At 33.2% G+C, this 72,089-nt stretch overlaps 3 protein-coding genes across 3 annotated transcripts; all 3 read right to left on the bottom strand.

The window, feature by feature from the left end:
- Positions 1 to 31,326: 31,326 nt before the first annotated feature.
- Positions 31,327 to 49,888, bottom strand: LOC145312643 (uncharacterized). The gene is made up of 17 exons (XM_080151904.1): positions 49,768 to 49,888; positions 49,060 to 49,121; positions 48,415 to 48,503; positions 47,836 to 47,979; positions 47,359 to 47,447; positions 46,181 to 46,268; positions 40,086 to 40,579; positions 38,746 to 39,665; positions 38,397 to 38,507; positions 37,565 to 37,688; positions 36,948 to 37,115; positions 35,790 to 35,874; positions 34,918 to 35,343; positions 34,596 to 34,624; positions 34,415 to 34,555; positions 34,139 to 34,295; positions 31,327 to 33,686 (listed from the first exon to the last, which is right to left on the bottom strand). The coding sequence occupies exons 2-17, from the start codon at positions 49,118 to 49,120 to the stop codon at positions 33,510 to 33,512; spliced, it is 3,303 nt and encodes a 1,100-aa protein (XP_080008030.1). The 5' UTR covers position 49,121; positions 49,768 to 49,888; the 3' UTR covers positions 31,327 to 33,509.
- LOC145312642 (uncharacterized) lies at positions 49,860 to 62,206 on the bottom strand. The gene is made up of 13 exons (XM_080151903.1): positions 62,057 to 62,206; positions 61,713 to 61,827; positions 60,353 to 60,498; positions 59,483 to 59,638; positions 59,215 to 59,265; positions 58,749 to 58,835; positions 58,338 to 58,440; positions 55,444 to 55,567; positions 54,892 to 54,997; positions 53,849 to 53,939; positions 53,175 to 53,271; positions 51,538 to 51,731; positions 49,860 to 51,391 (listed from the first exon to the last, which is right to left on the bottom strand). The coding sequence occupies exons 1-13, from the start codon at positions 62,204 to 62,206 to the stop codon at positions 51,267 to 51,269; spliced, it is 1,545 nt and encodes a 514-aa protein (XP_080008029.1). The 3' UTR covers positions 49,860 to 51,266.
- A 1,476-nt stretch (positions 62,207 to 63,682) lies between these two features.
- Ankle2 (ankyrin repeat and LEM domain-containing protein 2) lies at positions 63,683 to 71,527 on the bottom strand. The gene is made up of 12 exons (XM_080151902.1): positions 71,433 to 71,527; positions 70,678 to 70,772; positions 69,759 to 69,857; positions 68,945 to 69,063; positions 68,529 to 68,665; positions 68,096 to 68,244; positions 66,413 to 66,506; positions 65,936 to 66,034; positions 65,162 to 65,325; positions 64,761 to 64,835; positions 64,167 to 64,265; positions 63,683 to 63,790 (listed from the first exon to the last, which is right to left on the bottom strand). The coding sequence occupies exons 1-12, from the start codon at positions 71,524 to 71,526 to the stop codon at positions 63,683 to 63,685; spliced, it is 1,332 nt and encodes a 443-aa protein (XP_080008028.1). The 5' UTR covers position 71,527.
- Between the last annotated feature and the right edge of the window lie 562 nt (positions 71,528 to 72,089).

The raw sequence follows: 72,089 nt of genomic DNA, 5'->3' as shown, positions 1-72,089 counted from the left end.
TTTCTATATATCCATCTACCTATCAAGTATCTATCTTTCTATCTATCTATCTATCTTGATTGTTTGTAAAGAGTTATCATGAATAATGATTTAGTTATCCCAAACTGACTATTTTTCTATATATCTATCTATCTATCAAGTTTCTATCTATCTATCTATCTTGTATTGTTTAGATAGAGTTATCATGAATAATGATTTAGCTATCCAAAACTGACTACTTTTCTATCTATTTATCTATCTATTTATCTATCTATCTATCCATCTGTATTGTTTGTATAGAGTTATCATGAATAATGATTTAGCTATCCCAAACTGACTACTTTTCAAGGTGTCCTTACAAATTAGCAAAAATTATACTAAAAAAAAGCAAATAAAATCTATAAAAAATTATTCCAGTATAGCTTCAAAACCGACTAATATCCGTTGGATTAGTACCGGTTCTCAGCCATAATTTTTGAGATCTTACTGAACAGATAATCACCCTGTTATTTTTTTTAAAGTAAGATTTATTAGCCGCTTTGTATAAATTGCGCGAATTTCTAAAAGACTGAGGGAATAAAATGGGCTTTTGGTTAGGTATAGTGACTCTGTTAGGGGGAATAATGATAAATTAAGTTGAGTGGTATCTCAAGGGGGGGGGGGTAGATATACCACACTTTTCTGGGATCTTGCCAGATCAAGTATCAACTGTGGGGAATACCAAAGGATGACTCCATGCAAAATTTGAGCCGGATCCGGCCAAAACCGGCCGGGATTTTTATAAAAAACCAGTTTTTTCCGGTTTTTAGGGGGTATCTGTAAATCAAGCCCCCTCCTGGGTACGCCCCAATGATGAATTTTGCTTTAAGGTCTGATCTGAATTCCTCAACACTGGATATGACCCCTAGAGTTGAAAAAATGGTTAAAATCCGGTCTTTTGACCGGTTTCCAGCCATTTCCGGCCCAAAAATTTTTTTTTTTAAATCAAAATTTCATCTAAAATTAAAAAAAAAATGCTTTAAATTACATTTTTCATTAATAATTTTTCATAAACCAAAAACCCTAGGTAATGAAGATAATTTTAGCAACTTAAAATGTGAAAAAAGGTTGAAAATTGACAAACTTGTGTCAATTTGAAAAATGTTGGTAAATCTTAAAAATTTGACGGATTTATACATACATTAGAATTTAGGTGGACTATGGTCTTTAAGACACGCCATATCCAATAAAATTGCAATGAGAAGGTCTAAATGTTTTTCTGAACCAAAATTCTACATACCCTGGCGGTTCCAGGGATATATCATTAAGGCCGTACGGCTGGCCAGAAAGCTTTTAACAGGTGGCTGACTAAAAGCCGGATTTGATAGTTATCAACCGTAAAAAGTAGCGATTTTCGTTTTTTTGGCCAAAACTCATCCAGGGAGTTTTTTTTGGGATTGACACACAAAAGCAAGTTTGTACAACTTTTTGGGGCAGACTTTTTTTTACATACGCATTATCTGCCACAGGTGAACCGTTTGGCCGTTATTTGCCGCCAAAATCGCGATTTTCGGCGATTTTGCCGTTCACGAGGTTTTAACGACCATTTTTGAGGGGAAGGAGTCATCCAATCAATATAACTCTGAAATACTTTTCATTTGCAAATTAAATTGGCTACATTTCATGTGAAGTAAATTTTTTTGTGCGTCCAACCGTTTTTGTTCCAGTTGAAATTTAAAAATTATTACTTTTTAATTATAATTATTTTTTTCTTGTAATTTTAAAACTAATTAAACACTAAGTGTTAGTACATCATAATTTTGATAATTAATTGCACATTTCAATCACTGATATTTACTACTTGGTAATTTTTAATTTATCTTTTAATTATCTGATTAATCTCTAATGATTATTACTTTGTAAATCTGAATACTTATTATTCATCTCTAGCAATTATTTATAAACTAAAAAGTAATAAAAATTACTATAATATATGTATTAGGTTAGGTAGTTCAATTGATGATTAAATAAAGTAATTTAGAAATGGTGATAGTTACTACATTATAAAAAAAAGATTATAACAATATGAATAAGTATTGATCAATTAGTAATAGGATATTTTATATGATTAATAATGATAAAATCATAAATAATAAGTAATAAAAAGATAATGATAATTAATATGAGTTATTATTGATAGATTTAAAATAGGTTATGTAATATAATTTATTGATTGATTTGTAATAGGTTATATTATATGATAATTAATACTTATAATACTATAACTGAATAATAATAATAAGATAATCATAATTATTATGCATAAATATGGTTTGATAATATAATTCATAATTATAGTGTTATAATCAATAATAAGATAATTTGAAGCCTGCGTCTTAAAAAATTATTTCACCCAAACTTGTTTCTTGTGGGGGGGAAATACATTTCATGGGGTTGGTGTAATTAGTATTGTTTTCCTTTTTTTAAAATTTCAACTGGAACAAAAACAGACAAAAAAAATTTACTTCACATGAAATGTAGCCAATTTAATTTGCAAATGAAAAGTATTTCAGAGCTATCTTGATTGGATGACTCCTTCCCCTCAAAAATGGTCGTTAAAACCTCGTGAACGGCAAAATCGCCGAAAATTGCGATTTCGGCGACGAATGACGGCCAAACGGTCCGCCAGAGGTGAATGATACATAAGTAAAGAAATGTCCGCCTCAAAAAGTTGAACATTAATGAAGAAGTGTCCTAAGTCGCTAAATCGGCTCCGTCATCCCCTAAAGGGGCAAAAAAAGATTTTTTGAAAAATCGTCAAAAATTGTGCCTTTTGCGGCACGTATCGGCCAAACGGTTCACCTGTGGCAGATAATGCGTATGTAAAAAAAGTCTGCCCCAAAAAGTTGTACAAACTTGCTTTTGTGTGTCAATCCCAAAAAACAACTCCCTGCATGAGTTTTGGCCAAAAAAACGAAAATCGCTACTTTTTACGGTTGATAACTATCAAATCCGGCTTTTAGTCGGCCACCTGTTAAAAGCTTTCTGGCCAGCCGTACGGTCTTAATGATATATCCCTGGAACCGCCAGGTTATGTAGAATTTTGGTTCAGAAAATCATTTAGACCTTCTCATTGCAATTTTATTGAATATGGCGTGTCTTAAAGACCATAGTCAACCTAAATTCTAATGTATGTATAAATCCGTTAAATTTTTAAGATTTACCAACATTTTTCAAATTGACACAAGTTTGTCAATTTTCAACCTTTTTTCACATTTTAAGTTGCTAAAATTATCTTCATTACCTAGGGTTTTTGGTTTATGAAAAATTATTAATGAAAAATGTAATTTAAAGCATTTTTTTTTTTATTTTAGATGAAATTTTGATTTTTAAAATTTTTTTTGGGGGCCGGAAATGGCCGGAAACCGGTCAAAAGACCGGATTTTAACCATTTTTTCAACTCTAGGGGTCATATCCAGTGTTGAGAAATACAGATCAGACCTTAAAGCAAAAATCATCATTGGGGCGTACCCAGGAGGGGGCTTGATTTACAGATACCCCCTAAAAACCGGAAAAAAACGGTTTTTTATAAAAATCCCGGCCGGTTTTGGCCGGATCCGGCTCAAATTTTGCATGGAGTCATCCTTTGGTATTCCCCACAGTTGATACTTGATCTGGCAAGATCCCAGAAAAGTGTGGTATATCTAGGGGGGGGGGTTAGAATGTAAGAAGAAGGGGAAACTGAAGTTTTCATATAATAAAGCATAAAAATATGTTTATTGAAAACTATAAATAGCTAAAGCGCATGATTAACTTACATTATCCTAAGAAACAAGTAGGAACAGTTTAAGGGATAAGCTAAATGGATTTGCATCCCCCGTGATGATAAACAGAATCCCCCCTTTTATACATTAAAATTAGTTGAACGTTAGAAAACTATAAATTTTGTAACCAAATTGATATTCAATCAACGAACTCAATTTTTCTTATGCAAAACATTGTGTTCTAGTACAACGTACTCTTTTTTTCTGAGTTATTGGTGAAAAACCATGGCAAGGGTAATATTCATCTGTTTTGTAGCAACACTTGCAAAGATGATCATGACTTGAAATACTTAGGTAATGGAATAAAATTATAAGAAGCAAAGCTTTTCTACAAATAAATTTCATTTCGCATAGCTTTGATCGTTATTTTAGCGAGTTAAAATCGTCATATCGATTTCAAACTTATGTTTCTTATAACAGTTGGAAGCGTAACAATTCTATGAGAAAACAAGTCCGTATTTCCAATTTGGACATTTTTCAACGATGTGTATTATTCTTTTATCCTGAGAAATGTTGATTTCTATGCAGATCAGGCCCCCATGTCACCATGCAATAAGTAAATACATGAGTGCGTACTAAAAATATACTTTTTTTATTATTATTTATGATGTATTCTAATTCTAAAACCTCTTTATTAAGTAAAGGAGGTCAGGAAAATAACCTAAAACCATCTATAGAAATTTATAAAGCTATCTTGAAATGCAAAATAAAAGCAGTTTAAAAAAGATTAAGAAAAAAACATAACTGCTATATACTACAGGATGATATTCTGATGTGATTCTTAGTAATGTAAATCCATCATAACTACTCTGTACTAATGAATATATTATAATAGGTAATATTGACACAAATATAGCATAATATAATAACATATTGACCAGATGGGCAGATATTGGACATCAGAACACCCAGGGAAATTATGTCATTTATTTATTCAAACAGGGTGCTACCAATAATAACGAAATTTTATCATTTTCCTGCTTGTTTTCTATACTTCTTTTAATATTTTTATGCTTCGCTATTAAAGTATGTTGTCATCCTTGTTTTAATTAACACTCTTATATAAATATTTTTTGTTAACCTTACAAGACTAATATTTTACAATCCACCCTGTAACAATATATTTTACGGATAACCCTGTAATATTAAGTGCACATATTTTTGTAAAAAAAAAAAATTTATAATTTTTTATAATAATACTCTTATATCAATATTTTATTGTTCACCCTACAATACTGATATCTTACAAATTATGTAGTATTATATTTTACAAGTCACCTTGTAACAATGTGTAATATTAATATTAGTGGTCACCCTCTAATATTATTTTTACTGATCACCCTGTAATACGTAAGTGCTTGGGAGGAAGGGGACATTAGTCTATTTTTTACACTAGTCCCCAAAATTTTATAATAACTTTCTTATTCAAAGGATTAGTAACTTTGGGGACTCTTATCGAATTTTTTGGTTCATTAGGTTTAGTGTTTAAACGTTTAAATCACTAATAGTAATCAACATAAGGGGTAAATAAGTGTATCATCATTGGGGATGAACATTGATTTATCTTCCATTGCCTTATCCCTTTAGATCCCTGATTAAGTGCACATATTGTTGTAGTATAAACAAATCAAATATAAGGCAATATTTGACATGACACCCCCGGGTATTAAATATTGGGGGGGATAATATTCATCAAGGAGCTCCCCCCCCCCCCCTCCCACTGAAATACCCTCATATTTATTGTTATTATTATTATTTGCATTATTAGGAGACCAAAAATATTTTTTTTTCCAAAAATATACTACAATATAAAGTAGTATGGTTATTTGTCTGATGCTTAATATCTTTGAAATTACTTGTCTGAATATGTTGTATTTTTCAGGGAAGCGTTATTGGTGTCATTATAGCTGGTATCAAGCTGTTATTATGACCTCCCCCGATCTCATCCGCCTTTTCTCAAATGCTGGGGGCGTAGCAACTAGCAGACAATAAGCAATAAACGATACCTGCCTCTCTGTCTATCCGTCTGTTTAAAGCTTTGGATCTTTATAATAGACAGGGGTCTAATAGACATTGACCAATCAATTGATGTACTGTACTTCCCCAATGATGATATTCAAAACTACCCCGTCTTTAGATTATGATTAGTGGTTGAAACGTTTGAACACCCAACTTAATGAATCAACCAATAATTCATCATAAGACCCCAAAGTTGATAATCTAGCGAATAAGAAAACGTTATAATAAAACTTTGGGGACTATTGTGATAAACAGCCCATTGTTATCTCCCTCCCTGCTTATAATACATAGCCATTAAGGATTTTTCTTTTCAGGGAACATACCCCTACTGTATATATCATTTAACGCTAATCTAAAAATGATAATACGTTGTTATAATCATAGGACAAGAATATTAATATGTTTCTCATAACTTTTATTATCTTAACCGTAGGACTCCATTAAATCTAATAAGTAGATAAAATTAACAAAAACAAAATGTCATATCTTATAATAACATCTAAAGTATGTTGATAATTTAAAGAAAATAAATGTATAAGTATAGATGCACATTGCATAACCCAGACAACTACCTGGTGATCTCTTTTGTCTCCTATAAAATGGCTTTCTGTTCTTTTTTAGAACCTCGGCTGTGCTTACATTCCCCCCGCTATTGGATGCTGATGATATTCAAGGACCCAATTGAAAAGTGCAACAGGGTCCCTACCCCGTGAGTAGGGTTACACCTCTATTATTTTGATTTAAATTAACAAAGACATTTATGTTTTTATAAGTGAGGAAGCGATTAGAGACAGTTTTTAACGAAAAAAAGGTTTATTGATATTTAATAATCCGTTTATATAAAATACAAGTAGGACGAAGTATGTCTGTCTGTCTGTCTCTTGGTCTGTCTGTCAATCTGTCTGAAGTTTAAGATCTTAATACCACTTGGACCTACCACTTGAACAATTAGGACCTACTCTTCAGGAAATAAAGATACTGGTCCTGTAGTTGTTTTAAGCTATTTTGTTGGGAGAGAATTGGCACAACCATACCCTCCAAAAACGCAGTTGCATAACATTTGGTGCAACTTTCCATGATTTCTCCTCTCATGGGCTGAAGCTCCTAGAGGCTAGGAGCGAAGCACCTAGTGATATTTTTTTTAGTAAGGTTTTTTGTTTGTTCTTTAAGATCTTGCTAACCACTAAATCGATAGAGTATTCCATTTCAGGGAATGGTTTCTGAGATAATATATGCTATTATATTTTTTATTACAGTCTTATGATTGTTTTAAGCTATTTTATTGTCCTCCTTAAATGCCCATAGATGCACTAACTAGATGTTTAAATTCTTTACAGGTTTCAAATATTATTTTCCTTCAGATCTAGAATGAAAAATTGCTTAATATAAATTCATATGATTTTGTAGTTGAAATAATTTAAGAAATTATTTACTCGTGAAATTTTAACATATTTCATAAGTAGAAACTGGGATATGTATGCAAAAAATCTTTCTGTCTCTGTAAAAAACGAGCCCCCTTCCTCAAACCCCTCTACCCAATCCCCTTCTCTTTTATTGGATGAACAAACTGACCAATAAATGACAGAGGAAATAGCAATTTGAGATGTTTAAAGGATTGCTGCGAGACTGACGGGAATCATCTTAGCTTTTAAACAATGGATTTATTATTACTTGGATGTTTCACCAGATTTTCATGGTCTCTAATAAAAAGAAACTAGCAGTGGGCTAAAATAAATAACCCCCTTTACTCCATCCACTTCCCTCTTACTGGATAAAAGAACCGAAAATAAATGAGTTCAACCCTAATTTGACGTCAATTTTCCCTTCTCATAATATCCATGCATATTCTAAATCCATTGTAACATAATTTTTTTACAATATTTATTCGTATCTCTGATTATAAAAGGGTTTCTGTTATTTAACTGACCTAAATATTACAAAATTCATCCCACATACAAGGAAATATCTTTCTAGAAAAGATCAATAAGGCAAATCACCTTAGAATTTTTTTAGAATAGTAATTTTATAATTTTATTACGTAACGGGGGTTATAAAAAGTTAAGCCAAAAAAACAAACAATTTACCTTATTTATATCATTTCATTTGGAACAAATTAAATATTAGCTATTTTAATTTGTTAAGTTGATTTTGAACTAGCTATATAAAATTTCAAAGCTATTCAAGAATTTGGAGGAAGATGATTTCTACTCTCCTTTCCCTGTATACCTAAAAATAACAAAATATTTGCAATACGTCAGAGAGAGCAGGGACATTGTACTTTAAATTGTAGTGGTATTCAAAGTTTTGAAAACTTATTCTCTTATCAATTAACTTAAAATTTTAAATACTTTTCATTAAATCTAAATTGGCTGTGTTCAAACTTCACACTGTGATCTACAAATAATTTTAATCTACAGAAGGAGTAATTTTGTAAATCAAAAATGGGGTTTTATATCAATTTATCTCGCACTGTCTTATCCCTTAGGATCCCTGCTCTACCAAGTACAATACCGCGTCAAATTATTATCAATTTGACTTTTCCATTCATGTAGCAAATATAATCAGGGCGGGAAGGAAAGGTAATGTAAATATGAATAAAAATTAGGGATGGATATCCGGCCATTTTCACTATCCGGCCGGATACCGGATATCGGAACTATCCGGTTACTAGATATCCGGATGATTTATAATGCCGGATATCTGGCCGGATATCCGGTATTTTGCCGGATATCGAACGTTGGCCAGATACATGATATCCGGCAATAGAAATCAGCCGGTATCCGGACAAAAGAGTATCCGGCCTAACTATAATAAAATTTCAACACCAATGTCTAAAAGTAGCGCAGCAATAACAAAGTAAATAATGTAATAGTTTAATGGCATCGTATTATAAACATCTTTCAGCGGATATAAAAATGGACAATTCTATGAATAAAACAAGTTTAATAACCCCAAGATAAAGAAGGCATGGGCTAACAAAACTAGTTTTGAATATTATTATTTTTATTTCAATATTCGTAGAAAACTGGATATAATACGATGCGATACATGATTTTTAAGAATAGCTTAGAATCGGTTCTAATCCAGCTGATAATAATCGGTTTCGAAGCCTTACTGGAAAATAAGCTAGATACATAGCCCTACGATGTCAAATTAATGTTACATTGTTATATTATTAAATAGAACAATAATGTATAATTCATCATATATTTATGTAAATAGGAACATAACTAGCGGACTCTAAATAAAGGGGGGAACCCACCCTCTAAAATATTTGACAATTTAACTTTTGTATAAATTTTTGTAATATAGAAAAAGAAACATTTCTATATAAACATTACCAATAGTAAAAAAGACCTTTTATTTTAAACAAGCTTATAAGTATAGCTCACTAGCGGCTTTAAAGCTCTGTAAAGGTAGGAAAGGGAAGAAAATTGCCTAAAACCCTCGACAATCATAGATCTAAAAATACAATAGTTTAAAACTATTCTGGGACCAATGTAAAGCTATTAAAATCTTAAGTAACAGATAAAAAAAACCTACTACTTTATATAATCTTACTTGATCTTAATTGTTTCATTGTTCAATTTAAAGTAATATTTTTCCAGTATGGTTTTGAAACCGAATAATATACGCTGGATTAGATCCGGTTCTAGGCAATACTATAAAATCATGTAAAGCTTCGTATTACGGACAATTTTCCACGAATATTAAAGTATCAAGTATGCCCTTGAACACATTACACATGATTGTGGGAGGTATGTAAAAATATCAAATATTTTATTCCTTCAAATGCGCCAAATTTTTTATATTGCAAATATACAGAGAGATAGAGGGGACAATGGGCTATTTATAACACTAGTCCCCAACATTTTCTTATTCGACGGCTTAACAACTTTGGGGACTGTTGATTGGTTGGTTTATCAAGTTGAGTGTTCAAACGTTTCAATCACTAATTTTGATCTATTGAGGGGGTAATTTTGTGTATGATTATTTGGGATGTACATCAATTTATCGGCCATTGTCTTATCCTTTAGATCCCTGGCAATTACATGACTAACCATCTTTACACCTTACTTAAAATGGCCTTAAACCTTTCTGGGACAAATTTAAAATTCTGTGTAAATTATGGATAAATAAGTCAAGCTTTGATCGCTATCTTACCGGGTTTTTATATCATTATTTTGACTGGTTGAAAAGTTAGTGGCAACATTGCAAGAACACTATTAAATATATTTGATACTATAGGGAATCAAATATAATCATAATTCCCTAATTTCTGTCATATAACAACGAACAGAGTGGTTCCTATGGTCTCTAGGTTAGGGGAATCTACATGAAAAATTACAGATGCCTGTGTATATGTATAGATGTATACTCCAGACAACTACCTGGCCCAAGGGGTAGAGACACTTTTCGTCTATCATACTGATTTCTGTTCTTTTGTAAGGAGTTGTTTTAATGTTTCTTTCAAAAAAATTAATTAATTGTAACAATAACAGCTTAGAAAAATTACTTCATAATGTCTACTGTTATGTCATTATATAAATGGTTTTAGGAATCGCCTTGAAAGTAAAAACTAACCAAATACCATTACGAGACTTTGATGGGTCAACGAATAAAGGAAAAATTAAATAGTATCTAACTTTTCATTAATCCTAGTACATCTAGTAGTAAGGTTTTTTTCTGTAGCTTAAGATTGTGATAACTACTGAACTGATTTAGTTTTCCATTTCAAGGGAGCTTTATATAGTTCTTGGGGTGGTTTTAAGCTGCTTTATTTGAAGATTTTAGTTTGGGACACGTCTATGTGAGGGGTTAGTTAACTCCCCAGTCAAATAAGAAAAATCTTTGTCCAAATTCTTTTATTTTAATTACTTTTCTAATTTTATTGGGGGGGATGGAGGAGTTTTTTTTAAAAGCTAAAATTGAAAACGGATTGGAGCCCCCACCCCTCTTCTCCTTTTTCCACAAGTGCCCCTATCGTATTATAAAAATAAAATATATATAAAATTTAGTATATGAATAAAGCTAGAGATCTCGGAGATTGCTGGTATGTTTGGGTTGTACTTTAGGGAAGATTTTCAAAAGTATTGAGATGGTTTAATACTGTTTTCCTGACCTCCCTCGCCCTCTCCTAAAGGCTAGTAGCAAAGCAACAAGTATATGCCAAAGTATTCAAATTTCAAAAAAATGCTTTATTTAAAATCATAGCAACAAAAGGTTCATGATTTTTAAGCTATGTTAGCAGGCACAATTATAAAGCTTCTCTTGAAAGGAGAACAAATGCAGTCCATCCTTTTCCGAGATCTTTCAGATAAGAGTCACATTTGTATATTTGTAAGTTTCCTTTTTTTTTGTAGCTTTATTTAATTTATTTGCAATTGATTTTGTTCAAGTGTTTTTATAGGCTAAAAAGGGCAATTTTAAGGTACTGTCAAGTCTCTAGGGAGTAGTAAAAGAATGGATATAAAATACGTGGATAAATTAACAGGGTAAAATTTGTCGAGAATCTAAGTTGCTACAATTGTCCTCATTTACTGGTCAGTTCATTCATACAGTAGACGAAAAGGAGATGGGGTAAAAGGGGTGGATGGGGGTATCGTTATTTAAGACAGCTTCAAGTATCACTTTATTAGAGTACATGAAAATCTGGTACAACATCCAAGTAATTTTTATCAATTTTGAGAACTTAGATAGAATAACAAAGATGACAACATCCATAAAAGAGTAACTCAAATTTTAAAAGTATAATATTTAACTCTAAAGTATTAGCGGCTACCCCCCGTGAGGCCTCACTCCCTATTTTATATTTTAGTTTTAAATTATACATTTAGTAACCCCAAACCTAAAAAATAAATAGTTAGAAACCTTCTCAGGACCATTGAGAAGCTATGTTGTAAAGGAGAACCATATCAGTCCAGCGGAGATTCTTCAGTACAGACAGACACACAGAGAGATCCTTTTACTTTTTATATAAGGATACGGGAACACTATAAATAGAGTAGTTTCGCTATTTAAATTTCTAAATAAAATTATCTATCTATCTGTAGTTATTCCCAATTGGGTCGTAGAGGCAGTTAAAAGGGACATCGTCATGTAGGGAGGAGACATTGAAAAAACATTATACTAGAACCCAAAGTTTTTATTAACACGTTCTTTCATTCGTTGGAATGAAAATACGGACACTTCTATGAAATCATGATAGGTTTGTAAGAATTAGCAGTGTCTAGACTTCTACAAAAAAAGATAAATTTGGAGGCATGAGCTATATGCACCTCTGCCCACAGGGCGGGAACCATGTCCCCATTTTGTATTGGATCTTTGAAATCAGCTAAAAGCATCGAAAATATAAACACAGTCGAGGTCCTACAAAAGAACAGAAAACAATTTGCTCGCATGCCAGACGAAAGGGGTCCTTACCACTTTTACATTTATTTTGCTAAAGATTGAGTTTTTTTCCCTCTATAAATAATACCTTTATTATAATATAGAGCCAAGATTAATATTTATTGGTTTACAGTTTTGCTAAAGTATCTTTATAGCTTACAAATTATATTTTTGTTTCTCTATAAATTATACCTTTACTATAATATAGAGACAAGATTAATATTTATAGGTTTACAGTTTTACTAAAGTATCTTTATAGCTTACAAATTATATTTTTACTCCTCTATAAATTATACCTATATTATAATATAGAGACAACATTAATATTCGCTTGTTTATAGTTTTACTAAAGTCTCTTTATAGCTTACAACTTATATTTTTGTTCCTCTATAAATTATACCTTTACTATAATAATAGAGTCAAGATTAATATTTATTATTTTAAGTATCTTTATAGCTTACAAATTGCTTCTTTAGAGCATTTGATGTGGTAGGGGGTTGAATTTTAACCCCCCCCCCCCCCTCCATCCATTTTTTATTTTAGTTTCATAAAGGAAAATAAAAACTAATTTTTAGGGAGGGGCGAAATTTGTTTTTTGGTTGTGGTATCCTCCCCAAAAATAGCTATAAACCTTTACAAAATCTCAGAAAAGCTACATTTTAAAGGACAACCATATTGGATCACTGGTTAGCGAGATCCTTTGGTACAGACATATTTACAAAGGTCCGAGTACTAGTAGCTGCGCCCCTAAGTTCTAAGTACTTTTTATTTGATTTGGTGTGGATAGAAAATTTGATTAAAATCATTCAAATACCTAAAAATGAAATAAAAATGAAATAAATAGCCTAAAACCTTCCCGGAATTTATTATGTAAAATTTATAACTCAATCGGTTTATTATTATCGAGATCTTAACGGACAAACAATCCAATATCTCAATAAATTTGACAGTGGGTAAATACTGTGACTATTTTCTAATTTAATCAAATTTCACCATAAAAATTTCTTTTTCTTGTCCAGTTTATTATTTAAAGCATGAAAGAATGAAAGTAACCAGGGAGGGAGGAGACATTGGGCTGTTTTTTACACTAGTCCCAAAAGTTTTATAGAACCATTTCTTATTCGTTGGCTCAACAACTTTGGGGACTTTTATTGAATTTTTGTTGGTTAGTTCATTAAGTTGAGTGTCCAGATGTTTCAACTACTAATTGTAATTTTTTGTATCATCATTGGGGATGTACACTAACTTATCGGTCATTGGCTTATTCCTTTAGATCCCTGAAAAGCAACGCTGTTTTTTGCTGCTGTAGATAGCCAGAATATCTAATAGATAGATAGTGGATACCTAGAGTTTTTGCTGAGATTTTATTGGTGGAAAATGTGTGGTTGGTAGGACAAAGAGTTGAAATTGTCATGCCTTGGTCCACTCACGGGTATAGGGATAGGTCATTCAAACTAAATTTCTGTCTGTCTCTTAGTTCAAATAGATCTCGTAAACAGCTATGAAATTTATATTGGCCCAGTGAGAGTATTTAGGCTATTAGGAGGAAGGGGGGGGGGTGCGTCACCCTCCTAAAGAAAACATTACCCTATAAACATTTTAATACTCTAATTCAAATACCTTTTAACCCTGGTAACATAGACCTCAAAATTTTATTGTATGTTCTGAAGAAGTTAGAAAAAGTATCTAACAATGCATAATTTAACAAGGATAATTAGGTACAGAAGCTTATAAACCCTTTTCCAGCATGGATTTGGACCCTGGATTAGAACCGGTTCTCAGCCATATATCCTCATGTATAGTATCGTTTTACAGACAATTTTCCACGAATATTAGAAAGAAAAAAATTAAAATTGCATTTGTTGTCTATAATTAACTAAACATGCCCATTTCTTATAGGATTCCTCATTTAATTTAAGTTTTGAAGCTTAAGACTTACCAAATAAACAAAATAATTTCACATTAAAGTAAAAAAAATAGAGGGGGCAAGAGCTATATGCAACTTTACCTACAGGGTCTTTGAAATCAGCTAATAGCGTTGGAAATATTAATAAAAAATAACAGAAAGAAATTTGCCAGCAGACGAAAAGGATCTCTGCGACTTGGTATTTGTTTTGATAATACTTATGGCATAGTGACAGACGTACGGACAAATCATTTCAGTAGAGTAGCTTCACTACTAAAAATACCCCGTTGTATTATCCTCCCCCTATGGCAGCATTTTAAAACACTCTGTCTACACATTTTAGAAATGGCATTCCAACAAACCTACCAAACTAGAAAAAAAAGGTGATTATAGACGCAAAATGGCCTAAAACCATCCAAGGGCTTATGTGAAGCTTCCTTGAAATGGAGATTTCAATCGGGACATTAGTGTTTGAAATCTTCAACTGCAGACAAACAACCTTACTACGTTATTTAATAGGATTGATATATCCCCTAGGTATAGAGCATAAAGGACCCTCTCATCTTTTTCTTGTACGATTTAGATTAATTTTATGGGCCAAGGTTTTCTTCCTACTTTTACTATAAATATAATGCTTTTGACAGTGGATGCTATTTTTAACATCTCAAGTATGACGCAGTGTGAAAATCAACCAATTGTGTCGGTTATATTAACACAGCCATCCAAGCAGTAGAAAACAATTTGGTAGCGGACAAAAAAGGTCAATGAAAAAGAGAGGGAGGTAATTATCTGTATAAACATCTATATTATAGATCTGTTTTGACATGTAACCAACTACGCTACAGTTTTGCTAGCTACATTATTTAAACACCAGAGTAATGTATATTTGTGGCAATTAAGCGTAAAAACTTTATTGGGTCTGTAAATAAAATCTCTTCGTTAAAAGCGAATATTTTCTAAAACTGTTCTTTCATTAACTATTGAAATCTTAAATAATCTTATTTTAAGACCCAATTAAAATCTAATTTTTTGAAAATTGGATCAATAAACCTAAGATAGGTTTAAATCATTAAAAAGTTAAAAGCTGCCCCACAATGTTGGAAATGTTATCAAGAAAAAATAAGAGGTCTAGCTTTAATAGCAGCTGAATAAATCTCATCTACCCCAAAGGGTTATAAACTATTGGACGGACGGACATACACAGTTAATTATGTAGCCAGTTAATGAATAAACTAGCTTTAATGCAATATTGTGTAAAGCTAACAATCAATCAATAACATGAATATCATCATCAAAATTTCAATAGAATTTTCATCATTTTCTGAACTAAGATCAATAGTATCTTCTGCTAAATCCACAAGTGGGGCAGATCTAAAACTTGTCTTGCGTTTATTTGGTAATATTTCTATAGAATCTTCTGTATCGGATGATACTTCATCGTATTCAACAGGTTTTTCAGCATTTTCATTGTTTGGAGGCAGGAAAGCAATAGTATTATTGTCTCTGTTTATAAAAATCTTATTAAAAATTACGTTGGTAAATCCTTGAGAATTAAAACCTTCTTTATTTGGAGACTCCTTATCTTCGTCGATAAAAACATCGCAAGGATTCATTTCTTGCTTCATTACTTCTACTTCTTCAACGCTTTTATCATGTTCATCATTATTACTTTTCTTGTGCTCTTCAGTATTAATTTCATCAATAAGTAATGTATCTTTTTCTAACATGTCATTAACTGGGAGAATATCTTTATCTTCTACTAATATTTTGACATCAGTTTTGACCTCAATTTTCAGGGCATCTTCCAGGCTCTCAATAACAGATGCGCTAGAATCATCTTTGCTAGTTTTGCTGGAGCTGGGTTGGTTCATGGTTATTGTGGGCATGTTGCTATGCTTAATGTTGTTCTCAAGACAGTCCAGAACTTGATTTAGTCGCTGATTTTCCTCTCTGTTAGTTGAACATTTTTACAATTAGAAAGATATGATATTAGAAAGAGGGAAGTCATTTTCTAGTAAATCCCGTAAAGGTGTGTGTTATAAGGCCTAAAAATAGTAGTAGAACGATAAGGTGCTCTATATATTTGTATTCCCCATTGAATAGAACAATAGGGAAATTTTTTTTTTTTTTTTTTGATAACCGTACCTGGAATATCTTTAAAAAATAAGAAATTTCTATCAAACGCTTTGTTTGGCTACTAAAAAGCGAAGCAATCCTACGATATCATAGATGGAGGTGACAATTTAAATTATACTGGTTTGAAAACATTTGGGACTCTTATTAATCTCGATTGGATGGTACAAAGTACCTACTAGCAGTGTCCAAACTTTTTCACCAATAAATCTATCATACAGACATATAGGTTAATTTTGATTGTCACAATTGAGGGAGATTACACTGGGCTGTTTATTACAATGATCCCCAAAATTTTACAGTAAAGATTTCTTATTCGTTGCCTTAACAACTTTGGGGACTTTTCTTAAATTTTTGATTGATTGGTTCATTAAGTTGAGTGTTTAATCTATTCAAACACTAATTGTAATCTTCAGAAGTAGTAAGTTTGTATATCATCATTGGGAATGTGCATCAATTTATCGGTCATTGTCTTATCCCTTTAGATCCCTGAACAACTGTCAAATTATTGAGCTTTGTTTTCTATGATATTGTGATCCTTGTGATGTATACATTAACGTTTGTCCAGTACTTTCACACAATTATAAGAGGTTTTTTTGGGGTGCAAAGCTTCACTGTAATGTATACCGAGTGTTTGTTTCTTTCAATTGATGTACATAAATGTAGAATATACGTGATTATTATGACACCAGGGTAAAAATTGTTGACATCTTAACTTGCTAACATGGATCAAGACTTTTGGTTATTTCGTTCATCCAGTAGCAGGGGAAGGGATGGGGTAAAGGCGTGGAAATGGGGGTTGATCATTATTTTGCCCGCTGGAAGTTTCATTTAAAAATCGGGGAAAAAAATTAGCAAATCATCAAAACATTGTTCTTCTTTCCTTTCCTTGTTGCTTCACTTTTATTAGCGATGAACGTATTTGTTATTTGTTGATTTTGTGGATATGACAATATGGGAGAGTGATGGCACACCGATTTCTTCAAATCTATTGACACAAAAACTTTACAAGACACGAAATTGATCTTATATCAAACAAAACATATTTTATTTCAATAAAGTTTTTTCAAGTTTTCGATAAAAACAATTTAAATGACATTTGTTTCATCATAAAAAGCTATTAAACTACCATCAACTTTAAGAAACTTATTTCTACTTATATTTTAATTAAAACTTTAGAAATTACAATTTCACTAAGTATCAAATAAGTTTATTTATAAAGAACGAATTTAAAATGATATAGAAAGCTTCGCTTATAAATAATGTCAATATAATATATATTGTTATGACAATTCTGATATTTTTGGGGTTTTAAAGCGGCGACAAAATCACATTTGGGACATAATTTATATAAACATGAGATAGATAGATAGAAAGATACTTGATACTGCCGTTTCAAGATATTTTTCTAAAAATTATTTGTAATTTCAATTTTCAAAAAATCCACTAAATTTTATTGAAAAAATCTGTAAACGCTTTTTATTGCCAGAAATAAATGATAATTGCAACTCAACTAAAGATTGCTATAATGCATTAAACTGATGTTTTACAAATAATCTTTTGTTATTCATTCTATGTGATGTATAGATAGGTGTAGTAGTAGCCATAGATAGATAGATAGATAGATAGATAGATAGATTGATAGATAGATAGATAGATAGATAGATAGATAGATAGATAGATAGATAGATAGATAGATAGATAGATAGATAGATAGATAGATAGATAGATAGATAGATAAATAGATAGATAGATAGATAGATAGATAGATAGATAGATAGATAGATAGATAGATAGATAGATAGATAGATAGATAGATAGATAGATAGATAGATAGATAGATAGATAGATAGATAGATAGATAGATAGATAGATAGATAGATAGATAGAAAGACAAATATGACATGAGGGACCTAGAAACTAGTAAATATTATTATTTCAAACTCGCTATAAACAGGCCACTTAAAATAATAAAATATACAGAGATAAAGGTAAAGATACTCAGCCTAATAAGCATAAGAACTCAGGGATCTAAAGGGATGAGACAATGTCCAGCAATTTATGTCCATACCAATTTTAAAAATTCATTCAACCCATCTCTGTTTTTGTCCGTTAAGATCTCCCTGACTCAATAAAGGATTGTGTACTCCATTTTAGGAAAACTTCACATAGGTCCTGGAATTATTTTAGGCTATTAAATTTTTTAAAAATTTCATGACTTCAGTAGATGCCAAGGGTTTAGACAAAGGATATATTAACTTGGATGTTTAACCAGATTTTCATGTACTCTGATAAAGTGATGCTACCAGCTGGCTAAAATAACTATAGCCCCCCCCCCCCTTTAATCCATCCCCTCCTACTAGATGAACGAATTGATTAATAAATGACTATGAGGTCCATAATTGCAAGCTACAATTGACAACATATTTTCCCCTGTCAATATATCCACGTATGTCCTATATCAACTGATTAGACGCTATTTATGAAATAACATAATATTTCCTATATCCCTGGAAAGGGCTGGTGTGTTTCAGTAGTAGCCCCTGTGGGACTATTAAAAGGGTTCACCCTTCGACTAAAAATTGCCTACAATTTTATATTTAGTGTGAGTTTATATTTTCTTGCCTAAGCTGATGTTTTAATAGTTATTTATCGCATCATATTTTAGATAGCTTTCCGCGGATATAAAAAAATATAAGATTAGAACCATTTTTGTGAGCCAGGGCCATTGAATAGGGGTAGGTAGGGGATATTGGACTTAGAAAAAACTGGTACCCAAAGTTTTATAACTGTATTATTTTATTCGTTTGTTCAAAAACATTGAGTACATTAAATTGAATTCTGATGGTTGGTTTCAAAGGAGTATTGTCTACAGAGCGTAAAATTATGTCTACCAACATTATGGATGTATATCAACTCATCATTCATTGTCTTATCCCTTCAAATCCCTGTTTCAAGTGCATTACCGACAGAACAGCACACATTGAGATTTAATATGTTTTGAAGAATATAATAATAAGCAATTTGTGTTGAAATTAATAGGCATTAATTTTAACAAATGTGTTTATTTATATTCTGGATTTTAATTACCTAAAATTTTTATCATATTCACAGTTTTAATGACTATATCAGGGAGCTAAAGGGATAAGACAATGGCCGATAAATGGATATACATTTCTAATGATGATACACAAATTCCCCTCTTCTGTAGTTAACAATTATTGCTTGAAGCGTTAAGATACTGATCAAGTTAATGAATCAACCAATCAAAGTTCCCAAAGCTGTTATGTCAATGAATAAAAAAAACTTTAAAAAAAAACTTTGGGGACTAGTGTAATAAACTGCTCGTTGTCCTATTTCTTCCTTGTTTTAATGACTATTTAGTGTTAAAATAATATTTGGTGTTTAGACATAGCGTTAATCCTACTCTAGGGGGCGGGGGGAGCATTAAACGACCCCATCCTATCCTTTCTTGGAAACTATAAGAGATATCAAGACACAAAATAAAGCAAAATTGTTCATTTTAAAAAATTAGGGAGATTGAAATTAATTTTAGTTTTACCATTATTTTCTGTTAAAAACAGTGATAACGATAGAAAACCTGAATAAAAAAATAGGTGTATAAATTGATGATGGTAGCTTGAATTTTCTTAATTAACTAAATTTACAGAATTTACCATCATATTATCTAACTAAATTACAGGAATTTTGATGAAAATTTTAAATCGATTATACAATTTTAACATGCTAAATTTTGTATCAAAGCTATCAGATGGGCCGAGGTGAGGTATACAGTCGGACGGTAGCTCTTCAAAATTCGAAAAGCTTTGCTTTTACAAAATTGAATGAAGATGCTAAATTATAAATATTCCCCTGATCTATTAATAAGTTTTAGGGTTATATCTTTTATTTCGACAGTGGACCACCAAAAGACCACCCACCTCATAGTTTCATTAATTTCTAAAAACTTGTTTTTACCCCCAGCGAAAATTTTTAACTATATAACCCCCAAGAAAGCAACACAAATAGATTCTTTAAAAATAATGTCTTGATGGAGCATAAATTAATCAAAACCACTTTCTATTTTCCAAATTAAAGAGCAAAAAAAGAATTTTGTATTGTCCTTCCCTGAAAGGGAGAGGGCAATACAACTAAAACTATTCTATTTTTCTCTTAAAATTTGCAAGCAAAAATAATGCAATTTTTAAATAGAATTTTAAGAATGAAAGATAATTGGAAGAAAGAATATTTCGTTGTTCATTGTTCTGTGTAGATAATGATTATTGGTTGAAACGTTTGGACACTGCTTGTGTAAACCAACCAATCAAAATTTAGCTGAAGTACCCAAGTCTCAAAGCTTAAAAGCCAATAAGGATAAGGGTATGAGATTATTAACTTTGGGCAACAGTATTGTATATATGATTTACATTTCAATATCTTCTCCCTTCCTAGGCTGAGCTAGGGTGGGGTCAACTGGCGAAAAATAAGATTTTGTCTACAGAGTTATGATTTATAAACCCGACACAATTTTGTACCACTTTCTTATCATGGTGCTCTTACAATGGCGCTAAAAAGTCATAGCGAAGCATCTCAATAATTATATGTCTTTTTGCATTTATTTATTATAAGCATTGTTTTTCTGTTGCTTGCTTTTTACCCATGCTTTTTAGAAAATTTCTCTCCTTGTACTTTTACTATTACCTTGCAGAAGTTCGGTCAACAGATCTATAGTATAGATGTATATACAGAAAACTACCTCCCTTTCTTTTTCAAAGACCTTCTAAATTATTTTCTGCTACTTGGCTGTGTTAATATAAGCGACATCATTGGTTGATTTTCAATGATCCAATAAAAAGGTTGCACAAGGTGGTTGCGATGGGGAGACATGTTATTTAACCCTTTCTCCCTCTAGTGTTTTACTCTAATGTTCGGTCTATAACCATCTAAAACTTAAAGCAAAACAGACTTAAACTACAAAACAAATTTTATATTCTCAAATATTACAAAACAATCGGTTCTTTTTGTTACACCACAGAACCGATATTCATCCAGCAGAAATAAATTTAAATCAGAGCCGTAATGGAAAACAAGTTATAGGCAAGCTCAGATTCTTTTTCTCTGAATAATGTAGAAACATTTGATGATCCTTGTATTATGGATATATTTCAGAGTTGTAACATCACTACAACTTAAAGTTTTATACCAATATGGCTTCTAAACTGATAAATATCCGCAATATATGTATATGAACCGGTTCTCAACCATACTGATAAATCATGTATATCATCTTAATGTAGAGGCTTAAAAAACTGGAATTTACAGAAAGCGTAATTTTGTGTTTTATAATTGGAGATGTACATCAATTTATCGGTCATTGTTTTATCCATTTAGATTCCTTATTTATGACAAAATGTGTAAGTGATAAAACACTTTGTATTATGGATATATTTTGACCATGACTCCGACAAATTTTCAATAGAAAACCAAATGTTCCGAAACCAAAATATGACAAATTTATTCCAGGAGGAGATGGGACAAGTATTTTTAAAAGGTAAATAAATCGAAAAATTATTACTTGTATGTTGCCAGTGATATTCTCAGCTGGCTAAATTAACGATATCCCCAAACACCCCATTAACCCCATTCCCTCCTATTCTATTGGATGAACAAATTGACTAATAAATGAGGATGACCATATTAGCAAGCAAAATTCACGTACATCTTAAATATATCCATAGGTAAATAATAAATGTAGTTTAGGGTTTAAATATTTTTAAACCTATTTTTATAATTACACTTTTCTATGACATGAGGATACATTTTGATTTTATTTTTATCTTCAACTCATCAATATTAGTGTTTTTTAGTTTTAATGTTAAGTTTCAAGAGATTGTCGACTAGATGACAATAAATCAGGGAGGAAGAGGACATTGGCCTATAAATTACGCTAGTACCCAAAAACAATACTTTAGGATTGGTTGGTTGATTTAAAATTAGTTGTGTTCAAACTTAAATTTTAAAATAGAGGCTATGTCTTTAGGGGCACTTTGACTTATTCCAAACATTTAATTATACATTTATTGATCCACTAGAACTAAACTTGATATTAGAAAATCTTCGCTTTTAAAAATAATTTATAAACAAGGTTGCGTGAATTTATATTTGAAATTATTTTTCATACATTTAAATAGAATTTAAAGTTAGCTTAGCATAGAGAGATAAAATTTTTATCTCTTTATTATTTATGGCTTTCGTTGACTAAGCCTATGAAAAGGTGGTATGTTATGATAATCACCATAAAAAATCAATTTAAAAAATCAAATGTTTGTATTAATGGCAAGGTTTCGTGATTTTCAAGGTTTTTAAAAACTATATAGCTTTGCTGTTAATGAAAATGAATTTGTGAGAAAAACTTCACTACGGACACACAGAGAGACATCCAGTTATTTATGCATAAGGGTATTATATAAAAAAAAGAATGAAAACATTCATAAAAGCGAATCTAATCAAAAACAATAATAATACAATATAAGCAGAAAGGGAGGAGATATTGGACTGTAAATAACAATGATGCCCAAAGTTTTATATCTAATTTGTCTTATTTGAATTGTGATTGGTTTGTTCCAAACTAGTAGATTCAAAACTTTTCAACCAATAATTTATCTACTGAATAAAGATGTGCTTATTGTTTATCATCATTTAAGCCATGATGATACCAATTTTTCCTCCATTGTCGTATCTCTTGATATCTCTGATTATAGCCTTTAAAATGATCTTGACTGACTTGTCGAAACCCATTTTTAAATACCTATCATTGTTAAAATTGACAAAACGTCACTAAATACAACAATGGATGTAGAGTATACGTAGATATTATGATAGGGGAAAATTTTTCGCCAATTTAGCTTGCTAACATGGAACTCGTTTATTGGTCAGTTCGTTCATCCAGTACGAGGGGAGGGGTTGTAGTGAAGAACACTTTGAAATTCAGGGAGGGAGGGCACTTCTTCAACTTTGGGGACACTTATTGAATTTTAGTTGGTTGGTTTATTAAGTTCAGTGTCCAAACGTTTTAACTAATAATCATAATCTATTGAAGGGGTAATTTTATATTTCATCATTGGTAACGTACATCAATTTATTGCCCATTGTCCTACCTCTGAGATCCCTGTTGAAATTACTCTCAGAGTGCAGGAAATGCCATAAAATTAGGGATGTTTATCTAAAACGACTAACAAACAATGGTTTATCCTATTCTATTATATATAAAAGTAAGATTTATTCTGTCCGCAGAGAAGGATCTCACTAACTGCTGAACCAATGTGGTTCTTTTTTCCAGTAAAGCTTCTTATAGGTCTAGGCAACAAAAAGTCTTTTATCTTTTTAAAACTAAAATTGAAAGTGAAGGGTCGACTTCCCCCCCATAACTTGCTAATAATAGCTAGAAGAATTTACATTTCAATCAAATATATAATCTTAGCGATCGCAATCAACATTAAACAGAATGATCTAGAGTCCTAAATTTCTTTTAAAAGTCACTTTTTTATTCTTTTTGTGCTTGACATAGCAGCAGTATGGACCATTTGATCGTACATTCGTTGTAATCAGCACTCTCCTAACGAATAAAAGACAGGTTAAATTTTACGCTGACAATAAATTTACGAGAATAAATGTATAATCCAGACAACTACCTGGCCAAAGTGGTCGAGACCCTGTTCGTTTGTAGCAAATTGCTCCTTGTTATTTTGTAGAGACTCGGCTTACATTATAGCTAATGCTAAATTTATTCTATTCTAATCGCTAATTTTGAGGATTTTTTTCAGATTTTTTGTACAGACATTTTTGAAGAGGTCCTCTCGGAAGAGGTAAAGGGTTGGATATAGGATAATGGACATATAATACGTGGATATATTGACGCAGTAAAATGAAATATAGTTTACAAATATGGACCTCATTAATTGGTCAGTTATTTCATCCAGTAGGAATGGAGGGGATGGTGTAAAGGGAGTTGATGGGATGAAGCACTGTTTTAGTCAGCTGCGAGCATCACTTTATCAGAGTACATGAAAATCTGGTGCAACATCCAAGTAATAATATATCAATTAAAGGGTTTAATATGATGGGATTATGTATATATAGGTAATCAGGAGCACAGTTGCATAAGAATAAACCAAAGTGGAAGTTAGAAATAATATTTGGGACATAATTACCTTAAGAATAATATATAAATAAAAATAAGTAGATTGATCGGTATAAATCTTGATATAATGGTAAATATTGATACTAAATATTGTAAGGGAAATTATCCATTTTCATTTAACTGGTTATTTCATTGATATGTCAGTAATTTATAAATGAACTTTTTTGATTTTTGATATAAGGGGCCTCTGAGGTGGATGGTGGTACCCTCCCAAAAAATAGTTATAAACCTTCTTAGGACTCATGAGAAGCTACAATGTAAAAAAGAACAATATCAGTTCAACGGTTAGCAAGAACCTACAGACAGACACAGATCCTGTTTTTTTTATACTAGCTGCCAACCCCCGTAGAGGCCTCTAGGGGCACTTGAGGAGGGGGGGAGTTGAATTCGATAACCAATTTTTTTCATTTAGATTTAAAAAGGAAAAGTTATAAAATAAATGTATAGGCAATTTCTCTTGGGAGGGTGGTAGTAACTTCTCCCAAAATAGTTATAAACCTTCCCATAACCTTTGAGAAGCTACCTTGTAGAGAAGAACCAAGTAGATATTGAAATCATTAAAGAGAGAAGTAAGTTTCTGGTAGAATCCGTAAAGGTGTGTGTTTAAGGCTTAAAAATAGTAGTAGAACGATAATATTCACTAAATATGTGTATTTTTTATAAAAGAAAGAACTATAGACACAAAATTTTTTTTAAAAGTTAACATAAATTTTTATCGTTCTACTGTTTTTACTTATAACACATAACCTTTACGGATTTTACCAGAAACCTACCCCTCTCTTGATAAAACTTTTGTATCAATAGATAATGAGATCTTTTACAAAAAAAAAACTTTTACAAAAATCAGGAAAACCCTGACATGATATATTCACTGTGGAAAAGAGTTTGTAACCGCTGGGAAATACGGAAGGAAGTTTTTATGATGTACAATCCTGGTTTTAACCCATTTCTCATTACTCATAATACATTAGATTTATAGATGTATGGATAGAAAGTTTTTTAATACCTAATCCTGTATTTACACTAGATTTATAGATACATGGATAAAAAAGTTTTTGAGAATTAGTATTTACGGAATATAGTTTTCATAAAAGTTAACTAAACGAATAAATACAACATTATATCCATTAGAAAAATATTTGATCCATAATCTATATACTACAATACATACATACATAATCTTTTGAGGGGAATATTATAAAAACTATCCCCTAATTCACCAAAGGTGGATACTTTATACCTCCCCCCCACAATTTTTTAATGGAAGTAGAATATGGACATCACTTATTGGTCAGTCCGTATATTCAGTAGGAAGGATGGGGTAAAGGAGGTGAGTGATCGTTATTTTAGCTATGATAATCTGGTGTAAGATCCAAGTATAGTTATTTCTCGCATCGTATTATAAACAGCTTTCCGCAGATATAGAATGCACCTCGGGGCTAAAATAACTGGTTTTAATCTTATGATTGTACATTTTTATATTCGTAGAAAGCTGAATATAATACGATGCTAGACATAGTTTTTTTTCGTATGGATAAGAACCGGTTCCTATCCAACGGATTCGAATGAATACGAGAATAGTTATTTCTCGTATCGTATTATAAACGGCTTTCCGCGGATATAGAATGTACAATTATAAGATTAAAACTAGTTTTTTTTAGCCCCGTGGTGCCGAAGGCACCGGCTAAACTGGTTATAATACGATGCTAGACATAGTTTTTTTCGTATGGATGAGAACTGGTTCCTATCCACCGGATTCGAATGAATACGAGAATAGTTATTTCTCGTATCGTATTATAAACGGCTTTCCGCGGATATAGAATGTACAATTATAAGATTAAAACTAGTTTTAATCTTATGATTGTACATTTCTATATTCGTAGAAAACTGGTTATAATACGATGCTAGACATAGTTTTTTTCGTATAGATGAGAACTGGTTCCTATCCACCGGATTCGAATGAATACGAGAATAGTTATTTCTCGCATTTTAGCCGGTGCCTTCGGCACCACGGGGCTAAAAAAACTAGTTTTAATCTTATAATTGTACACTTCTATATTCGTAGAAAGCTGGATATAATACGATGCTAGACATAGTTTTTTCGTATGGATGAGAACCGGTTCCTATCCAGTTCACCGGATTCGAATGAATACGAGAAATAATATTATCTATTTTTCAAAACTTAAAGAAAATAATTATGGGGCCTTAAAAATCTGGTCTCCTGAATCTTTATAGGAACAGAAGAGAATAAAATTAAATTTAGAGTGGGGGGGGGGGGGGATATTTGTGCCTAAACTAGTCTTTAAAGGGAAATTTACTGAATATTATCTGAGTTTGATAACTTTACTTCATAAACATATAAATCACTGTGGGCTAAAATTGAATCAAGACAAAAGTAAGTGCCGAGCCCTGGGACCTATGTAGGGTGAAAATATACATAAATCCTTGATGATTCCAGGTGGAGACAAAATATTTTAGCGGGGTCTTTTGGTTTTTTTTCAATTTAAAGTTCTGAAAAAAAATTGAAAAAAATATGAAAATCTTTAATAAAAAACAAACAAAAAATAATTTTTTATTTAAAGATACAAACAACTTATATAAATACTATAAGCTTTAAAAAAATCACAATTTTCAAATTTAGACTTTCAATATAAAGATTTGTAGAAAAAACCTAACAACAAATTCTAACATATTTCTGATCATTATAGCAATAAAACGTCTTTTGCAAAATCTTTATCATCAAAAATAAATAGAACTTACTAAAGACTTTTTTTCATTTAAACTTATACTTTTCACATTAATTAACTTTAAAGATTGATTTTTTTAAAAAGAAAGGTTGCGTGATTTTTTTATTCATAATTAATTGCCTAATTTTGAGATTCAGATAAGAAACCTTACTGCTTCATATCATTGGATACTCTACTAGCAGCGGCTACGCCTCTAGAGGCATATAGGGACCCTTAGGTTGGGGGGGAAGATGAACCCCCCTTACAATTACAGTTTTTTTTAATGAAAAAGTTAAAAACATTTATTTTGGAGAGTTAATTCTCTTGGGATAGTGATGTTACCCTTCCCCAAAATAGTAATAAACCTTACCAGGGCATATAAGAAGCTACCATGTAAAGGAGAACCATATTGGTTCAGTGGTTAGTGAGATCCCTTGGAGCACAAAGACTCACATAGAACGTGTTACTTTATTATAAAGATATATATATATACACAGAAACTCTACAATCAGAGTATGTCTGTTTGTTCATCTGTCTGTATAAAAACATTACAGAATATATTTATTTGGTACTAGCGGCTACGTCCCTAGAGGCCTTTAGGGGCACTTGAGAGGGGAAGAAGTGGTTGAATTCTACAACTAGATTTTTATTTTAGACTTAAAAAGAAAAAGTTATTTTTTGTGTGTGAAATGGGGTCCTTTTTTAGGGGTTGATTTCTCCTAGGATGGTGGAGGTACCCTCCCAAAATAAGTTATAAACCTTCCAAGAACCAATGAGAAGCTACATAGAAAAAAAGAACCATTGATTATTGTTAATTACTATTCAGGGATCTAAAGGGATAAGACAATGACCGCTAAATTAATTTACATTCCCAAATATGATACATGGATATTGATAACCCTTATGTATGTTTCAGTTAATGGTTGAAATGTTGGGCACTTAATTTAATAATCCATCCAAACAAAAATCGCAACAGGTCCCCTAAGTAGTTAAGCCAACGAATAACAAATTCCTATATTAAACTATGGGGACTATTGATAATTACAATTATATTTTATTAAATGGAAAAAGAACAATTTAATCATAATTCAAGATAAAAATTATTTTATCACTAGCGGTTTTGCCCCTAGAGGCATTTAGGGGCCCTTGATAAGTGGGGGGAAGTTGACCCCTCCCCTACTTTCAGTTTTAGTATGTAAAAGAAAAAGTTTTTTTAAATGTTGGGTAGGAACTAATTTTTTCTAAACTCAAAACTTCTCAGGACCATGAAAAACTTGAACCAAGAAGAACTATATCAGTTAAGCGGTTACAAAGAATCTTCGTTACCGACAGACACCCTTACACACACACACACACACACACACACACACACAAACAGACAGACACAGAAACTGTTAATTTTATATAAGGGTTAATAGACACTAAACTACTCCTTAATATGTTGATCCTATTATCAGTCTAAAAGATAGGTCCAGCGAAGAACCAAATTGGTCCAGCGGTTAGCAAGAACTTTAGGCACAGACAGAAAAAACACATGGACATCCTATCTTTTTTATACAGGGATATAACTTTTAAACGATAGGAAAAATTTTTTTTCCAGATGATATTTCTCTCCCTGCACTATTTATGATACAAAATAGATTGATGTCTATTTGTCCATCTTTCTGATGCTTGAGAACTGATATGGTTCTTTTTTTACTTTACTATGTAGCTTCTCATTGGTCCTTGGAAGGTTTATAACTTTGAGAAAGAGAAGAGAAATCGCCCCTTAAAAAAGGACCACAACACACAAAAAAAAACTTTTTCTTTTTAAGCCTAAAATAAAAATATAGTTGTTGAATTCAACCCCTTCTTCACCTCTTAAGTGCCCCTAAAGGTCTCTAGGGGCATATCCGCTATAGCAAAATAAATATATTCTGTATTGTTTTTATACAGATTGATGAACAAACAGACATACTCTGTGTAGAGTTACTGTGTATATATCTATCTTTATAATAAAGTAACAGGTTCTATGTGAGTCTTCGTGAACTATGATTCTCCTTTGTATGGTAGCTTTTCATATGTCCTGGTAAGGTTTATAACTATTTTAGGAAAGGGTACCACCACTATCCCAAGAGAATTAACTCTCCAAAATAAATGTTTTTAACTTTTTCATTAAAAAAAAACTGTAATTGTAAGGGGGGGTTCGACTTCCCCCCCAACCCAAGGGCCTCATATGCCTCTAGAGGCGTAGCCGCTGCTAGAAAATTATCCATTAATATAAAGTAGTAAAGTTTTTTATCTGAATCTCAAAATTAGGCAATTAATTATGAATAAAAAAATCACGCAACCTTTCTTTTAAAAAAATCAATCTTTAAAGTTAAATAATGTGAAAAGTATAAGTTTTAATGAAAAAAAGTCTTTAGTAAGTGCTATTTATTTTTGATGATAAAGATTTTGCAAAAGACGTTTTATTGCTATGTTGATCAGAAATATGTTAGAATTTGTTGTTAGGTTTTTTCTACAAATCTTTATATTGAAAGTCTAAATTTGAAAATTGTGATTTTTTTAAAGCTTATAGTATTTATATAAGTTGTTTGTATCTTTAAATAAAAAAAAATATTACAAATCATTTTTTGTTTGTTTTTTATTAAAGATTTTTATATTTTTTTCAATTTTTTTTCAGAACTTTAAATTGAAAAAAAACCAAAAGACCCCGCTAAAACATTTTGTCTCCACCTGGAATCATCAAGGATTTATGTATATTTTCACCCTACATAGGTCCCAGGGCTCGGCACTTACTTTTGTCTTGATTCCGTTGTAGCCCACAGTGAAATAAGATGGTCCGCATTCAAGGCCGCAAAATGTTAATCATAAAAAAAGATAACAGGATCTATGCCTTTGTGTACTAAAGGATCTCGCTAACTGTTGCACAGTAATAGGTCTTCATAGGTTCTGGGCTGGTTTATAGCTATTTTGAGAGAGGACAACCTTCCTCAAAAATATTTGTGTAACCCCCTTAAACATTTTTTTACTTTTTCTTTTTAAAACTAAAATAAAAAATAGGAAACCCAAGAAGACTCTAGGGGCGTTCCCACTAGTATTATATATTTTGATAGATCAAATCTGCTAAAATCTTTTATGCGAATTCGATTGCTTACCCTATATAGCTATGGTACGTCCTTTTAACAAGGACAATTATATCCATGCGGTACATAGCAATAACAATAATCTACAAAGTAAAATACATAGAAGAAACAAGAATCTACTGTGTAATAATGAGCCTTTCTAAAAACATAGTAGATATTTGTATAGCAAGATAAAAAAAATATTGCAAAGTTTTAATTAAGTAATGAATTCTTTGTCAATGCAATGTAATAAATGTAAAAGTATAAATTATAATAAACACGACTATCTGTCCCAAGTGGTAGAGACCCATTTCATCTCCAAGCAAATTGCTTTCTTTTGCTGTGTTTATATTTCAGACGCTATTAGCTGATTTCAAAGACCCAATACAAAATCGTCACAGGGTCCCGACCCCGCAGGTATCCATATAGCTCGTGTCCCACTCCCCTCTATTCTTTTACTTTATTATCAAAGTAACGGACGCACTTTAATCATAGAGTAGCTGCGCTACCAAAAAAAGGGGGAATATTGTTCATTAAAATACAGATGGGGATGGGAAAATGTTTGGTCATGTTGCACAAGAGGGAGAGGAAACTCGCAATTAAATCGGTCTAAAGCCTTTAAGTTATCAGACACAATATTTCATCAATATGAATTAGAAAAAATAAATCCTCAAATTTTATTTAGGTTTCCACAGTAATTAGTCCTATCCTTGCATGCAGAATCTCAAGGAATATGGCAATGAATAATAAAAGGGGTAATTTTTTCGCGTATTTCTAGTAAAGTTATATGTAACGGTTTAGTGAAATACTCCAATTAGGTCAAACTGTTCTTAATTATGACCAATGAAATGTTCAGCATAAATCAGGATAACAACATAAAGTTTGAGTAATAACTACTATATTTAAGGCAAGCTTCACATAGGCCCCGTGATGGTTTTAGGCTATTTAATTTTAAAATTAAGGTTAGGATGGTTTTAAGCTATTTTTCTGCCCCTTTGAATACAGAGCCCCTAATTGCTAGGTTCGCAGTTGCTAATTATCATACAAAAAAAACAACAAAGAATTTATGTTGTTTAATTTATTACAATACTATAAATGTAAAAAAATGTAACAAGATACAAGAAGAATGGAGACACCGTACTAAAAAGTATTTCTATCACAGGGAAATTATATTATAACAATTTCTACAATAACTTTTACAATATTTAAAATTATTACACTATAGTGTACTTAAATGCATAAGAAATTATAAAACACTAAATATATTATCTTAGTTATTTGAAGTTAAAACATTTATGTTTTTTGGGGGGGAAAAAGAGACTGCAAGTATATTATTAAAATTGTTTATGTAATCAAGTACCGAAAATAACACAATAAAATGAAATAACAGGTGGATTCTTTATAAGGATCGCTGAATCGGCTCTGGTAGTCAGATCACCAAAATAGTTTTTTTTTGTAAAAAATCCTCTAAAATCATAGGTAAAAAATCTACTAAAGTAAATAAAATCTTATGTTATTAACCATCTATGATTAAAGAACACTTTTCTTTACATTTACAGATAATAAAATTTTGTGATCTGGCTACCATAGCTGATTCATCGATGCTTTCAAGAACCCACCTCTAGATACAATTCTAAGCAGCCAACGAATCATGTTCTATTATTGACAAAGCAATGAATGAAATTATTATTGATTTACCTAAGAGGTCAGTCTTTAGCAAGATGGCAAGATAGTTAAACTAAATGGTAGGAACAGATATTTTATAAATAATAAAAATCTAAATGGCAGTTTGCCGGAAAACGGCGGCGTATTTTCATGGAGACTTATTAGAAAAGCTTAAGTTTAAAATTTGAAGTATCTTCAAAGTCAAAAATTGCAGTCAAAAAGAGCTATTTAAAGAGACCTGGATGATAAGGACCTGCATAATCATACCTGGAACCTAAAAATGAAAAGAACACCTATATCTTAGGATGTAATACTGAAGGATATTAAAAATTTTGGTGACATCAAATGTTTTGTTTAATCAAAATATTTTATCAAGCTCTTTACCCTGATGACCCGGCCAGCTTTGCAAGAAACGACCTCCCCCCACCCTCCCGTTCCCATTCCCAGACCATTGTTGGTTAAGCGTTCAGAATATAGTGTACTCTAACCCTTCATAAAACTTTGCTCCAAGAAATGACCAATTACCATTTGGAATTTTATCCATTGTTTTATAGAATATTTGTGTGTAACCTAATTATTATAACCAGGCTGATATTAAACCATCCCTTTGTGATGATGTTTAATCTAATAATTCTACTTAAAATAATTGCACAGTAGTTATTATCAAATCATTATAGACAGCTTTTCGAGGATATTAAATTTTAAAAAATTAAAAAACAGTTTTGTTAACCTCGAGGAGCCGAAGGCTAAAAAAACTTTGATGAATTTTATAATTTTTAAAAATATTCGCGGAAAATTGTCTATGATACCATTCTATACATGATTTTTCAGTATGGCCGAGAGAACCGGTTTTAATCCAGCGGATATCAATCAGTTTCGAAGACATACGGGAAAATATTTTACTACAAAGATTATATAAATATATGATAACAGTTTTAGTAAGTATTTACATTTCTCTAGCTGAGTTAAATCTAGGTCTCGGCAGCCGCGCGTCAGCCGCCTGTAAGCCTCGGGGGAAATTAACCATTAGGCTTAGTTGCGGCTTACGCGCGGCTGCCGAGCTCTGGTATAATCTTTATCAAATGTGATTTTAATTGCATTTGTTTACATTTAGCTGTCACTAAAGCTTTCAATTACAACATAAACTACCTAAGGAAAAAATCTAAAAATTATCTATGCAAAGCAGAAATTCAGAAAGGAAGAAAAGTTATTCATCGCATCGTATTATAGACAGCTTTCCGTGAATATTAATATAAAAACTTATAAAGATTTGTAAGCCTTGAGATTTTGAATTAATATTTGTGTAAAATTGTCTGTAATACGATGCTTTACATAATTTTTCAGTATGACTAAGAACCGGTTCTTATCAAGCGGATATTAATCGGTTTCGAAGCCATACTGTTCCCGGCCATGAATGTCCATAACAGTGGCTTTTTAAAAATGTTAAAGGTAAAACTTCCATTGTATTATTCCTGAATTCCTGCTATTAACTACACCTAAGATTAAAAAATGAAATTAATCCGGAGTTGCACTTCTTTTCTGATCTTTCTTTCTTTTCGACTTTTTCCTTTTCTTCTTATGTCATGGGATGTGCAGGATGTCTGAGATGGCGTTCACAGTCCTGGCGTCCAGGTTGAACCAGTCGAATGAGAAGTTGTGCTTGTCTGTGATGTAGTTGCCCGACTCCTGGATGATGTTGACAATCTTGTTGAGTGAGTCAAGGTCCAGGGTGGGGTCCATCACAGCAGAGTGGATTTCCTAAATAAATGGATATATTATTACTTGGATGTTACACCAGTTTTTAATGTTCTCTTATTAAAGTGAAACTGGAGCGGGCTCAAATGACGATACCCCACACCCATCCCCTTTACCTCATCCCCTTCCCTCAAACTGGATAAAAGAGCTGACAAATAAATGAGCTCCATGTTATCAACCTTAATTGCCAACAATTTTTCCCCAGTCACAATATTCAAGTATATTCTATATCTATATAGAATATATAGGATAGGTATTTATCTAATCGTATTAAAGGAAGCTTTCCGCGGATATTAAAATTATTTTTACTTTAGTATTAGTGGAAAATTGTTTGTAATACGATACTGTACATTTTTTCAGTATGACTGAGAACCGGTTCTTATCTAGTGGAAATTAATTTGGTTTTGAAGCCATACTGCTTAACGATTTTAAAAACCATTGCCCATTGAATTTACCTGTATTCTATCAATATAACTGTCATCAGAGATGTCCTTCAAAGGTGGGAATGGGTCATGAGTGGGTTGACAATACTCCTCCTCGGGGTCAGAAATTACATTCTCTCTGGCAGCAGCTGCCGCAGCTGCGGCCCGCCGCTCTTCTTCTTCTTCCTCTCTACAAATAAAGTTGGAAGCTATAAAAACTGCTCATATAATTCTTTGGAAAGAAAACGAAGTAGCGGGTTTCGTTGTATTTTCACGGTATTTTTAATTAAAAATTGCAAACTGACATACCTAGCGGCTCTAGCTGCTGCCTCTTCCCTGGCGGCTCTGGCAGCTGCTTCTTCCTTGGCTCTTTCTATCTCTCTAGCCCTGGCGGCTTCTTTCTCTCTCTCCCGCTCTTTTCTAGCTTCCTCTTTGGCTCTAATACGAATGCTTAATTAATATTAACAGAAGAGAAAAAAAGTGCCAAAACCATTTGAAGGTCTCAAAAAATTTATCAAACTGAAAAATCGATAATAGTATGATTATCTCTATTTTTCTTACAAGCGGTTACGACCCTAGAGGCCTCTAGTGGCACTTAATTTTTTTATTATTTTCAAATAACTAATATTTGGAATATTTTTGGCTATTTGATCTCTTGGGATGGTGAGTGTACCCTCCCCCAATATAGTTATAAACCTTCCAAGGACCAATAAGGAGCTACTCTGTAAAGGAGAACCATAGGGGTTCAGCGGTTATCGAGATCCTTCAGTACAGACAGACAGAGAGAGATCCTTTATATATATTTAACTGACTTTAAAAATTAAACAGACGTTCCTGGCGGCTTCTTCTTTCTCCCTCGCCCTCGCCTCTCTCGCCGCTTCTTTCTCCCTGGCTATCAACTCCTCTCTTTCCCTTTCTTCCTCTCTCAACCTCTCCTCCTCTTTCAATCTTTCCTCTTCGATTTTCCTCTGTCTTAATTCTTCTCTATGTCGTTCCTCCTCTTTTCGACGTCGTTCCTCTTTTTGTGCTTCTTCAAGAAGACGTTTTTGTTCCTCGGCTTTTAGTTTTGCCTCTCGTTCTTTTTCCTTTTGTAATTCTTCAAGGCGTTTCGCCTCTTCTAGCTGTTTTTGTTTAGCTGCTTCTTTTAGCTCTTTCTTGCTGGGTTTGGCATTTTTGGGGGCTAGTTGGAATTCCTCCTTGCGGATTTTTCGCTTCACCTGAGGCGGAGGCGATTTTTCCTAGGATAAAAGTTAAATAAGGTTGGTTTTCATGATAGCCTAAGCTAATAACATGAACGAACAGGCATAAAACAGCATAAAAAATACTTTTTGGGAGACCACATTGTTTGAGGACTCTAAGGATATGCAATTTATAAGAAAGCATTTAGTGAAAAAAGTAAGAACATGAAGGTTATTTGAGTTATTTATAACATCGTATTATAGACAGCTTTCTGCGGATATTGAAATAAAAAATTAAAAGATTAAAACCAGTTTTGTCAGCCCCGATGGGCAAAAGGCCCGGGCTGATATAACATTCGTAGAAAATTAACTAAAATAGAATGCTATACATGAATTTTAGGTATGGCTAAGAAAACCGGTTCTAATCCAGCGGAAAATGATCGGTTTCAAAGCCATACTGGAATATGTATTCCTCACATTTAATTAATGCGATGAAAAACTATTACCTTTCTTATAGGAGAAATTGACCTTGAGGTTGACCTAGTACTAGAGCGTATGCTTCTTGAGGCCAGAGGTGATCTTGATATTGACCTGAATATAATATCATATACTTGAGGTTGACCTAGTACTAGAGCGTATGCTTCTAGAGACCAGAGGTGATCTTGATATTGACCTAAATATAATATTATATACTTGAGGTTGACCTAGTACTAGAGCGTATGCTTCTAGAGACCAGAGGTGATCTTGATATTGACCTAAATATAATATTATATACTTGAGGTTGACCTAGTACTAGAGCGTATGCTTCTAGAGACCAGAGGTGATCTTGATATTGACCTAAATATAATATTATATACTTGAGGTTGACCTAGTACTAGAGCGTATGCTTCTAGAGACCAGAGGTGATCTTGATATTGACCTAAATATAATATTATATACTTGAGGTTGACCTAGTACTAGAGCGTATGCTTCTAGAGACCAGAGGTGATCTTGATATTGACCTAAATATAATATTATATACTTGAGGTTGACCTAGTACTAGAGCGTATGCTTCTAGAGACCAGAGGTGATCTTGATATTGACCTAAATATAATATTATATACTTGAGGTTGACCTAGTACTAGAGCGTATGCTTCTAGAGACCAGAGGTGATCTTGATATTGACCTTAATATAATATTATATACTTGAGGTTGACCTAGTACTAGAGCGTATGCTTCTAGAGACCAGAGGTGATCTTGATATTGACCTAAATATAATATTATATACTTGAGGTTGACCTAGTACTAGAGCGTATGCTTCTAGAGGCCAGAAGTGAAAATAACTTAAAACCATTCCAAGACTTAAATCTATAAATAAAATTATGATTCACATTTTCTACAATTACATTATAATTCGTAAAACATGCTGCCTTCAAATGTATATAAGTAGAAAACTTAAGCTCCAGACAAATAAACCTTACTACTTTATATGATAGGATGTGTAGTATTTCCTTAATTTTGAAATACAGCAGTTATTAGGGTAAAGGATGTGCAAAAAAACGTTTTCATAATAGAATTCAAATTGCGTGGCTTGTGTAAACAGTAAAAAAATGTTACAAATATCGTTAGAACCGCAGATTAAAATCATACAGTACACCTTTTATTATGAATAATCTAAAAAATACCTTGAAATTGAGCGAGATATAGATCTTGAGATAGACCTGGACCTTGATCTTGACAATGATGACTTAGAGCTGTATCTGCGGCTGGAGGTAGCTGAGGCAAGAGATTCTTTCCGGGTTGACCGCCGGCCGGGCCGTCCCGCCGGGGCTATGGAGCTTGTGGAATTGCGCCTAGATAAGATTAACCTTGATGTTTGAATAAGTGGTGAAGCAACAGGATCTGTGTCCTGGGAAGGATTGTACCACTACCTTCCCAATTGCCCCTAGAAACATTTACCCACCCCTGTATCAAAAAATATTTTTGAACCAAAAATTAAAATGGGGGAGGGGGTCAAGTTCATCCACCCCCCAACTTCTAGTTCCCTCAGACCTAAATATTCATCCGAATGGAAATCCTATACCTTTCCGTTAAAAACAGCCTAAAACCTTATTCATAACATTTAGAGAACTTCGGTCCAGTAAAAATCAAACATACAGACAAATAGACATTCCAAAAATGTAAATATCTTTCTAGTTAAGTATGGCTTCCAAACCGATTAATATCCGCTGGATTAGAACCGCTTCCGAGCCATACTTCGTATAGTATTATAGACAATGTCCGTCGAATAATAAAATAAAACCTGGAATCATTATCACTATCCGAGGTGGAGACTCTGCGCTGTTTGTGTTGAGATTTTGTTAGTGAGGAGGGGGAAACACCAGAATTGGACTTCTTACTCTTCCGCTCCAATGATGAATCCTCCTACACAGTTTCAGAGCATATATTATCCTATTATATAAAGTACTAAGCGTTTTTTGTCTGTCCCGAAGGATCTCGCTAACCGCTGAAACGATATTGTTCTCCTTTACAGTGAAGCTTCTTAAAGGTCCTGGGAAGGTTTTAAACTAATTTTGGGGAGGTTGTCTCTACCCCCCTCCCCCAAAAAATATTTTTTTAAATTTTTTGAAACTCAAATTTAAAATGGGATGAGATCGACTTTTCCCCCTCCTACCTTAAGTACCCCTAGAGGCTTCTAGGGGCGAAGCCGCTAGTCAGGGATATAAAGGGATAAGACAATTTTCGTTAAATTAATGTACACAAATCACACTTTCTTTAAATTACAATTAGTGGTTAAAACGTTTGAACACTCATGAAAATAACCAATGAAATTTCCAAAATGTCCCCTAAGTTGATAAGACAACGAATAATAAAACTGTATTGTAAAACTTCGGTGACTATTGAAATAAAAGGTAAAAATAAGCTGTAACCAACAATTGAATTAATTTGAAAAAATATTTGGCATTTTAGGCTGCTTTTTTGGAGAACAACGCTTCGTAGTAAAAAAAGACCTTTTAATTTGCCCCTGAATAATTTTTTGATTTATTTCGCTTGATAGCAATAACTTATACCTGGGTGAAGAATAAAATCTTTAAATTTCAAAAGGAATAAAAAATTTAAATATGCTCTTTCCTTAGATTTGCTCTGGAAGATTGCAGCCGCCGGCGAGGTAATATTCTTTCGTTTAGTGGGTGGGGTATCTATAGAATCTGAATCAGAACTCAAATTCTTAGAATCCGACCCTGGGAAAATGGATTTATTATTACTTGGATATTACACCAGATTTTAATATACTCTTATAAAGTGAAACTTGTTGTTAGCTAAAGTTAAGACCCCCATTACCATCCACCCACGTGACCCCATACCCTCCCCTAATTCTGTATGAACGAACTGACCAATAAATGATGTCCATGTTAGCAATCTAAATTGACGGAAAAAAATTACCCTGTCATAATATCCATGTATAATCTAAATCCATTCCTGAGTCTGAGTTGACAAACCGGCTTTTGTTAAACTTTCCATTTTTAGCCTCCTGGGCTTTCAGCTTTTTCTTCTCTTTCTTTTCTCGCTTAGAACTATCTCTGATGTCCATGGATTCACGTTCTAATATGTCTTCAGCCTTCTCTATTTCTTCCTGTTTAATTCTGGCCTTTTCAGCTGCTTTTTCCTCCTTAATCCTCTTCTTTTCCGATGGTGATTCCTCTTTCATTTTTATTTTCTTTTCCTTTTTATCCTCCATTAGGAAATGATCTGAGCGAACTTTGATGCTAAATTTTTCTTTTTTCAACGAGGCAGGGGAGCTCTTTTTATCTTCTTTTTCGCTTTTATGCTTGCTGTCCTTCTTTTGCTTTTTCTGTTCCTTTCTTTCTTTCTCTCGTCTAGCAGCTTCTTCGGCCTTTTCTTTTTCTATCCTTTCTTTTTCTGCTCTTTCTCTTTCTAGTTTATCTTTTTTCTCCTGTTCCTCCCTGGCTCTCCGTTCTTGCTCTTCTCTTATTTTTCTCTCCTGCTCTTCTTTAGCTTTTCGTTCTTGTTCTTCCTTTAGCCTTCTCTCTTTCTCCTTTCTTTCTTTTTCTTGCCTAGCCCTTTCTTTTTCTTCCTTCTCTCGTTTCTCTCTTTCTACGCGTTCTTTTTCAGCTCTTTCCTGGCGTTCACGCTCTTTGCGCTCTTCTTCCTGCTTCGCGCGTGCTCGCTCTTGTTCCTCTTGCTTTGCACGTTCTCGTTCTTTCTCCTTCTCCCGCTCTTTTTCTCTATCCTTCTTTTCTTTGTCTCTAGATCTGTCATCTTTCTTTTTATCCTTGTGCCTGTCTTTGCTGGATTCCTCTCTTTTTCTTTCGTCTTTCTTTTTGCTGGAAGATTCTTTTGATGGACTTCTGGAGGTCCGACCTGGCTTGGAACTGTGATGTCTGAAATAATAAATTTTGATATACCTATAAAAAATAAAATTTAACTGTCAAGCAATATAGGCATAGTATTGTTGAATTTAAAGGTTTTTTTTAAAGCGCTGTTTTTGAAAGAAGGAGAGATGTATGAGAATAGTTGAGGTCCTTTGAATTTTAAGTGTCACAAATTTATGTGAAAAATAAAAATATGCAAAAAGCCTCCTAAAAAGCAGTCTGACCGCAATGGAAATATTAAATTGTATTATAGTTGATTTGATTAAGCTACTTCATGATGGGAATGTTGAAATAAATATTCATTTGTTGTAAATAGTAGCCGAGAAAAGCCGTTTCCCCCATTCCATTACTAAGAGATGGACAGACATACGGACATTGTAAATTATAGAGTAGCTTTGCTACTAAAAGAATTTCAAACAAAACTTTTACTTTGATTTTGAACTTGATCTTGAGGAGGGTCTATCAGCTTTATCACTTGATCTATCACTCTTACTCTTATCATGATCAGATTTACTTGACTTGCTAGGAGAAGCTTTATCTTTTGAGGAAGACTTTTTATCTTTTTCTTTTTCTTTATCTCTGTCTCTATCCTTGGACTTATCCTTAGCTTTATCTCTTTCTTTGTCTCTTTCTTTGTCTTTAGATTTATCCTTTTCTTTATCTTTTCCTTTGGATGATTCTTTTTTAATTTCATGTTTCTTTATTGGAGTTCCAAAAAGATCATTAAACATGCTGTTGCCAGGCGCTGCTTTGGGTTTATCTTCAATTCTTCTCTTTTCTTCTCCCTTCTCTCTCCGCTCTTTATCCCTTTCTCTTCTTCTATCAGCCTCTTTTTTATCCTTTAGTTTGTCTTTTTCAGAATCTCTTGAAGTGGCTGCGGCGCTACTGCTGCTTCGGTCCTTGTCCCGTTTCGGATCTCTGTCCTGAAATAGTTTTAAACATTAGTTAAAAAATTAAAGTAAAAGAATAGAGGGGACACTATCTATATGTTACTTAACCTACTGGGTGGGGACCCCTTGTTATACTAAATTGAACCTATAGCTTTACAAATATCTTGTCAAGGAAAATAGACAAGGTTTCTCCATTAATTGGTGTTGTGAAGCATGTAGTGTGGCTAGTGAACTTCTATCAAATAAGGTAGCTGCCATGTTCAAGGATATCCAAGATATAAAAAATGATATTAGCCAGCTTCAAAAATACAAAGATGATACAAATACTAGAGTAAGCAAACTAGAAACACGCTGTAACGAGAATGATAACAAACAAGAACAGTTAAAATCTAATGTTGAAAAAAATGTCTTTCAAGAATTAAGAGACAGAGAGGAGAAGAAAAATAATTTGATAATTCATGGTATCCCTGAAGTTACTGATGATTCCTGGCCAGGGTTAAAAAAGAAAGAACTTGATATTCATTGGACTGGACTGGTGGCAGACACCCTAGAAGTTACGATAAACCCTGATAAAGATATCAAGTTTATTAGACGCCTTGGGGAAAAAAAAAGTTGACAGCATAAGACCATTGCAAGTTGGATTTCACAACACTGATACCAAATCTGAAATTATGAAAAACTGCAGATCTCTTGCTGACAATGAATTCTGGGATGGGGTCTACCTTGTACCTGACCTTACCCACCAGCAAAGGAAAGAGGAGGACAACCGCATTCTTGAAATGCATAAGCGTAACTCTGAGCTAACTGAAGAACAGGCTTTAAACTCCGAATGGAAGGTGGTAGGACCCAAAGGCCAAAAAAGACTGATTTGGGCGAAAAAATCCACAGATCAAACAGAAAGGTGGGGAAGGAGAAACAGCACAACATGGACCAGGAGGGGAGGAGGATCCAAGAGACAGAGAACTCCAGAAAGTATAACAACAGACAAACGTACACGACCATCAATGACAGAGGAGGAGGAGAACAGAGAATAAATAGTGATGGGGGTAGGCAACAAAAAGGGAAGGGAAATAAAGAGTCTGCACCCTGTAAACTCAACATAATATACACCAATGCAAGGAGTATAATAAGTAAACTTTCTGCACTTGAGTTACTTACACATGAACAAAAACCTGATATTATACTTCTAACTGAAACCTGGTGCAATGAAAACATAGTGAATAGTGTATTAAATATCAAAAACTATGAAATAATACCAGAACTAAGAAAAGATCGTAGTGATACAAGAGAAGGAATTGGAGGTGGATTATTAGTGTACATAAAAAAAGTACACACGGTTTTATCCCATGACTGCACAATTGACTTTAACCAATATCTACATCTCAGTGTGAAAACAAATAATGAAACCACCAACATTTTTCTTGTGTATAAATCCCCAAACTGTAGTAACTATAATAATGATAAACTAACAGAATTAATCTCATCTATGCCAGATAATTCAATTGTTATTGGTGACTTCAACTACCCAAAAATCAACTGGAGTGAAAATATTGCTGCCGACACTGCAAGCCAGAAATTTCTGGACACTTGTAACGAGAACAATTTTAACCAATTTGTGACCTTCCCAACACATGTAAAAAACAATGTTCTTGACTTGGTTCTTTCTAATAATGATTCTATACTTGAAGTAAGTGATTTAGGCCCTCTTTGTAATAGTGATCATACCTGTATTAAAATTGTTACAGACCATTCTATTTTACCAGAAAACACACAACAAGAAATCCTAGATTGGGGAAAAGCTGACTACCAAAAAATTAATGAAGATTTAGAGAAAATTGACTGGGACAGGATTGTATCTAATGATGTAGAAATGAGCTGGAGACAACTAACCAAGGTGATTGATGAATTAATTTGTAAATATGTCCCAAACAAAACCATTAAAACCAACAAACCAAGATGGATGACCAAAGAAATTATAACACTTGGCAGAAAAAAAGATCGGGCATACAAGAAATGGAAAAGAACCAAAAATCCTAGTGACAAAGAACGCTTTACCCAACTTTCCAAAGAATGTAAAAAAAAGATTAAAAGTGCTAAAAAAAAGCTTGAAGTAAAAATATCAAAAAGTAGTGGAAACAGTGGTCAAAGAAAAGTCAATAGTTATGTGAAAAATAAAATGTCCTGTAAACCAAGTGTTGGCCCTCTTGTCCAAGATGATAAGATTATCACAGATAATGCTGAAATGGCCCAAACACTAAATGATCATTTTTGTAGTTCCTTTAATGATGACAATGACAATGGACCAAACATACCAAAACGAAACATGAATAGTGAATTATCTCATATAAATGTTAGATTACAAGATGTTATATCAAAAATTGACGAACTTAAAACTGGCAAGGCCCCAGGTCCTGACAAAATATCTGCAGAATTCTTAAAGAAAACTAAGAATCATATTGCCCGACCATTGCAAAAACTTTTTCAGGCTTCAATAAGTACAGGCAAAGTTCCACAACAATGGAAAGATGCAAAAGTAGCTGCTGTATTTAAAAAAGGATCACGAGGGAAGCCAGGCAATTATAGACAGATATCTCTCACCAGCCAGGTATGCAAACTTAATGAATCTATTATTCGTGACCACATGATAGATCACCTTATAATTAACAACCTAATCAAAACCTCTCAACATGGATTTATGCCCAAGAGATCCTGTCAAACAAATCTATTGGAATTTTTAGACAAAATTTTTGAAATGATTGATGAAGGAAACTCTGTTGATATTGTGTATCTGGACTTTAGTTGCGCCTTTGACAAAGTTCCACACAACAAGCTAATACAGAAACTGGAAGCCCATGGAATAACTGGATCTGTACAAAAATGGATAAAATCTTGGCTTAAAGACAGAACTCAGTGGGTTGAAATACAAGGAGCGAAGTCAAGGCCAGGTAAGGTCAGGTCAGGTGTCCCACAAGGTAGTATACTTGGGCCAGTTCTCTTTGTAATATATATCAATGACCTTGATGATGATATCATAATTGACATTTTAAGAAAGTTTGCTGATGATACCAAGCAAGCAAACAAGATAAGAAACCAAGCAGATGCAGACTCATTCCAAGTTTCATTAAATAAGCTTCTTGATTGGAGCAAAACTTGGGGAATGTTATTTAATATTGACAAATGCAAAATTCTCCATTGTGGCAGGAATACCCCAAAAAATGAATATTACATGGATAATATTAAACTTGGAACAGTTGAGTCTGAACGAGATATTGGAATAAGAATAACTTCCAACCTTAAGCCATCAAGCCACTGTAATGAAATTGTCAACAAAGCTAAAGCTGTTTTAAACCAAATATCAAGGTCATTTCACTACAGAGATAAACATGATTTTATAAGGCTGTACAAACAATATGTGAGACCACATCTGGAGTTTTCTTCATCTGTCTGGAACCCCTGGAACCTTACAGACATTAAAAACATCGAAGCTGTCCAAATCAAAGCAGTTAAAATGGTCTCTGGTCTGAAGTCACAAGATTACCATGAACGTTTAAAAGAGCTTGATTTATGGACTCTTGAAAAAAGGAGAAATTTTGCTGATCTTGTCCAGTGCTACAAAATTCTTCATAACATTGGAAATGTTAAATGTGGACTTGAAACTGTAAATGTTTCTCAAAACAGAGTCACAACAAGACAAACCTCTGATATTCTTAACCTAAAGAAAGGAAGGGCTAATTCTGACATCAGACTAAACTTCTTTTCCTTCAGAATTGTCGACCCATGGAATAGTTTACCAAGTGATATCAAACATGCCACATCAGTGGCCAGCTTTAGATCAAAACTGAAAAAATATATGAATTAGCAAAAGATAACAAAATTATCAGTACCAACATCTTCAACTTTCTACACCAGTAGAAAATGAAGATTAACAAGCCAAGTATCAAGTATCAAGTAAAAAGCGTCAGAAAAATAAACACAGTCGAGTCGCTACAAAAGAGCAGAAAGCAATGGGCTACATGACGAAAAGGTCCTCACCACTTGGGCCAGATAGTTATCTGGGTAATACATCTAAACTTATACATTTATTGTTGAAAGCATAAATTCTCTAAAAAGTTACATCATTATCAAAAAATGTGAAGCTATATTCAAAATAAAAATTCCCATGATATTCCTTTTAAGCTGTGGCGTGTACAACTTTTTGCCTAAGATTTATTTTTTAAAGGGGGTGTAAAAAAGAGAAAAGAGGTCTTCCCAATTTCAATTTTAAGGTCGATGTTGACACATCCCTTTTTCATGCTTATGAAGGGATCTACAGGGATAAGACAATGGCCGATAAATTGATGTACATCCCAAAAAAGGGTAGACCAAAGTACTCCTACTGTAATTTCAATTCGTGTTTAAAATGTTATGACACTCATCTTATTGAGACAATCAAACAAAATTCAATTCAAATCCCCAAAGTTTTTCATGTAACGAATAAGAAAACTTTGGGGACAATAAACAGCCCAATGTCTCCTTCTTCCCTGACGCTTATGGCTACAACATGTAATTGTATAGTGTATACCTAACTTTTATGTGATTTAACTAGTTAATATATGATCGAGAACTTTCTAAAATTCAACAAACAATAACATAAAAATAGCATTATAAACTGTTCCTATCTAAATTCTTTTAACTTACTTTCAGATGAAAATAAAAATATGAACTAAATAATTTTTATATATTATTCTCTGTATGTCCTTCACTAGAAAATCTGTGTAAATCTCTTATAGAACTAGTGGACTATCCCTTCTCCCCACTCGATAACTTTATTCTCGTCCATTTGAAGGCTCTTAATCAGGGATCTTAAGGGATAAGACAATGGACGATAAATTTTCGTTTTTCAAAAATATTTTAAAAAGATTAATATGTTTAAATGTAGCCATTTAAATATTTAATGAAAATATCACAATTTACACAATCTATGATTTTTTGTTAATGTACCTAGAATTACAACTAATTTTTTTTTTTTAATATAAGATAAGAACGAGCAGAGGATAGTTGGTTTCAGTGGGTTGCAGTATGAGAGTATTAACACCACCTTAAATTTGAAATTTAAAGACATGCAAACCCCCCTGGTGAAGAGCTGTGCACGCCACTGGGGTTTTTCACTGGTTCAGTGGTTCACTAATGGTATAAAAGAAATTGCCAAATATTTGTAAAATATTTGAACAAATTGTAACATTTAGTAAAATCCATCATATTTAGAAATAATTATATTATTTATAAACTTTCAATAAATCAATACTTAACCGGAACTATTAAGAGTAAAAACCATGGGTCTAAAGGGATAAGACAATGGCCGATAATATGATGTGTATCCCCAATGATGATAAAATTCCTTTTTCTTTAGATTACAATTATTAATTGAAATCCCCTTAATTTCAATCTTTTTTTAATAAGAGGAAAACGTCCAATATCTAGGTATATAACAAAGTAGAACGATGTCTGTTCATCTGTATGTTTGTCCGTCTGAAGATTAAGATCTTGGTAACTGCTGAACCTGCGGTGGTTTAAAGCTTTTTCTCAGTGTATGGGACACCCTCAACCCCACAAACAAAAAATTACTCCCCCCCAAAAATGATAAAATTTTCTTACCCCTGAGGATGGTTTACTGTTTCTGACGATTCCTCCGCCCTTCATCAACTTTTCTCTGAAGTCTGCATCTTTAGGATTTAGGATAAATCTAAATGAACAAAGTTTATTAACCTTTACGATTAGGAACACTAGTGGCGAGGCTAGTAAAAATGTCTCAAGCTGAATTTTAGGATAATTCATTAAAAGGGAATAGAGAGTGACTGAGAGCAGGGAGGGAGGGGACACTGGGCTGTTTATTACGCTAGTCCCTAAAGTTTTATAATAGAGTTTTCTTATTCGTTTGCTTAACAATTTTGGGGTCTTTTATTGAATTTTTATTTAGTGTGAAAAAGTGACAAGCCACTAATTATAATCTACAGAAGGGGTAAAATTGTGTAACATCAGTGGGGATGCATTGCACGTAAATACATCAGCTGTTGTCTTATCCCTTAAGATCCCTGGTGACTGAGAGTCTTAATCTACTAAGATAAGTCTTGGGGATAGCAATCCGTCAAATTTTTGGACCGGATTCGGATTCTTAAAAGAATCCGTCAAAAAAAAAATGGCGGATTCCCGCGGATTCCGGATTCTTATTTTTGGCGGATTCCGGATTCGGATTCTAGCAACATTTTAAAAGGCTTTTTAAAGAATAAAAAATTTAAGTACTGCATATGTCCTAAAAATTCCTGTACTTGGTTCTCTATAATTCACTTCCGAGAATGGAACTAGGGGGAGTTGAAAGAAAAAAACTCAAGACGATAATTTTAGCCTACCAATTAAGAATCCGAATCTGCTATTAAAAAATGGATTCCGGATTCGGATTCCAAAATTGACCAAAGATTGGGCGGATTCCGGATCCCGGATTCGGATTGCCAACCCTAAGTCTACAGTAGATTTAATATTTATACTGTAGAGAGAACTAAATAGAAAGCCGCATTACCGAGAGATTTACAGACAGAATAACCACTTTTTTTTGTAAAAAGGACAGATAGATGCAATGCTGAAAAATCATGTATAGCATCGTATTACAGACAATTTTCCACGAATAATATTATATAATATAATAAAAAAATTACTGTCAGTTTTATTGGACCAGGCCTTCCGCAACTCAGGGCTAAAAGAACAGGTTTTAAATTTTATTAACCGTCGAAAGCTGTCTATAATATGATGTAATAAATGACTATTACAAAATGTCTTACTTTGCAGGTTTTTTCTGATTAATTTCTTTGAAGTAGCCCTCTTCACCTGGGTTGTGGTTCTGTAGTGTTAGATCATATGATATGATGGTCTAAATAATAAGAATATTTTTTCTCGTATTCATTCGAATCCAGTGGATAGGAACCGGTTCTCATCAATACGAAAAAACTATGTCTAGCATCGTATTATATCCAGTTTTCTACGAATATAGAAATGTACAATCATAAGATTAAAACCAGTTTTTTTAGCCGTTGCCTTCGGCACCTCGGGGCTAAAAAAACTAGTTTTAATCTTATAATTGTACATTCTATATCCGCGGAAAGCCGTTTATAATACGATACGAGAAATAACTATTAAAAACTATTATTGTGTCTAATTGGTCATCTATATGGTAATAAATCTATTGTAAAGGCATACACAGTAGCTATGCTGCTAAATACATCAAACCTATTTAGAAGCAAAAATGTTTTAAAAATTACCTTTTTAAATTTTTTCTCAGTCGTATTGAAGAAAACTTCAATACTTAGGACAAAGCTACCATAGCCAGTTTCTTTCACGGCATACGGAGACACACGGCATACCCTGTGGGGTTCTGCTATACTCTCGTGTAAATGGAAGACAACCTAAACAATATTATTAGTTATTTATATCAGTTTCTAAATGATTAAGCTACGTTGTAAAACTGAAGCCGATTTATATTAGAAATATTTAAAAATGTATGATTATGAATAATCAATAATCTATTAACAACCTTTTTCAAATTAGTGTAGATTAGACTTAAATAGAGCATTTGACGAAACTACAGTTGCATTTTTAAACTTACTAAAAATTATGGCAACTAGATCAAGGCCTTAGCGTTCGAATGGATACCTATAGAACTTTGTGGATTTTGAAAAATGTGGTTAGGAGATTTTTTAGGTAGGTACATTTTAAAATTTTTAAAACATTTTTAGGTTAAGTTATATGGCTAAGGAAAGGGGCCAAGCGCCCGCGGCGGCTAGGCAGGCCAGGTGGCCGAGCGCTGAGGCCTTGAACATTATTAACAAAATAAAACTTACTTCTTTAATGTAATGTTCAATTTTCTCTCCTCTTGCACCCTTAAGAACAACCTCCCAATTATGGGTGTGTGGAATGTTGTTAATTATCTATTATCAATAATAATTAAACATTTATTTATGCTTATTTATGCTTTCTTTATATGTATTTCATTCAATAACAAGTTGGAGGAGGTTTTGAAACATTTGGACTTAGATGATAGGTTATGAATAGGCAGGTCTAACAGATCTATAGTATAGATGAATATTCAGACAACTACCTCCCTTTCTTTTTCAATGACATTTTTTTGTCTGCTTCTAAATTATTTTCTGCTGCTTGGCTGTGTTAATATAAGCGACACTATTGGTTGATTTTCAATGACCCAATAGAAAGGTTGCACAAGGTTGATGAGATGGGGATTTACATTTATTTAACCCTTTATCCCTCTAGTGTTTTACTCTAATGCAGGTCTAACCCCCCCCCCCCTCCCTCTCCGTTATGGCAAGAAGAGTTTCACATAAGGTAAACAGTAACTGCACGCCAGTCTAACACTTACAATGGAAGGTTAAGTTCAAGAATAGGATAAAAGAAGAACCTCCCCCCCCCCCCCCTCCTTTTGATAAATAAGAATATAAATGTGATTAAATAATGAAATGATTAATGTTCCTTAGGTTTGTCCAAGACTACAGCCTTGTGGGCCACCTCTAACAAAATCTCTATATCACTCATTCTAACAAAAAATAATAGTTATTAAAAGAATATTCAGGCAAAAAAATATTTCAAGTAGCATTGGCCAATGTCATTTTATGCTCCAATCAAACGGGGCTCTGAATTATTGAAGTTGAGGCAAAAAATAGCCTAAAACCGCCCCAAGGGTTAAAACAAAAAAATTAAATTAAGTAGCTTAAAACTATCCCAGGTTCTATATGAAGCTTCGTTAAAAAGTTAAGTAGTTATAGAAATCTAAAGCTTCAGACAAAAAAACTTACTAGTTTATTGTAATACTAGCGACTACGCCCCTAGATGCCTCCAGTGGCATATAATTTTTTTTATTTTAAATATCTAATTTGAGAAATAATTTGTCTATGTTATCAGCTGTTAAATTCATGCTTCTACGCAGCGCGACTACGCTAGCGACACTATGCAGCGGAAATATTTAATTTTTTTTCGATTTTATTGTGATTTCTCTTGGGAAGGTGGTGGTACCCTCCCCCAAAATAGTTAAAAACCTTCCCGGGACATATGAGAATCTACCCTGATAAGGAGAACCCAATCAGTTCAGCGGTTAGCGAGATCCTTCGGTACAGACACACAGATACACAGACAAACATCCTGTTACTTTAGTATAAGGATAAGATAGGATGTTAAATAATTACCTAAAGTATTTTTCTAACTTTCTAGCAAGTAAGTTATAAAATAACTTAACTGTGAGGTAAAAATTTAACTAGCTTGTCTTCAAAAAGCTACATTTTGTTTTTTGTTTATCTGAAAGCATAGAATAACTAGGTAAGAAAGAATACTCTTTGAAATAAGCGTACTGGGTTTAGCATAGATCACATGAGAAATGGGTTCAAGTAGAATTTTCACCAACACGGGATTCAATCATTTTAGGACACTCAAACTGCCCTGCCCAACTGTATTGTAATTAACACTCTAGAGCTGGATCTTTAAATCATTTCAATGGTGCGCCAAATTGGGGTGAGCCAACTTTCCATCAATGAGAGCACAGCATTTTACAAAATGCCGCGCTGTGATTGGCTGAAATTCGACGCACACCGATTTGGCGCAACATTGAAATGATTTAAAGATCCAGCTCAGTATGGCTTCGAAATAGATAAATATCCGCTGGATTAAAACCGGTTCCCAGCCATACTGAAAAATTGTGTATAGCATTGAATTACAGGCAAATTTCCAGCAATATTAAAATTAAAATAAAAAAATAATATCAGTTTTGTTAGTCGGGGCTAACAAAACTGGTTTATAATTTTAATATCCACGGCAAGCTGTCTATAATACGATGCGATAAATAAATATTACCAAATTGTTGATGCAAATCTATTAAAGCAATCCCGTAATGACAAAATTCTATGATAATCAGAAAATATTACCTAGGTAATATTAAGTAAAACTAGATAAACTTATAAAAAATCACATAAAAAAAATGCCCAAAAATATTGGTATAAAATCGTAATTTTGTGTTATATACAACTAATAATACAAAAAAGCTACTGAATTTTTAACAAATAAACTTATATAAAAGTGTGTTATTTAAAAGGATATTTTTGAGGATTAGACAATGGCTGATAAATTGATGTATATCCCCATTCCCCAATGATTAAACAACAAATTGCCCCTTTTGTAGATTACAATTAATAGTTAAACGTTTAGACAGTCAACATAATTAACCAACCAATCATTATTTAATATTCATTAAAGTCCCTTAAGTTGGTAAGGCAACCAATAAGAAAACGTTATTATAAAACTTAGGGGACTAGTGTAATAAAAAGCCTAATGTCCCCTCAAATCCTCGAGAAAAAAAAAGTAAAATAGAAATACAATTTGTAAATCCCCAATCTCTATTCAAATCCACGTTGTTTAATAAAGCTGTTAGTAAACTAGAAAGGATGGCATAGCGTAATAAAAATTTAAACTAATAACTAGTAGATATTAGTATTATAAAAATATACAAAATACTATACAATTATCATTCAGGATAAATAGTATTTAAAATACACTTGTGATTTTCTGCAGAACGAGAGACTAATGGCTGATATATATCCCGATTCCCCATCTTTAGCCTCTGTGATCAGTAAGTAACACGAGGACGAGTTATTTACTTTTATTGTACAATCTCTTTATCTCTATTAATTTTCTGTTAATCCATATTCAAAGCGGACATATCAAAATCCAGATTGAGCTTTCTGGGCTCCATGTCGATAGTTTTGGCCTGCTGCTTCGGCTTAGCTGGCCATCTTTTCATTTCTACCATACTGTAGTTCCCTAAAAGAATATGAAAATAGTTTATTGGCAGATTTTAACATTTAGCACCTTACTGTTGGTAGATTTTGACCTTAAATTTTGGAAGATTTTTAAAAAAATCCTTTTAAATTTGGTACCTTAACTTTTAAATTAAAAAAACATTTTACCTGCCATGATAAAATAGGTCATAAGGCTTGGATAATTCTGCAGAACGTTTTCTTTGACCGCCTGCAGGGCGGCTACAACCTGTCGGTCAGTCTGTGTGGGTTCAGTTCCCTCCATCCAGATGATAAGGCCCTCATCAGCAGTGCACATGCTGGAGGCTTGCGATGGAGCAGGGGATGCTGATCCTCTCACAGGACTAGACATAATACAACAAGAATGAGAATATCCATAAAAGCTATGCTCTAAAGCCAAAAGGAAGGACAAACTAACAATAACTCTTGTAGAGTCTAAACAAAGTCTAAACAAATTGTAGATAAAGTTGCAAAATTGCAGTAAAAGGACATACTTTCATTTTTAAGATTTGATAAATTTTTAATACTATTAATAGAAAAATCAGATGAATAGGATAATTATATCATACAAAAGTTGCTGCCAAAAGAGTTAAAAATCAGCATGTTTTAATTATGGACGTATGGACTTTCTGGTAACGATTATAGAGTTGTTAAGCTTCCTAAACGAGACAGAAAAGGGGAGATTTTGCTTCCCTTAGTTATCCTGATGTTTAAGTGTCCTGGACAGCAGCCTCGCCCATATGAGGTAAATTATAGAGTTGCTTCGTGACTAGATTAAATATGCCTACTACCCCGTCCCGTTTTAGAAATATTTTGTTAAAATGTTTGCCCCCAGCCATAATATGGTTGATTTATGCAAAATATAGACCCATGCAAAATATTTTTTTCTGTAATGCAAAAATTGCGATGGTGCAAGCACTGCAAAGTTTTTAAAATTTGCAAAAAGACCTGTTTTTAAAGCTCTTGTACCATCTCAATATTGAAGATTTTTACAAAATTTTAATTCTAGTGTGTTGATATAAACCTGAAATTTACCAAAAAAAAATGGGGGCCATCTCAATTATAACATATGAAGGATAAAGGTGTAGCAAGTAATTTTCCAAAGTAAAAATTGCCAAACTTCATACATAAATAATAGGGTTGGGCCGGATTGGACAGATACGGATATCCGGCTGATTTATAATGCTGGATTTCAAGTATTCAGTTTTTTATTGACACACTAGAATTGAAATTTTGTAAAAATCGTTAAAATTGAGATGGAACAAAAGCTTTAAAAACGGTCTTTTTGCAGATTTTAAAAAGTTTGTACCATCTCAATTTTAAAGATTTTCACAAAAATTCAATTCCAGTGTGTCAATATAAACCTGAATACCGGATACCCGGCATTATAAATCAGCCAGATATCCGTAACCGTCCAATCCGACCGAACCCTATTATTTATGTATGAAATTTGGCAATTTTTACTTTGGAAAATTACATGCTGCACTTTTATCCTTCATATGTTATAATTGAGATAGCCCCATTTTTTTTTGGTAAATTTCAGGTTTATATCAACACACTAGAGTTGAAATTTTGTAAAAATCTTAAAAATTTATATGGTACAAGAGCTTTAAAAACAGGTATTTTTTGCAAATTTTAAAAACTTTGCAGTGCTTGTACCATCGCAATTTTTGCATTACAAAAAAAATATTTTGCATGGGTCATTATTTTGCATAAATCAGCTATATTATGGCTGGGGGCAAAAATTTTAACAAATTTTTTCTAAAACGGGACGCGGTAATGCCTACCTAGAAGGTGGAGTACAGTACTGAGAGCTGGCCTGACTGCTTAGGGATTCCAAACTCTCTGCACGCTTCAAAGGCCTCCAGTTTATATTGGTATTCTAAGGACATTCATTAATAACAATGGATAAAATATCAGGTGTTCTTAAAATAATTTCTTTTTGTAAAAATTTCCAGATACCCCAAAAGTCTATTACTGCGTGTATCCTATTCTATAATGTAGTAAGTTTTTTTTGTCTGAAGCTTAAGATCTCAACAACCACTGAACGGATTGACTTCTCCTTTTTAGAGAAGCTTCATATAAGTCCTGGGATGGTTTAATGCTATTTCATTTTAATATTTAAGCCTTAGGACATGTTAAGCTATTATCTGTCTCTTCTATATCCCTTGAATACATATCCCTAGATGCTTAGGGCGCAACCACTAGTTGTAGCATAAAGATTAGATCCATAGGATAGATGTATATACAGGTAACTAACTACCTGCCCCTTTTCCAAGGACCTTTTTCGTCTGCTAGCAAATTGCTTTCTGCTACTTGGCTCTGTTAATAATAATAATATTGGTTGATTTTCAAAGACCCAATTGAGAGTCGGAATAAGGTCCTTGGGATGGGGACATGTAGTTATTTAACCCCTTCCCCATCTAGTGTTTTACTCTAATGAATAAAGTTATCAATTCCTGTGAATTGTTAGAAGTAGACAAAGATTCATGGACCCATGAAAAATCCTCTGGGACTGAACTAGTGCTGTTCGAATCACTGTCTGAGAATACCTGGAAAGTAATAATAGTTATTCCTATTTCCCGGGATGCCGAAGGCACAGGCTAACAAAACTGGTATTAATTTCATGATTTTTATTTTATCATTGGTAGAAAATTGTCTGTTATGCAACGCTATACATGATTTTTAAGTTTAGCTGAAAACTGGTTCTAATCCAGAGGATATTGATAGGTTTCAAAGCCATACCGGAAAACATTTAACAATGTTATATTTTGGCTTTAACAAGGACAATCGTGTCCAACAGAAGCAAAGCTATAATAAACTTGGGTAAAATAGAATTACAAATAAAAAAAAACTATTGCATATTTTCCGGTATCGCTTTGTAATTGATGGATTAGAACCGGCTCTCAGCCATACTGAAAAGATATGTATAGCATTGTTTTTCAGACAATTTTCCACAAATATTAAAATAAAAATAATAGGTAATTGGTTCTAATCTTATATTTTTATTCCTATATCCACGAAAAGCAATCTATAATACGATGCAAAAAAAACAGGCTTATATTTTTGATATAACAAGTCCAACAGTAACGAAGTTTTAATAAACTTGAGTAAAACAGAATCATAAACAAAACAAAAATCTGATGGCAAATAAATGTGTAATATTGAGACAATAACAATGATTTAATAAATAATATAAATTATAATTTACTAATATTCAATTAAAACATTAATAATTCTGAAAAAAAATAACATTAGAATTTAAAAAATTAGGTGCTATTAAAAACATTTTTATTGTAAACCTCACTTAGAAATAAAACAAGGGCTCTGCAGCCAGCCTCAATATAAACCAGCTTGTGGGCAAAAAAAATATTCCGAAAAGATTGTCTGGTTAGGAACAGGTTTAGACAACCAGTTGAACTTTAGATTTTTAATAAGATGAATTCAACGAGGCTTACGCGAGGCTGACGCGCGGCTGCCGAGCCTTGAATAAAATGCGCTTACCTTTGAATGGAGGAATTTTCTTGCCTTATTTATTTTGTTGGTGGAAATTCTTTGACAATTTTGTATGTCCCAGATACCTTCTAGCGTTTCTTTTTCAGGAAATGTTCTACAAATGATTAATTATTATTAATAGCATCGTATTATAGACAGCTTTTCGCGGATAATAAAATGAAAAATTATCGAATTAAAACCAGTTTTGTTCGGCCTGATGGTATTAATTTTATGCTTTTTATTTTAATATTCGTGGAAAATTGTCTGTAATATGATGCTATAAATGGGTTTTCAGTATTGCTGAGTACCGATTCTAATCCAGTGGATATTAATCGGTTTCAAAGCCATACTGTAAAATCTAATTATGAAACTATAGTCCCTCATAAATCAGAGATCTAAAGAGATAAGACAATGGCTGATAAATTGATGTTCATCCCCGATGATGATACACAAAATTACCCCTTATGTATATTACAAATAGTGGTTGAAACGTTGGGACACTCAACTTAATGAACCAACCAACAAATGTCCCCTCTCTCCCCGAATAAAATATTAACCTACCTATTCTCCATGAAGTAAACTAGAAGTCTTGCCAGAGGTTGAATTTCTTTGAGACGAGAAAAATCTTTGTTGCTGTCCAATCTCTGCATCCTGTACTCAGATATACACATGGGCTCTCGAGCTTCTAAAATCAGAGTAAGAGATTCATGTAAAGATTAGGAAAATTAACAGTTGTCTTTAGGTAACTTTAAAACTAAATTTTTAACCAACTTTTTACATAAAAAAATAAATTTTAATATTAATAAATACTAATATTAGTTCCTGTTTTTCCACTGTGTCATGTACACTAATGTATGTACACTTTCAGGCCACCAAATCACTGGAGAAGAACAACGGGTTGCCTGCGGCTCACTGCGGCAGACATTCTAATTTCGCGGTTGCAAACAGCAGTTTAAAGATTTTCATTTTTCAGACCGCTTAATTATAATGTCTGCCGGCTCTTTGGAGAACTAAGCTGTCCAGATTTATCATCCAGGTACAGCTTAATTCTCTGAATAACTAACCCTTTTCCCCTTTCTATACTAACCAAAATTGTATTTACAATATGGGGGGAGAATAGGATGTTAGTGTAAGCCGGGTGTAGCTAGGCTTCAGCCACCTGAATAAATCTGTAATATGTTCGGTTTAGGAAACAACATCAAGATATTCTACAACTATTCCAGAATAAATCCATTAATGCCCCGAGGCCCCACCTGGAGACCCTAACCGTCACTCCCGTCCTGGCCCCCCTGCACCCCTTGGACAACCTCTGGAGATTCTTGTGGTAACTTTGATCATCCCTGCGTTGCAGATACAGGTAGATTATATTAGCTAAAGCTGCTCTATAACTATCAGTCTGTAAGTCCTAAACATCTCGGGGGATACAGCATCCTTCCCAGACACACTGCCTTGGTGAAATGGGCGTTTTCATCATTATTTGTATGCATTTCAATTAAAGAAATACATAAGTAGGTGATTATTACAAGAATATTTTCTTTTTATGCCTATTTGTCTTAACAAAGTTTTTGATTAAAATTGAAAGTCATTTAAAAGAAAGCATTCATATCGTGCTTATTATGTTTGACAATTTTCATTCCCATATAAACGACCCCTTAAATAGTGGATGTAAATATTCATTTATTTCCCCGGTATGATCATTTATATCCCTGTTTTTTAGAATTTTTATTAATTACTAAAAGAAAGAAAAATAATACCAGGGAAATAAATGAAATTCAAAAAAAATTTCGCATAAAAATGAGTTTTTGTTTAAATGAGAATTGGTCCATCATTTATTCCCTCGGGTAAAAAATATTCATTCCTAAACAAAAACTGGATAGGAATACCCCATTTCAATTAGCTAAATAAAAGAAACCAGTCTTCCTATAAATCGCACATACTTTTTAAAGATTAATCCTTATCTTCAAATGCATTTTGAAAAGTTAGAAATAGCTAACTATCCTTATGATAAAGTAACGGGATCTCAGTGTATCTGTGTGTGTGACTGTACCGAAGGAGCTCGCTAACCACTGAACCGATATACTTCTGCTTTATAATATGTAGCTTTTCATGGGTCCTGGAAAGGATTATTAACTATTTTACGGGTGAGTAGCACAACTCCCCAAAATAAATGGCCCCTAGAAGAGGCGTAGCCGCTAGTATATAAATTATGAGTTTAAGATAAAGAAGCAAGTTTTTATCTTTATTTAGTTCCAAATTGTAAAGTTTAAAGCTGGCAATCCTATCCAGATATCCCTGGACACAGGAATAATCAGAATAAAGAGAAGAGTATTTACCTTTATTTAATTCCAAATTATAAAGTTTAAAGCTGGCAATCCTATCCAGATATTCCTGGACCCGGGAATAATCAGAATAAAGAGTTTTACCTTTATTTAGTTCCAAATTGTAAAGTTTAAAGCTGGCAATCCTATCCAGATATTCCTGGACCCGGGAATAATCAGAATAAGGAGAAGAGTTTTACCTTTATTTATTTCCAAATTGTAAAGTTTAAAGCTGGCAATCCTATCCAGATATTCCTGGACCCGGGAATAATCAGAATAAAGAGTAGAGAATTTACCTTTATTTAGTTCCAAATTGTAAAGTTTAAAGCTGGCAATCCTATCCAGATATTCCTGGACCCGGGAATAATCACAATAAAGAGTTTTACCTTTATTTAGTTCCAAATTGTAAAGTTTAAAGCTGGCAATCCTATCCAGATATTCCTGGCCCCGGGAATAATCAGAATAAGGAGAAGAGTTTTACCTTTATTTATTTCCAAATTGTAAAGTTTAAAGCTGGCAATCCTATCCAGATATTCCTGGACCCGGGAATAATCAGAATAAAGAGTAGAGAATTTACCTTTATTTAGTTCCAAATTGTAAAGTTTAAAGCTGGCAATCCTATCCAGATATTCCTGGACCCGGGAATAATCACAATAAAGAGTTTTACCTTTATTTAGTTCCAAATTGTAAAGTTTAAAGCTGGCAATCCTATCCAGATATTCCTGGCCCCGGGAATAATCAGAATAAGGAGAAGAGTTTTACCTTTATTTATTTCCAAATTGTAAAGTTTAAAGCTGGCAATCCTATCCAGATATTCCTGGACCCGGGAATAATCACAATAAAGAGTTTTACCTTTATTTAGTTCCAAATTGTAAAGTTTAAAGCTGGCAATCCTATCCAGATATTCCTGGCCCCGGGAATAATCAGAATAAGGAGAAGAGTTTTACCTTTATTTATTTCCAAATTGTAAAGTTTAAAGCTGGCAATCCTATCCAGATATTCCTGGACCCGGGAATAATCAGAATAAAGAGTAGAGAATTTACCTTTATTTAGTTCCAAATTGTAAAGTTTAAAGCTGGCAATCCTATCCAGATATTCCTGGACCCGGGAATAATCAGAATAAGGAGAAGAGTTTACCTTTATTTATTTCCAAATTGTAAAGTTTAAAGCTGGCAATCCTATCCAGATATCCCTGGACCCGGGAATAATCACAACTGTCCACAGAATCTTCCAGTTCTCTCTAAAAAGTAAACAATGATAATGATGTATAAAAAAAATAATGAAATATCGTGTATTATGGAAAGTGAAGGGTGTAAAATCAGAATATTATTACTTAGATATAACTTAAGATTTTCCTGCACTCTGATAAAGTGATGCTCGTATCTGGATCAAATAACACCCTGGACCCAATCCCCTCCCGTCCTACTGGAAGAACGAACTGACCAATAAATGAAGTCCCTATTAGCAACCTAAACTAAGGTCAAATTTTCCCCTATCATTATTTCCACGTATATTCTATATCCATTTTAAATACATTTTTAATCCTACCTGTACACATTCAATGATCCTGCAGGCCAGGGCACTGAAATCCATGCTATTCCATCTACCTTGTGGATCGCTTCTCATCATGTTAACCTAAAAACGAAACATTCAAAAGCAGGGCCCGGCAGCTGCGCATCAGTCGCCTGTAAGCCTCGAGAAATCAACTTTTTACAACTTTAAACTCCAGATGGAAGTCGTAACCTGACCAAAATATGGCAATCCGTCTTTTCAAAAATATTTCAAAGCATTCAAACTGGATAAAATTTGAGGTTTAGTTCTGGCTGCCGGGCCCTGTTTGAAAGTAATCATAAATTGAAGTTAGTAACAGGGTGTGTGTCCCTAGAGAAAACTCTGATAAATCACCGTTATGGTTCTTCTTTACAGTAAAGCTTCTTTCATTACAGTTAAGTTCCTAGTTTCTGGGGGTGGGGGGGAGAATTCGCTCTTTCCATCAAGTTTACAAATAAATTACCTGTCTTCTTAAGAACTCCCAGTGATTGAGAAGACTAAGGCCCCACTCCTGTATAAATGGATATAAAATATACGTGGATATTATGACAGGGGAATTTTTTGTTGTCAATTTAGATTGATAAAATGGACATCTCTTATTGGTCAATGGATTCATCCAGTAGGAGGGGAGGGGATGGAGAATCGTACCATTTTAGCTCGCTGCGAGTTTAACTATATTAGAGTACATGAAAATCTGGTGTAACATCCGCGTGATAATAAATCCATTCCTGAATATCTGTATCCGACTCGGCTTGTGGCAGATTTTCTGTCAGGGATTGGCAAAACTTGATTCCAAATGTGTCCACAATTTCCTTGGTCTGTATGCTGGGACGTCGGTCCTTGCTGTGGGCAGGGCTGGGGCTCTTGTGCAGGTTTACTTGGTTTTCCTATTTACAAAGAAATTTTTTAAAAAATAAATAGGGAGGTGGGTTTAGTGCCTGATATGCCCTTTGCCCTACTTAAAATTAGTTTCAGAAAAAAAATTTCGGCATCCTTGTAGGAAAGGAAGTCCAGGAATTCATTTTTTTGTATTTCTTTTCTAGTATTGATTTCTCTTCGGAGGGTGGAGATATCTCCCAATAAAATGGTTAAAAACCTTCCCAGACCTATGAAAAGCTTTACTGTTAAAGAGAACCATTGATATCAGTTCAGCGTTTAGCGAAATGCTTTGGTATAATCCAGCGTTGTGGAGCCGGAGCTGGAGCCGTGGAGCTGCCATATTTTGCTTGAGCCGGAGCCGGAGCTGGAGCCGTAATTTTCGTTAAAAAACGGCTCTGGCTCCGGGTTAGCTAAAAACAGAGATTTTAATTTGGTAACTCTGTTATGTCGAGTGCAAACGCCCCTTTTAAGTTTTTCAAGTCCATTTTTATCAAAAATTGAACTTTTAAAACCTTCAGAAGTCAAAAATAGACTTGGCAAAAAAATGTCGAGTTTTTCTTGATTTTAGATTGGAGCCGGATCCGCACAAAAATCAAACGGCTCCGCAACGCTGGACTAAAATTAAATCATATACACACACAATCAGATCCCGTTACTTTTATACAAGGATATTTGAAATGTAGATATTAGATAACATGAAGACCTAAAATCAACTAATATACCTTATTAGAACAAATATCTAGACCATCCAGAGCCGAGGTGAGGGAAGACAGGGGACTCAATGGAGTTGAAATCATGTTACTTGGCTCAATTTTGTCCTCGTTGTGGTCTGTACCAATATCATTTAGTTTTACAGGAGTCACTCCACCTGAAATTAAAGGGATCTAAAGGGATAAGACAATAGCCGATAAATTGATGTAATATTACCCTTCTGTAGATTAAAGGGATAGTTTCACGAAGTGCATTTTTAAAAAAAATAGTGAACTGTAAGTTTTTCTAGTTTAAATAACGTAGTAGTGCATAATATAAAGTTATTGATTAAAATTAAAAGATTTGACCAGGGATTTCCCTTAAAAAATGAGTTTTTCATTTTTATTTTCAACTTCGTTGCATGTTATATATGGCAAAAACTTTTTTGTCATAAATACAACTTTAGATAGCATTTACTAGTTAATAGAACTTCAAACTTTTTATACAACAAAATACACATAACAAGAATGACCAATATAATATATAGTATAGTACTTAGACTAGTGATCTTTTTATATGTCTTAGTAGAAATATTAGGCATTGGATAGATATGATTGTGATAAAGAATTTTAACATTGACCTGACCGAACTTTTTTTATTTGACAATATCTAAAAAAGTTAGTGATTTGCAACATAAATTACATGAGAATGGTCTTTTAATAGATAGATAGATATGTACCCTGTATATTTGTTGTATGGTTAGTTGGTATTTCCGCGTGAGATAATGTGTATATTGTAAGTATACCGGACGGTTTTCTTTATTTTTTTTTAAAAGAATCTCTAGAAAACCTGTCCTATAATGAACCGGAAGTTATTTTTTATGTTTTTTAAGTAACTTGTCCCAAGGGGAACCCCTGTTCAATTTTTTTATAACTCTTGTGAAATATGTGGATAAAGATTCTCTGATATTGGTGTTTTGGCTATACATATTTGGAAAAAAATAGACCATTCTCATGTAATTTATGTGGCAAATCACTTTAACTTTTTTAGATATTGTCAAATAAAAAAAGTTTGGTCTGGTCAATGTTAAAAATTCTTTAACATATTTTCATATCCATCCAATGCCTAATATATTCTACTAAGACATATTAAAGTTCACTACTCTAAGTAACTTAACTCTTTAAATACACTTCGTAGAACTATCCCTTTTGGTGCAATAAACAGCAAAATGCCCACTCACTCTCTAATTGTAAGCGGAATATCTAAGATTTACAAAATAATTGGGAAACAAATTTTGTTACCTAACCTTTAAGTTAGAAAAGTAATTTTATTACTAAATATTCCATTATTTACTTTGACTGGCCAATATAAATATAAATATGATACACAAACCTTTGTTTGGAACAAAGAATTCCATTTCAGCAAGTTCATCGCCAATAAAAACACTGCTATTTGCTGGCAGGTCATCTTCCAGTTCCTGGTGCCTGGCAGCTTCTTCCAGCTTTACCTGGATAAAAACACTGTTATTTGCTGGTATAATCCTCTAGTTCCTGGTGCCTGGCAGGGCAATAGAAGCAATAGACGAAACCACCCCGACCCCTCCCCTTTATTGTATTGACTAAAGTATTCTCATTAGATAAAATATAGGGGAGGCTAAGCCATATGATGAATAAAAGATAATACAAAAGTCAAGGCATTCCCCACTATCTCTCTATTATAAATAATAATTAGTTAACCTGTTCCTCAATCAGATTATTAAGATGCGTCTCTAGCCTCTGGAGGCCATCCTCGCTGGTGAGGTCAACATAAGCGTCCAGAAACTGCCAGTATTCTTTAAATTCTGCAGATATTCGCTTGGCCACACTAATAGTTGCATGTTTGATCATTTTAAACTTTTGAGAAATAATACCTAGGTATAATAGGTAAAGTTTTTAGTAGCGAAGCTACTCTATAATTCACAATGTCCGTCCGTCTGTCCGTCTGTCCGTCCGTCCGTCCGTCTGTCCGTCCGTAATTAATGAATTGGGGGAATCGTGATTTTCTCAGCTCCTATAAAAGATAGAGAGCTGAAATTTTTTGACAACATTCCCATCATTAAGGAGCACAGTTAACTATAAAACATCAATGGCGGTCGGACTGCTTTTTAGCAGGTTTTAGGCTATTTTTTATATTTTCCAAATTTTCCCCATATCTTTGGTGTTTATGGTCCGATTTTCAAAATTTTTTCAGTTAAAGATATCAAAATTAAATTTCCCGTCATTTGAAGAATCAACAATGACGGTCAGACTGCCTTTTTGCAGGTTTTTGGCTATTTTTATATTTTTTACATTTTTCCCCATATCTTTGGTGTTTATGGTCCGATTTTCGAAATTTTTTAAGTTATAGATATCAAAACTGAATTTCCTGTCGTTTGAAGAAAACAACAATGACAGTCAGACTGCCTTTTTGCAGGTTTTTGGCTATTTTTATATTTTTCACTCTTTTCTCCATATCTTTGGTGTTTATGGTCCGATTTTCAAAATTTTTTCAGTTAAAGATATCAAAATTAAATTTCCTGTAGTTTAAAGAAAACAACAATGGCAGTCAGTCTGCCTTTTGCAGGTTTTTGGCTACTTTTATATTTTTCACATTTTTACACATATCTTTGGTGTTTATGGTCAAATTTTCAAAACATTTTCAGTTAAAGATATTAAAATTAAATTTCTGGCGTTTTAAGAAAAGAAACAATGGCGGCTAAACTGCCTTTTAGCAGGTTTTGGGCTATTTTTAAATGTTTGACATATTTCCCCATATCTTTGGTATTTTTGGTCTTATTTTAAAACTTTTTGCATTAACAGTTTCAAAATATTTTTTCCCATTGTTATGTGCATCTAGTATGTAATTTACTTTAACCGTCTTCATCATACAAAATAAAACAAGGTTTTGTGTTTATTTTCTCCAATAAATCTATTCTTGATTTAAATAAATACACTTTAAATCTACTTCTACGTATTACCATCCACAATTTTTTGTGCTTCGCTACTTATGGATGTTGTCATCCTTGTTTGAATATAACTATTTAAAGGTAAGGATTTAGAGCGATAAGGCAATGCCCGATTAATTGATGTACTGTACATCCCCAATAAAAATACACAAAACTACCCCTTCTGTAGATTACAATTAGCTGTTGAAACATTAGGACACTCAAATAAATAAACCTACTAATCAAAATTCAATAAAAGTCTCCAAGGTTGTTAAGCCAACGAACAGGAAAACGGTATCATAAGAATTTGGGAACTAGTGTAATAAACAGCCCAAAGTCCCCTACCTCCCTGACATACAGCACAATGAAATTAATGAACAAGGAAATAAAGATTACAACATCAAACATCCCTATCGCATTGTCTTTCTAATCCCTTGTCCAAATCTTGGAATCTTTGAGAGGCTTTATCTCTCCTCTTTAATTCTTTATAGGCACTTGCAGCTTTTTCCTAAAAATATGGCTTTTATTGATTTTGGATAAATGAATTAAAAGTAGTTTCCAGTAAGGCTTCGAAACCGACTAATATCCGCTGGATTAAAACAGGTTCTCATTCATACTGAAAATCACGTAAAGCATTGTATTAGAGACAATTTACCACAAATATTACAATAAAAATGTATACCGGTTTTGTTAGCTGGGCCTTGGGCCCCACGGGTCTAACAAAACTGGTTTTAATCTTTAAAGCCAGCTTTAAGTCTTACTTTATTAGAGTACATGACAATATGGTGTAAGATCCTGAAGTAATAATAAATTCATTGTATGGAAAGTCTCATTTTTACGATATTTTCACTGGCAATTTATTTAATAGGAAAGATATCACAAACCTCCGAAAGAGGACCGATAAGGGCAGAAATAAACAGCGGAGATTTCATCAGCTCAGCCGATTGATCGGCTCTGGGTGAGACGATTGATCCTGGTCCTCCCTAAAATAAATAATAAATTTTACAGTATGGCTTCGAAACTGATTAATATCCGCTGCTTTAGAACCGGTTCTCAGCTATACTGAAAAATCATGTATAGCATTGTATTACATACAGAAAATGTTTTACAAATATAAAAATGTACCTACAATCATAAGATTAAAACCTTAAACATTAAAATGCTTCGGCATCTCGGAGCTAAAAAAATGGTTTAAATCTTATAATTCTACATTTTTATATCCGCGGAAAGCTGTTATAATACGATGCGAGAAATAACTAGGTCTTCCAGAATGGCTTCAAAACCGATTAAAATCCGCTTAATTAGAACCGGTTCTCAGTCATACTTGAAAATCATGTATTGCATCGTGTTACATAAAATTTTAGACGCATTTTAAAACAAAAGGACGTCAATAATACGATGCGATAAATAGTTATTAAAATTCATATTTCTATAGGTACTAAACAACATTTAAAATAAAAATCCTAAGGTTAAAATACCTGATTTCTTCTTAGCCCCATCGGGGATCCAGGACTGGTCAATGTAAATGTTTTATTCAACCCATTCATTTGTCTAAATAGACAAGAACATTAGGAAATGTAAAAAAGTTAGGAATTTAAAGCCAGGAATAAAGTAGAGCCAACTAGAAAAATAAATAAAAAAATATTTGAGAGGCGGATAAAAAGGTCATCTTTACTTCGAAAAAATAATCTGAATAAAAAACATTTTTTCAAATTAATTAAGTTGTTATTTAAGGTGGGCTTAAAGCCATTAGATGATTATTATGAATGGGGCTTAGTTTAACTTGTGTAAAAAAAAAAAATAGTTTTAAATGTTGCATTTGTACAATAAAAATGAACCCAAAAAATAAACTTAATTTCCCATTAGGTATTCCTTTCCTGGGAGTTCTTGGTGACACAATATTGATGAGAGGAGAGTCCAATGATTCGCCGCTCCGTCTTCTCGGAGACGAAATTCTGGAATCCAGAACATCCTCGGAGCCAAGGAGCGGAGGTGAGGCACGGAATAACTGACGAGGCACTTCAGAATGCGGGACTGGAGCACCTTAATATTAGATATGTTTGTTTATTATTTTCTGTTAGGTAATATTGGGTAATTCTTGGTAGCCCAGCAGGGTTTTTCGCCGCAGGTATTTGCCCCGAAAGGTTAGGGCCCCCGGCAGGGATTAAGCATAGGGAAAAAACCTACCTTACCCTTTTTTTTTGCAATTTAGTTCCAAAATAAGTGAGTTTATGGTATTGATATTCAGATGTCAGTTTTATTAGCTATATTTTATCATTTATTTAAAATTCAGAAAAGCATCAATATTAAAGAAAGGGATAACATCTTAACCAGTAAGTAGTTCTAAAGTGTATTTTTATTGGGCAGGACCTTTTGGTGAAATCCTATCTAATTGGTAGATAGGTAAATCCCCCATAGATATTCATTTAATCAGCTTCATAGTGTTAGGTCCGAAATGACAGACAAGGACGTCAAAGCTTTTTTTTAGGTGGGTAAATTGTGGGATTTAAAGGTTTCAGGGGTCATCTAATGTATTTATTAAAATTTTGAGTGGCCTGAAATGATGGGTTTGAGGTGGGTAAACACCCTTTACTCCCCCCCCCCCCCTAAGAGGGTAGATGTTTACTGTTTATAAGCCATAAGAATAACCTACCTAGGTACGGAGTCCCATCCAACTCTCTCAGTACAGGGATGTAATGCATAGCTGTGATGGCCTCTCGTATCTTGTTCTCTATCTCTGCGCTTTTAGTCTGTAATCATTAAACAAAACATGGCATTTGTGTCATTTTAGAGTTACATTTCAGTAGGTATTTATTAAAACCTTCAATTTCCTTAAACAAGGATGACAAATTTCCTTTAACAAGGATGACAACATCCAAAAAATCAGATGAATTGGTTAATTACATCAAAAAGTTGTAGTCAAAAGAGTTTAAAAATCAGCGTGTTAAACAATTCTAACATACTTATAAATTATCAAAAAAAAAGCAATTCGTTACGGACGGACGGATAAAGCATAATTATAGAAAAGCTTTGCTTTTTAAAAATAAAAGTATTGTGAAAATACTTTATTCTGTTAGATTTTACTTTTAAAAGCTTAGGTATTCTTAGTAATTTATATTTTGTGTTTCCTTTGCTCTGGAGCCAATAACGTCAAGCGCAGATTCTCCAAACTTGTTTATTCTCGTTGTATCCAGAGACGGCTCCTGTGTCAACAGTTTAACAACCTCAAAAACAACATCTTTTTACAATGGATATATTATTACTTGGATCTTATGCCAGAATTTCATGCTCTCTAATAAAGTGAAAATTGTAGCAGGCTAAAATAACAATAGATACCCTCTTTCAACCCACTTTACCCTATCCCCTTATCTTCTACTGGATAAACGAAGTGATCAATAAACGAGTTCCAGGTTAGCAAGGAAAATTGACGACAATTTTTCCCGTCATATTATCCACGTATATTCTCTACAAAATCCACTGATATTTTGCGTGAAAAAAAAGAATGCAAGACAAAGGTGTTCTTATTAAAATTGCTTTGATATTCATTATCTCCTTTTTTGGCCTTTTTACGACCAATAGATAATTTTGAATACCTAATGTGAGACAAACTTCTTATTTTTCAATAAAATTTCCCTTGTATTTTCCTAAATCATTTCCTCCACAAAAATAAGCATAAACCTTCCCTGGTCCTATAAGAAGCTACACAGTAAAGGAGAACCACATCGGTTTATCGGTAAGAAAGATACTTCGATACAGACAAAAAAAACTACTACTTTACATTTAAGGATATTGATATTAGGGTTGGCAATCCGAATCCGGAATCCGCCCAATTTTGGAATCCAGAATCCGAATCCGGAATCAGTATTTTTTATAGCGGATTCGGATTCTTAATTGTTAGGCTAAAATTACCTACACCACCAAGTGGAGAGATCAGAAAATATGAAAAAAACGCAGCTATATATATTCTTCCCAGTACCCGGTATAATTTAAGGTGGGGGGGGGGGGGGGGGTTAATGCAACCATCTCGTAATCAATGTATAAATGGCACTTGAGAATTCGAATTTCAATCTGAAATTTTGCATGAGGAACCCTTGGTAGGTCTATTTTCCCTAAATCGAATAAAAAGTTAGAAAAAGTAACGGCTGGCAGCTCAGCCGTTAAGCCGGTTTTTGGCTATTTTCAGGGCATATCCATCATTAATTACGGAGGAATCAACTTTTTGAATGAGTTTTAAATTATTCGGTCTAAAAATGATACTCTTGGTATTTTATAGCTTCTACCAGCCTTTTTTAGTCGATTTTAGCTGTTAAACAGCTAGTACTAGAAATTTTTAAAAAGTTTATTGGTGGTTTATCGATAATTTTGCCCTAAAAAAAGCCCCAAAACAGCTAAACGTCTGAGCCGGCAGCCGATAGTCGTTACTTTTCCAACTTTTTAATCGATCTAGGGAAAATAGACCTACCAAGGGTTCCTCATGCAAAATTTCAGATCGAAATTCGAATTCTAATTGCCATTTATACATTGATTACGAGATGATTGCATTAAACCCCCCCCCCCTTTATTAATTTTAAAGCCTTTTAAATATTGCTAGAATCAAGAATCCAGAATCCGAATTCCGTCAAAAAAAATAAGAATCCGGAATCCACGGAGAATCCGTTTTATTTTTGAACGGATTATTGTAAGAATCCGAATCCGGTCCAAAAATTAGACGGATTGCCATCCCCAATTGATATATTTTATTGTTACTGCATACTTAAACTATTAAACAAGATTAATATTATCCATTTATTTCAAATATTTGTAAGAAGAATACCTCGTAGTTATTCATCTTGGCAGCCAGATGCAGGGGGGTGTCCCCACTCCCCTTGTCTGGCATGTTGAGGTACAGGTCAAGCAGGTGTACCTGGCGAATCTGGTTCTGGCCAGGATCCGCCTCCGGGTACATGGCTGTTGTCAACGAGTCTAAACAATGAAAAATATCAAGAATTCTTAATTAGCGGAGTTATTCTTTCAATAAATGTATATAATAAGTATAGGTGTATAACCCAGACAACTACCTGGTTCCGGTTGTGGGGACCTTTTTCGTCTGCTGGCAAATTGCTTTCTGCTCTTTTGTAGTATAGCGACTTGGCTGTGTTAACATTGCCGACGCTATTAACTGATATTCAAAGACCCAATTGAAAGTCGACACAGGGTGACCACCCCATAACTCGTGACCCCTCTATCATTTTACTTTAATAACTAACCTTTAATAAAATCCAGGATAATCTTGCATAGCTGATGTTTGCCACTCTTAGCTACAACATGGAGCGCATTGTATCTGGAGCCCTCCTGCAATATTGCTGGCGTGTCACTTGGGGTCATCAGGTAGCGAGGATTTTCCCTAAAAATTGTTTAATTTTGTACCTCAAATAATGGATATAGATGGATATTTTGACAAGGGAAAATTTGTGGTCATTTTAGCTTGCTAATATGGACCTCATTTATTGGGTTAGTTCGTACATCCAGTAGGATGAGATGGGATGTGGTAAAGGAGGTATAGTTATTTAGCAAGCTGCGAGCATCTTTTTATCAGAGAGCCTGAAAATGTGGTGCAACATCCATGTGATAATATATCGACTGTTGTCTATCTATAAAAAGAAAGTGTAAAAATGAAACCTACCTAATACATTCCATGACATAGTCCATATTTCCAGATTCTAAAGCTTTTCTGAACTTGACAGTTTGTTGAGATTTTAGTGAACCATAAGTTGAACCTTCGCTTGGCACGGGTGTTGATACCTTAACATTAATACAATAAGGGGGGGGGGTTAATGCAACCATCTTGTAATCAATCCAATTTAGGGAAAATAGAAGGATTACTCATTCCAAGTTTCGTAAAGAAATTCGGATTCTAAGTGCCATTTAATCATTGATTACGAGATGGTTGCATTACCCCCCCCCCCCCTTTATTAGTTGTCTGGAATGTTTTTCGGTGTTTTAAACCCTAGAAAAATATTTTCTAAATTTTTCTGGTACTGGTATCCAAAGTTTTAAAAGAAATAACATCATCCCATGATAAAATTAAAAGGCAGAAATAAGCATACATTAGATAAAAGCAAAGACAAAAATTAAGTTTACCTACTCTTTAAAATGTTGGTTATAATGAGTTTGTGTTACTTAATTAAGTTATAAATGGCTTATACGTTCAATAATGTGTCCATTGATAAGAAGAAAGTCTTCATATACTAGTTATTTTTCGCATTGTAATATAGACAGCTTTCCGCAGACATTAAAATGAAAAATTAGAAGATTTGTTAGACGGCCCCAATGGGCCGAAGTCCAGATTAACAAAATTTAATTATATGATTTTTTAAATATTCGTGGAATATTGACAGTAATACAATACTATGCATGATTTTTCAGTATGTCTGAGAACCGGTTCTAATCCAGTGGATATTAATCGGTTTCAAAGCCATACTGGAAAATGTATTAACCTGTGTTTCCTGCAAGGGTTGGGTGCTGGTAGAAAATTCTGATGCTTCTTTTTCAGAATTAAAAACTTTGAATCTAGATCCTTTATATTCTTTTAACACCTAAAAAAATGTCAATTTAAAATTATGTCAGGTGCATCCACAATTAAGTGACGTCCATAATTTCAAGGTAACAACATTTCAGGTGAAAGGGATCTAAAGGAATAAGACAATGGCCCTATTAATTTATGTACATCGCCAATGATGATACAAAAAATTACCCATTCTGTAGATTAAAAGGGTAAGCAAAAAAATGCGTAGATTTTTAAAATTCAAATTGCGCGTCTTGTGTTAATAGTAGAAAATTTTACGCATACCGTTAGAACCACTACGAAGTGTATTTTTTGGAAATATAAGAACAATTCATCTGTTACGTATAAATAGGGAGCTACGTGGTAAAATGTCTACTATTAACACAAGCCGCGCAATTTGAATTTTAAATATCTATGAATTTTTTTAACGCGTAGCTCCTTGCCTATGTGTAGCACAGGAACCGTTTTCATATTTCCAAAAAATAGACTTCTTAATGGTTCTAACGGTATGCCTACTTTCTACCATCAACACAAGCCGCGCAATTTGAATTTTAAAAACCTACGCATTTGTTGCTCACCCTTTACAATTAGTGGTTGAAACCATTGACACACAACTAAATGAACCAAACAACCAAAATTCAAGTCTCCAAAGTTGTTGATGTTAAGCCAACGAAACGAAAACGTTGTTATAAGACTTTGAATAATAGTAAAATAAACAGCCTAATGTACCCTCCCTCCTTGAAAATCAATTTAACTTCAATGTACGTGTTTAAAAGGTGGACTGAAATTAGGAAATTGCACTTTAAAATGTATTACATTAGAATGTAAAATATAATGATTGAAAAAATTACCTTAAAAGCATCTAGTTTATCTGTGAAAACAGTTTGTAATTGTTTGTCATCATTGTCTAATATTAAATCTTGGGGAATACATACTCCATAATATACTGAACCAAACATTTACTTTAGAAACAAAACGAAAAATGACAAATCAACATTCCACCTAAAATTCTAATGATGAAAATATTCCAGGGTTGGAAGACAAAGAAAGTCCTTCAAAAAAATCAGCATGTTACGTCATAAAAACGAGGGATTATCCATCTCTTTTTTAGAGATTTTCTTTTCCAATCCTCCTTTCCTCATCCCTCATTTTTATGACGTAATTGAGGGACTTTCTTCGTCTTACTAGGGTTGGTGCTTGAACTAAACTTCCTATCCGCTTAGTAAGTGTTCATAAGATTAAGGATTTTTTTAACTTAGGGTGTTTGATTGCTATTCAGGGAGGAAGGGTACATCAGGCTGTCTATTACACTAGTCCCCGAAGTTTTATTAAACGTTTTCTTAATTCTTCCCTGAACAACAACTTTGGGGACTATTATTGAGTTTTAATTGGTTAGTTCGTCAAGTTGAGTGTCCAAAAATTACAACCACTTATTGAAACATACAGAAGAGGTTAACTTATGCATCATCATTGGGAATGTACAATAATTTATCGGCCATTGTCCTATCCCTTAAGATCCCTTGATACTATTACTAAATAATCCCAACAATAACCCAAATCATTTTCTCTTCTTTCTTTCTATGTTTTTCTTGAAAAGTAAATGAGCCTTGGTTAATTTGCTGAGTGGGGGGTGTTGTTACACCCTCCCCTGGAGTTTCATCTCCCCCTTCTTCTACCATCTTATAATTCTGTAATAACATCATCATACACAATTACATATTAATTACATAATTAGTTACACACCTCTTATTGTGCTTAATTACAAATTTGACTATTAAAATTTTTGTAATTCATTGAACATGAGGAAATTGTCAAATAACAAAGAGAGAAGTCATTTTCTAGTAAATCCCGTAAAGGTGTGTGTTATAAGGCCTAAAAATAGTAGTAGAACGATAAGGTGCTCTATATATTTGTATTCCCTATTGAATAGAACAATAGGGAAATTTTTTTTTTTTTTAAACCGTACCTGGAATATCTAAAAAAAATAAGAAATTTCTATCAAACGCTTTGTTTGGCTCAAACTGACTAAAATTTAATTTTTATGTTCACTGCTCGTACAACCTGTAAAGAATGGCTTCTTCCTTTATTTAATGGTATAGATTGTTCTTAACCTTTACCTTGTACCTATAGAAAACATTATTATTGTAATTTTATATTTTTTTAATTTTTGTCAGTTTGAGCCAAACAAAGCGTTTGATAGAAATTTCTTATGATAGATATTCCAGGTACGGTTATCAAAAAAAAAAAAAATTTCCCTATTGTT

This window comes from Acartia tonsa, chromosome 2 (genome assembly GCF_053477335.1).
Source record: "Acartia tonsa isolate MP-2025a chromosome 2, ASM5347733v1, whole genome shotgun sequence".
In the NCBI taxonomy this organism is placed as follows: domain Eukaryota; kingdom Metazoa; phylum Arthropoda; class Copepoda; order Calanoida; family Acartiidae; genus Acartia; species Acartia tonsa.
The sequence above is the reverse complement of the archived record's forward strand: the minus strand, read 5'-3'. Positions and strand labels throughout refer to the sequence as shown.

Coding starts and splice junctions, on each gene's coding strand:
- LOC145312643 (XM_080151904.1), bottom strand. CDS start 49,120: ATGAGTGATATAGAGATTTTGTTAGAGGTGGCCCACAAGGCTGTAGTC. Junction 47,448..47,835: donor CTGAGAAAAAATTTAAAAAG/GTAATTTTTAAA, acceptor CTTATTATTTAG/ACCATCATATCATATGATCT. Junction 34,296..34,414: donor GCAGCAGCTAGAGCCGCTAG/GTATGTCAGTTT, acceptor CTTTATTTGTAG/AGAGGAAGAAGAAGAAGAGC.
- LOC145312642 (XM_080151903.1), bottom strand. CDS start 62,206: ATGATCAAACATGCAACTATTAGTGTGGCCAAGCGAATATCTGCAGAA. Junction 61,828..62,056: donor ATAATCTGATTGAGGAACAG/GTTAACTAATTA, acceptor GTTTTTATCCAG/GTAAAGCTGGAAGAAGCTGC. Junction 58,836..59,214: donor GGGAGTTCTTAAGAAGACAG/GTAATTTATTTG, acceptor TTTCGTTTTTAG/GTTAACATGATGAGAAGCGA.
- Ankle2 (XM_080151902.1), bottom strand. CDS start 71,526: ATGTTATTACAGAATTATAAGATGGTAGAAGAAGGGGGAGATGAAACT. Junction 70,773..71,432: donor CACTCAGCAAATTAACCAAG/GCTCATTTACTT, acceptor TGTTTGGTTCAG/TATATTATGGAGTATGTATT. Junction 64,836..65,161: donor TTGTGTCACCAAGAACTCCC/AGGAAAGGAATA, acceptor TCTTGTCTATTT/AGACAAATGAATGGGTTGAA.